We start from the raw sequence: 72,089 nt of genomic DNA, 5'->3' as shown, positions 1-72,089 counted from the left end.
CATCAATGTGCTTTGTTATAGAGTGGTATATTGGATTCTTGGCCAATGCTTGAGCCGATTGATTATCACAGTATATTGTTGTTGGCTTTGACTCATCAAAGTAATCTGTTTCTAGCAATAGTCTTCTAATCCATATAGCCTCACATGAACCTATAGGGAGTGCTCTATATTCTGCTTCAAAGAAACAGTTGGTTGTTCATTTGACAACCATGATATAACACCTTGACCAAGGAAAAATGCATTCGCAGTGTGGATCTCCTGGTCTCATGATCTCCGACATAGTCACTGTCACAATATCCATGCAACCGTGGATGACTTCCTCTATATTCTATCCCAAACTGTCTTGTACCTCTCAAGACTCTTTTGGCTGCATTCCAATGAGACTGTTTTGGATTTTCCATAAACTGTGCAAGTGAGCTTACTGCATTACAAATATCTAGCCGTGTGATAGTCAAATATATAAGAGATCCGATGAGCTGCCTGTAGTACTTGTCATTGACTATAGGCTTTTTTGAATCTTTAGTAAGTTTCAAACTATGTTTCACGGGAGTGGCTGCAATCTTGCAATCTGCCATATGAAACTTCTTCAAGAGACTATCAACATACTTAAGCTCACTCATGAATGTGCTATCTGAATCTCTCCAGAACTCAATAGTAAGACAATAGTGCATAAGTCCAAAATCTTTCATGTCCAACTCTACACAGATAAGTCTTGTTTTAGATTTTTGATGAAGCTATCCTTGCTTTTGATCACAATCAAATCATCTACATACAAAAGTGCAATAGTAATGTCTTCCCCTTGAACTTTGTAGTAAAGAGTATGATCTGCATTGGACTTCATGTATCCTAAATTAATAAAATACTTGTTGATTTTGTTGTACCAACTTCTAGGTGCTTGCTTTAAGCCGTAGAGGCTTTTCTTGAGATGGTAGATCTTGTTCTCCTTTCCTGGTTCAACATAACCTATTGGTTGTTGCATGTAGACTTCCTCATCTAGATAACCATTGAGAAATGCATTCTTGACATCAAGCTGGTACACATTCCATCAGTTGAGCATCACTAGTGATATCAAGAACTGTATGGAATCCATCTTTGCTACTGGAGCATAAGTCTCATCATAATCTTGACCATATTGTTGTGCAAATCCTTTTGCAACTAGTCTGGCTTTGTATCTTTGAATACTTCCATCTGGATTATATTTCACTTTGTATACCCATTTGTTTGCTATGGGGTTCTTTCCTGGTGGAAGGTCACATAATTCCCAAGTATTATTTTTATACAAAGCATCCATTTCTTCATTCATAGCAGTTTGCCATTCTAGCTTGTCTACTGCATCTTCGAAGTACACTGGCTCTTTTGTAGCCCATGATGGTAGTCATAAGAGCATAGTTGGTGGTTTCAACCTAAATTGCTTTGCCTTTCTCAGCATATGTCAATCTAGTTGGTGGTTTGCTTTCCCTACTAGACCATCTGAGCTACTATGGCTCTGCTTGGGGTGTTTTTGTCAATTCTTGCTCTTCTTCACCAATCTTTTATGTAGATTACTATGAAATCGGTGCGTCTATCTTTGTGTATTTGAGGTTTTCCATTCTAATTCCTCATCAAATATTACATCTCTAGAGATAATGACCTTGCAATTGATGGGATCATACAGCTTGTATGCTTTGCTTTCTTTATTGTAGCCAACCATGATGCATTTATGTGACTTCGCATCCAATTTCATGTGACAATGATCATCATGTATGTGGGCATAAGCTATAAAACCAAATTTGTAGAGATGCCTAATATGTGGCTTGTGTCTAGTGAATGCTTCAGAAGGTGTCATACCCTAAATCGGTTTAGTAGGAAGTTGATTAAGCAAATAGTTTGCAGTGGCTATTGCTTCTACCCAATACTAATTCGGAAGAGGCTTCTCACTAAGCATTGCTCTAGCACTATCTACTAAAGTACCATTCTTCCTTTCAACCCTTGCATTCTGCTAAGGAGTATCTGCACAAGTGAATTGTCTTCAAATGCCATGACTTCTGCAAAAGTTCATGAATGCTGAAGACATGTATTCACCTCCTCTATCTGATCTCATGACTTTGATCTTTCTGTTTCTGTGGCTTTTTACCATGGCTTTGAATTCTTAAAATCTGGAAAACACTTCAGATTTCTCTTTTAGAAAGTAGACCCAACAATATCTATTGTAGTCATCGATGAAAGTCAAGTAGTAAAGTGAACCATTGATGATGCGGGTCTGGGCATAATCCCATACATCTGTATGTATCAAGTCAAGAATACCTCGTGCTCAAGAGGTACTTCTACCGAAGTTGGTTCTCTTTTGTTTGCCAAAATAGCATGCTTCGCAAACTTTTCAAAGAAACTATAGCTTTGGAATCCCGATTGCCATATTTCGATTCCTGAGATCTAGCAAGCTCTTGAAATTGACATGACCATATCTCTTGTGCCGGTTTGTAGATAGTGGCATCTGTTGTGGTTGAACTGACATGGCATGCATATCTGGTACTATAGTTAGCATCCTATACAAGCTTCCTTCCTTGACACCTTTTCCTACTGGCTAAAATCTTCTGGATTTGTCTCTGATAGTGCATTCATCTCCGTCAAAGATGACTCGGTAGTTGTGTTCCATCATTTGACCTACTGACAAGAGGTTCTTGCTGAGCCTTGGAACATAGAGTACATCTTTTACCAATCCTTTCATACCAATGAAATTGTTCATACGAATAATTCATGTCCCTTGAACTGGATTCGGTGTATTATCTATTGTGTAGATGACATTTTTCTGACCTTCTAATGCTTTCATCTCTGTGAACCATTCCTGATGATTTGTCATGTGAGATGATGCATCATTGTTCATATACCAAGGATCTTGATCTGCTTGGTCGACTTGATAGTTGAAATCCCCCTTTGGATTGCAATCCATGTCTAGACATTATATCAGTTTGCTGCATTTCCTTGTTTGCAAGAAACATATTCCCATGTTCATTTGCAAAATGACTGTGACTAGAATGTCCACCACGATGATTTCCTCTACCACGAAAATTCCCTCAATTACCGCTAGATTGACCACCTTGGTTGAACTACTTCTTGCGGCAATCTCTTTCATAGTTTCCAAACTTATGACAATATTTGCATTGGATGTTTGACACGTTGGTGGATGCATTCCCTCATCCTTGTTAGAATCTTCCTCGATTGGAATGATTTCCTCTTTGCTAATTCTAATGTTGCTAAGGATGATGCTGATGCTGACTTTGCTTATGATGACCACTTCTCTGGAATGATCTACCTCTTCCTCTGCCTCTGCCCTTGCTTCTATCTGAAGCTATGAATGTCTCATCATTAGAATGACCTTTGCATGCATGAATGGCTTGAGTCTTGAGTTTTTCACCAAGTAAGACCGACTGAAGTTCTTCGAGTGTTGGAATTTGCCGTTGGATGGCAATAATTTGAACTAGATTCTTGTATCCCTCTCCTAGTCCATTCAAGATGACTTGAACCATTTCTGCAGGATTCATGGTCCCTCTTGCTGTTGTTGCGAGTTGATTGTTGTAGTCTTTGATCCGAAGTATGTAAGCATGATTGGTTTCGCTGCTGTTGCAGAAACTCTGGTTGATTTGGTTTCTCAGTGTGAGAATCTTGGAAGTGTTCTTTGACTCGCAGAGAGCTGCAAACATATCCCATGCTTCTTTTGATGTCTTGATGGTGTTGAGCTATCCTAGCATGACATCTTGCACATTCTGCTTGATCAGATGATATGTGTACTTCTCTTTCTTATCCCATTCTACCTATGCTCAAGCAATATGTTGAAGGTCATCTTCTAGTGCTGAGTTACCCATGCTCACTACCTTGCTTGCTTGAGTCGAGCCTTTGCTTTAGGTCATAGATGCGAATTGAGTACCTCCTATGTGTAGATTAGGATATGAAATCTCTCGCAGAGAGAAAGAGTGAATAGAAAACACACACTAAGGTCTCTCTCATTCTCTCTCAATACCTCTCAGAAGGGCTACAGTCAAAGAACATCTCTCTCCAAGAATAAAAGAACTCTCAAACACTAGGATATCTCTCTCTCTCGCACAATGAAATCTCTCAAGTAAGAAGAACTCTCTCTCAGATGGATGGTATTTCCTTCTTAACGTGGATGAAATTCTCTCTATAGAAGTGAAGGGAAGGAACTCAAGAGAACTCTCAGACTCTCAATCACTCTCACTCTCTCAAGAATTGCAATGCCTCAGTGGAAGGCAAGGGAGCTCTGATACCATGACAAAGAATGAAGAGGGGAGAGGAGAAGAGTGGAGATGAGGAGAGAGGGCATAGCTAGAGACCACACCACAAATGACTAACTATACATTAGATTCAGTTGAAAATGTAGAATATATGCAAACCCATTTAGGGTTAGGGCTAGGGCATCTAACTCTTTCCTTTATAACACTCTATTGGGTTAGTGCTATGCACATATGATCACATGATGTTGAGCATGATCTCTCAACAGTAGTACCCCTTAATGTGATAAATGTCTTGAGATCACTCACAAAAGATAAAGGGGTAAGGAAATTCAAAACAGACCTTCCTTGGCTGCGGTATGTGTGTGCCGTTATGGCACATCACGAGCTCTCATCAAATTGGAGAGCCTGATTGAAGTGAGGAAAGGCCCCCCTAGGTTCCCTTAAAGTAGAATGGGCTCCCCCTATAGAGATGCCACCCTTAGAGGATAAACCACCCCGCAAAGTTGAGGGCTCAAAGGCAAGGATTTGGGAGGGATTCAAAATGGGCATTTTAAATCGGAGAACTAAAACATTTGAAACGTTTTTGGGGATCCTTGGAGCAATTTAAACCAATCTAATCGCATTTCTTCATATCATGTGGTACTACATCTACCACACACTAAAGTTTAGATACCGCACAAGTTTAGCTTAACTACTATGTGGTATTGTTAATCTATCGTGCGGTATAGTCTCTTATATATACTGTGCACCCACCTCATACTATTTTCATTCCCAAGAATCTAGCTCTTCTTGGAGTCTCAAAAAATACAAAGGAGGATAAGCAAAAAGGATAAATAAAGCTTCTAAATAAATAAATATGTTTTTGTATCCTTTTAAAAAGTGTCTACTGTTGGTGGTGGGCTAGTTCATGCCATTTGGCCTTTGTAATGCCCCAGCCATATTCCAGGCGAGTCATGTTCATAGCTTTCAAGTCATTTCTGAATCAGTTTTTACAGGTGTTCTTGGATGATTTGTGCATCCACTCGAACAAAAAAGACCACTTCAAATGTCTTGAAGTAGTACTAATCAAATGCAAGGAGTATGGCATCTCCCTAAATCCAACAAAATGCCAATTCATGGTCACCCACGGAGTTGTTTTGGGACACATCGTTTCTCAACATGGGATTGCAAACTGACATGGACAAAATTAAAATCATCATGGAATTGCCTCCTCCTACAAATTCCAAAGGCGTACAAGTCTTTATGGGACATGCCGACTATTATCAAAGATTTATCTTGCGGTATGCCATGATAGCCAAACCACTTTACAAGTTATTAGTGGAATTCTTATAAATAGAAGAGTGTGACCAAGCCTTTGAGCTTTTAAAGTGGCGCCTAATGACAGCACCCATCCTTATATCTCCCAATTGGCATATTGATTTTCATGTTCATATTGATGGATCCAAGTACACTTTGTTGATAAATTTGAACAGATAGAAATTTCTGTTAATGAAACAAACTTTTCATCCGAAAAAAGGAAAATTTTGAACATGAATGGATGCTAATTTCATTCCATTAGAAGGAAAAAAAATTTTCATGTAAAGCTTCATCAATGAAAATTTTCCATTGGTGGAAATTTTTCCCCATTGACGGAAATTTCAATCTGTTGATGGAGGGTGAATTACAACATCCCACCATGGTTAACAAATAATGAAGGGACACCTCATGCTTGCCCTTTTTGTTTTTATGCTTTGTGACGTGATCTATGCAATGAGATTTTTATTTATGCATGCATATAACACCGAGTCATTAAAGACGATAACAAAATCATGTAGATAACAAATCAACTCCATTTTTGGAAAAAAGCCCCAAAAATGTGCATTTTTTCAAAATTATAGGGAGAAAATATACACTTCATATCAAACTTTTTTAAAAACTAGTACTTTTATGGAAAAAGAATGCATAAAATATTACTTAAATTTTACTCCATAACTCAAAAATGTATAGTATTATCAATTGAAGAAAGCATTGCCTTCTTTAGTTTGAAAAACACAACAAATTACAAAAGAGAAGAAACGGCCTCATTCACTAACACAATTGTTAGAGCTTTTGCTTTAAAATACCAATTGCTTTATGTGCAAGTGCCCATATATTTTTAACTCAAATTCATATACAAGGACTTCTACATCCTACAAATCAAGCATGTCCACACATCAATGAATTCCATTTTGTTTCTTTTGTAGCATTGTTTAAGCAACTTTAGATGACATATTCCCTTAAGTCCATTGGTTGAAAGAATTTTTTATGTATTGACTTCCACATAAATAACAACATTGCCCTCATGGATAAGTTGTGTAACAATATACATTTCTAGAATAATTTTTGTTCATAGCATGCTTTCCACATATTGAGAGTTGGTAAAATTGATGTTACTTTATGATCTAATATAATTTGATGAGACACTTTAACTTTGGGCTAGTGCATTGTCTAACAAAACAACTTTCTTTTTTATACACTGCTGATCAAAATGGTTGAATTTTAATATATTTTCACATTAATATGGGTAGGTATATATGGAGTCCACAACCATAGAAGAGATTTATTCAAAGCAAACATGTCTTTAGATTTAGCTAGAAGCCCAACAACTCAAACGGTCAAATTGTGAATGGTCGTGATTAGTACAATTTATGATTTACTATATTTTGGTCTATTGGTTCGATGAGAGCTCTAGCCTTTGCAAAAATATAGGCTATATTTTGAAGCTTGAATATGTTAGAAATTGTCTTTTTGAAAAATTGATGAAAATTTGGATTCTGGAATCCACTTTGTTGACAAACGTGAACAAAATAAAATTTGTCTGAAAAAAGGAAAATTTTGGGCGATAGAATAAAATTTTTATCCGAAAAAAGATGAATTTTGATTTATGAATGAACAAAAATATCAAACAAAAAACTTTGTTATGTTAAAATTTTGTCAATGAAAAATTCAAGACTATGGGCCGCATTAACCAAGACGTCGAGCATAATTCAAAAGGGTTCATGTCATCCATTGCGAGCCGAGATGTAAAATGTCTAGCACTCTTGCAAAGTCTAGCCACATGTTGTCTATGTGCTTTCAAGTAGCACAGTCTACAGGAATCCTCAAAGTATCATCATTGGACTAACATGTAGCATGCCATTTCATCAACTCCGCTATGGACTTGCATCTGAATATATGTTGTATTCTGGTGATTACAAGAAAGTGTCTTAAGATCTTTATTGGGAACATCTCACCCTGCAAGTTCTTTTATAACACTCTACCCCACACCTCAGACAACTGACCAAATTCCCATGCTCATGAAGAAAGAGAATATAATCATTAGGACAAGTGTGGATGGTGTCATAATCCATCCCAACGATTGAAAACATCTTTTTTACTTCATCTCTTGATGCGGGCATGGTATTTGGGGTAGGCAACATCTTCTGGTGCAACCTAGTACAATTAACATAGCAAGAAACTTTAAGAATGAGATACCAATGATTGTTAAGGCAATTAAGATCCAAACGTCAATTGATATGCATTACTCATTAGGGCTGAGACACTTGTGTTTGACCAACCATACTTTGCTTACAAATTCAAGGTCGACAGGCAAGACCATAGTTTTGACATCCGAGTACCATCATACAAGAGTGTTGATTGCAACTTTTGCACCATGGTATCTGACTCAGAATCACATGCACATGCACCATCATGCCTCTAAAAGGGATCTAGACAGAGATTCTACATATGCTCGAGGTGGAGCACGCGGGCTCAGAGATCTAGGAGTGCTTGTAGTAGAAGGAACTTTTTCCCTCATTGCCCTCTCGATCCTATATAATGGTTTTGCATAAATACATGCCTAGTGTCATTTCGAGCTCAAATACCATTGATCACGAACTCAAATACCATAGATCACAAACTCAAATACCATTGACTTATTGATGATCCACTAGTGCCACCAACAATCGGTGGTGGTACTCTAGTGACTCACATATGCTTGCATGTGTCGTATGCCAATATGGTGCTGATGTCGAACCTCTCGCTTACAACATGTGCAAGGACAAGGCAACCTCTCCCTAAGCCACTCCATGCTCTCGGGCCTTGGCCCCTAATCCAAAGAGCTTCCACTCACCCCATGCATGCCTTCAAAACCACAACACAAAACTAAATCAAGACCTAAAAAAGTCAAAATCACCCAAGCATCCGTCAATTTTAGAAAAGTGCTATGTTCCATCGGTATATACAGACATCAGGCCCCATTTTTGTCAGTATGTGCAAGAACCCCTTTTCGTCAGTATATACCAATGCCAAACCCTATTTTTGTTGATATACAAATGGATAAGTGTTGGTATATACCAACACTATGTTAAAACCATCGCTATATTGACTGTTGCCTAGCAAAAAATAGCTGAGGCAACGTGACATGCTTTTCACTCGCACGGTTCTGTTTGTCATTTTGCCCATTTCGCATCCTTGGAAACAAATCCCTCCCCATCTCCCACTTCCCATCCTCTCCACAAATCTCCCTTTCCACCTCCAAGTGTTGAAGCCCACCTCTTGTTCCCTTTCTTTCAAGGTATGTGTTTCTTTTGTCCTTCTTTCTTTTCAAAGCTCGTGCTTTCTAAGTTATTTATTTGCTATGTTTTCCTCCATTTTTCCTCAATTTATTCTCCACTTTCACTCACAATGCCCCTTTTTTTCCTCTAAGAAGGAACCATAAGAAATGGCAAGATGTATTGAAGAACTATATCTCTTGTTTTGGTTGTTCGCTTTCTTTTTTGCTCTAGTTGCTTGGTGGTAGTAGGGCTTTCTCTTGTAAAGGTGATCCTTTGCCTCCCCTTGTTGCTCTCATTAGTCTTTGCTTCACCCTAGTTTTCTCATAAAAAATGAGGTGTTTGCTTTGTTTTATAAAGGAGCTAGTCAAAACTGCAATCTTGTGCTCTGAGGTCATCTCTCGTTCTTGAGCTCCAATGAAGGAACTTCTACTTTACTCTCTTTTTATTTTATTTTATGTTGCAATGGCCATAGCAAATGTGATGGGCATAGGACCCTTATCTCCCTTCACTCTTTCTCCTCTTTCTCTCTTCCTCTCTTTCCTCTTCCTCTCTCTCTCTCTCTCTTTCTCTCTCTCCACTACAAGGTATTGGTTGGTTTCTGACACAATGGAAATAAAACTATTTTGCTTTTTCCCACCGGTGCAAAGCGTCAAAAAATCATCCGTATATCTGTCGATAAATGTTGTCCATTTTAGTGTCAATATATACCAGCAGAAGAAGTATCAGTATATATCAACACTAGGAAAGCATCAGTATATATCGACACTTTACAAAAGCTTTTAAAAAAACATGTGGGGCAAAATAGGGCTTCTTTTAATCCCACTCTACACCACTATTTTATGTGTTTTATTAGAAGGTAATAGTTAGAACAAGCCCGTGCAAAATTGCCTAAAACTCTCAAATCATCATGTCTTATATCTTGTGAAATTTCCCTTTCGAAGAGGTCAGTACAAAATTTGAAGATCAGATGCAAAATTGCAACATTGCCGAAGGTATACTAAATACAAAATGGCAAAATTGCCGAAGGTATACTACTACAAAATGGCAACATTGCCGAAGGTATACTACTAATCTGAATCCAAACTACTAGAATCAACCCCACCTCTGCATGATCCCTTGGCCTCCTTGTCTCCTCCTGATCCCTCAACCTCTCTGCCTTTGCATGATCCCTTAGCCTCCTCTCTCTCCAACGAGTCTCCACTTGCAAGATCCTCCTCTTTTGTGTCACCTGGGGTTCCCAAATTGCCATCCTAGGAATGAAACAATTTAAATAATAATATTACATCTTAATTGTAAAATCAATTATAGATCAAACATGATTAAGAGCAATGATGATTGGAGTAGACTTACATGCCAAGCAACCATCGCAGCCCAATTGATCTCATACCCCTGACAATATGGCTTAGCACCCTCAACATTAGCAACCCCCCCTTCTTTTTCTTTTTCCCCTCCTCTCTCCCCTCTCAACAACTCTGACAACTGTCAACCCGACAAGCCATCACCTTACAGCTATCCTTTCGGATCGTCGCCTTACAGCTATCCCACTGGATCGTCACCTTACAGCTATCCTACCAAATCGTCGCCTTACAACTATCTCGTCGGATCATCGCTTTACTCCTATCCCACTGACTCATCGCCTTACTCCTATCCCGCTGACCAATTGCCTTAATGCTATCCCCTTGACCGTTGGGATACTCAAAACTATAAAAAGGCACCTTATCCCCTCGGATTGTTGCCTTAGCAAAAATAGTCAAACTCTACCAATTTTATGCCTAAATTTCCACAGCGCCCTGCCTCTTTCCATACTATACTGCCTCCTAGCCACCCTTTGGATGTCCTTAGCCCCATCCTCCACAGACTCATTTGTTACCTACTTGTCTTCTTTCTTCCCCATGGATCCCAACAACAAATTCTTCAAATTCAAAAGGGACCTCAGCCTCCACCCCCCAAATCCATTGCCCACCAGCCCTTTTGAATCCCAAAGTACGCCCTCAGGGTCAATCAAAATGTCATCGGACATCCCGACAGCTGAACTACAAACAAAAGAGGAGATCTCGGCTCAACAAATCTCTTAAACACCACCAGCAACACCTGCAAGCTCTCCCTCTTGATCATCCAGGAAGCACATGCCAACTCAAACACAAGGGGAGTACAAGGTCATAAGGTCGCTAACACACTCCCCACTCGAGAAAGCATGGCTCCAACAACTTAACAGTTGCGTGATCCCACTCTAAGTACATGTATGAGGGGCACGATTATACCCTCTACACATACCAAGCACTCAAAGATCCAAAGGTACAAGCATCCCTAGTGATGGTCTCAAGCCTGTTGCTTCATGCTTTATGTACCTAATTCCAAAATGATGCTAGGAATGACGCTAGCAATGGATCTATGGGAAACACTATTAATGACGCTTGCAATGATTCATATGTGTCAAAAACACTGTCATTAATTGAAATGATGTTATTATTGATGCTAACAAAACCCTACCATTTTTAAAAATTTGAATTTCATTGGGTTGACACATATGCCTCAGAATTAGCATTGAAAAACTAAACCGAGACAATTCTATCACTAGGGACTAATGTATTAGATGTTAGATATCAATGCTCCACTCTCGTGTAACTACACAGGAACCCAGCTAACTCTACTTGTAAGCCCCCCATATGAGGAGAAGGCATTTGAGTAGCTCGGTTATCCGGTAGGTCCTGGTTTGGACACCAGATGGGGGCCATGTGTAGCCTGATGGCTGGACGGCTTAAGATAGAGTTGGCACACCGTCAACTAGGGTACATGCAAGTGCGGGAAGGCATCCCATGACTGACCGCTCTTGGGTTGTGGGGCCCGTTTGGAGCCCCAGATGATCCCAGATGGCTCTGGGCCGAACGGTGACTATAGGTCAGTTGCTCTATTTTGCACACCAGTTCTATCGTGTGGTCAGTGGCCTATTTCGGGACCGACCCCGAGTTGACCGTTTTGGGCAGACTGGGTCGGTCACCCAATTGGGTCTAACTGACTACTAGTGGTGGCTATATAAGAGCAAGCCCATGAAGCCCATTTCATCACTGGCTACAGCAACCCTGATTCCTTAGCATCCAACCTCTGTCTTCTACTGTTTCTAGCTCACCATCGAAGCTTCTTTCACAGGAGCGCATGGTTGGGAGGCAACGCCATCTATTGTATCAGTTCTATAGTAATCAAATTTTTTATTCTCCATACTATCTGCTTTTCTCTCTTGCGTATGAGATCCTGTTATCTGTTGAGCACAGACATTGTATTGTTTTCTTACATGGTATCAGAGCCTGGACTCCAGCAAGAAGATTTGGTAGTGTGTTTCTGTTTGTGAGCAGATTGAGAGAGGTGGCCCAGCCTGCAAGACTGCGAATCCCACCGTTTGATGAAAGCGGAAAGTTGGATAGCACTAACTATCCACTCTGGAAGTTCAAGATGAAGACCATCCTAAGCTAATATGAGCTTTGGGATATTGCTACTGGGGTGGACGTGAAGCCAGTTGTGAGATCGTATCCAGCCAATGCAAGACAACAGATAGTACCAACTGCGGATGAGATTCTTGCATGGACAAGAAGAAATGCAGATGTGATGTGTCCTATTGTCTGCAGTGTAAGTGATTCCATCATGGCGTTAATTCAACATGTCACCATAGCGGAGGCGGCATGGAAGGTCTTGAAAAATCAGTACGAGACCATGAATCAAATGCGGATTCAGAATCTGGAGATTCAACTTGCAAACGAGAAACTGTTTGAGTCTGAACCGGCATAGAAGTTCATCACCAGGGTGAAGAATCTGCGCGATCAGATGACTGCGATTGGCATCACCATCACCAGCGAGAATCTAGCACGAAGGTGCATACAGATTCTCCCACCAAAGTACGACGGTCTTGTTATGGCACTGAATAAGCAAAACAAAAATTCGCCCCTCAACTTTGAGGATTTCAGCGTGATCCTTCTGGAGGAGGAGGAGATGCGTCAAAAGACGAGGGCTGGAGAAGATTCGGTTTTCTCGGCTGGATCAAAGAAAGGTAAGGGTAAGGACTCTGGTAACCCATCTTCTTCTGATGATAAAAAGAGAAAGAAGAATATCAAGTGCTTCTATTGCAACAAGGTTGGGCACAAGCAGAATGAGTGCCGAAAGAAGATTGTAGATGAGAACGGAGTAAAGAAAGCGTCTAGCAACAGCACGCATGCAGTACCAGTAGAGCTGTTCGTAGCAATTGAGGAGATTTGCAGGGAGGCAGTTCATGTACCTGCAGATGAACCTTGGATTATTGACAGTGGTGCATCGCGCCATGACCAGTCGGAAGGATTGGTATACCTCTCTACAGCTGGTAGGGAATGACATCCTGGTAGCAGTTGGCAATGATGCAAAATGTCCAACAAAAGGAAAAGGTACGATTGCTATCAAGTCAGATGGAGTTGTAAAATATTTGTCCGATGTACTTTATGTGCCAAATATCAAGAGGAACTTGTTGTCCGTTTCTGCGATCATGGATCGGGACCTCAAAGTTCACTTCGATAAGAATGGTGCACAAATTTTGGATCTTCAAGGGAAGGTCATTGGTAAAGGTACACGACGCAACAACATCTACGAACTCTCAGCTTTCAGTGCTCGAGCGGATGTGAAGAACACTAAGCTGTGGCATGAGAGGTTTGGTCATCTAAACCTTAGTTCTTTAAAGGAGATGCATAAAAGTGGAATGATTGTAGACCTACCAGAAATTACAGATCTACTCGATGTATGTGAAGCTTGCATGATGGGCAAGCAACATCGGCAGCCCTTTCCTAAAGAGGCCAACAGGGCAAAGGCTCCTCTAGAGCTCGTTCAAACGGACCTCTACGGAAAGATGGAGACGGAAGCTTTGGGTGGTTCCTACTACTTCATGACACTGATCGACGACTACAGTAGAAGGATATGGATATACTTCCTGAAGACTAAAGACGAGGCTTTTAGTAAGTTCAAGGAATGGCATGTAATGGTCGAGAAAGAAATGGGGAGAAAGGTGAAGAAATTGAGATCATACAGAGGTGGAGAGTTCACATCAACTGAATTCGAAAGTTACTGCAAAACTCACGAGATCAAGAGGCAGAAACCCCCGCCACATACATCACAACAAAATGGAGTAGCAGAACACAAGATGCACGCCATCTGTGAAATGGGCAGGAGTATGATGAAAGGGAAAGATTTGCCAAAGACTTTCTTGGATGAAGCATGTAACACAGCAATTTACATTCTGAATTGTAGCTACACGAAGGCTGTGAACGGGATGACTCCACTACAGGCCTTTTCTGGTAAGAAACCTTCAACTGCACATTTCAAAGTTTTTGGATGTGACTGTTTTGTGCATGTCCCTGATGCTAACAGGACCAAATGGGAACCGAAGAGCCGGAAGTGTATTTTCTTGGGCTACAGTGAAGAGGCGAAGGGTTACCGTCTCTATAACCCTGTTACCAAGAAGGTAATAGTAAGTCGCGATGTGGTCTTCTCAGATTAGCCGCATCAATTGGAGGAGGATGCTTCCTTCCCAGACAACCAGGACCAGGATATCCATCCAGTACAACCACCAACAGTGAACTCCCCAATGGTGCTTGGGAGGATTCAAGATAAAGAAGAGGAAGAAGAGCCTGCAGAACCACAACGGCAACAGCCATTCCCAAAGTGGGTAAAGCAGCATTTGGATGGCAGAGAACCTCCATCCATTGAGGAGGAACCATCCGAACACCGCTAGTCCAAGAGATTATAGGAGCAAAGAAGGGCGCAGGAACACTTGGTCAACTATGCTTTGATGACAGAGGTGATCCGTGCTGATGAACCCAAGTGTCTCAAAGAGGCACAAGGTGATGATGGGTGGATGGAGGCTATGCAGTCGGAGTATGGCTCCATAATGAAGAACAACACTTGGGACCCTGTGGATTGACCACCAAAACGCAAGGTAATCGGCACCAAGTGGGTGTACAAGACCAAGTACAAGTCCGACGGCACGTTGGATAAGTACAAGGCTTGGCTTGTGGCAAAAGGATTCGCACAGGTACATGGTTTTGATTATCATGATACTTTTGCTCCCACAGCTCGACTAACCACAATTCGTAGTGTTTTGGCTTTAGCAACCCAGGGAAGTTGGCCCATGTTTCAGATGGATGTAAAATCTGCCTTTCTGAATGGAGATCTCAAGGAGGAGGTATACATGGAACAACCACCAGGTTTTGTGATCCCTGGTTCAGAAGGAAAAGTCTATAAACTGAAGAAGGCACTTTACGGTCTGAAATAGGCCCCACGAGCGTGGTACCAGCAAATTGATGCCTACTTTCTACAAAACGGGTTCAGGAGAAGCCCATCTGATGCAAATTTGTATATCTTCAGAGGAGGAGGCAGGTGTATGATCGTGGTCCTTTATGTGGACGACCTTGTCAAAACAGGGAACCATGAAGATAAGATCTCGCAGACAAAGCATTTGCTAGGAAGAGAGTTTAAAATGACAGTCGGACTGATGCATTTTTGTTTGGGGATTGAAGTTTGGCAAGAGCCAAAACAGATCTTCATTTCGCAGCTGAAGTATGCTGGAGAGATACTGAAGGCATTTGGCATGGCTGAGTGCAAGAAGACAGTTGGTACCCCTATGGAGGTTGACGTGAAGCTCTCAAACGAGGATTCATCACCATTGGTGGACGAAGCGAAGTACAGAAGGCTTGTGGGTAGCTTGATTTACTTGTGCAACAACGCGATCGGACATCAGCTTTGCGACTGGTGTACTAAGCAGGTTTTCCAATAAGCCTCGGGAGAACCATTGGAGGGCAGGGATGCAGGTGCTGAAATACACAAAGGCACACTTGATTATGGCATCACCTATACCAAGGGCAACATCTTGACCGGATTCTGTGAGTCGGATTGGGCAGGAGACGTGGATAGCAGGAGATTAGTGACAGGTTACTGTTTCTCACTTGGATCTGGAGCTGTGTCATGGGTCAGCAAGAAGCAACCCATAGTTGCTCTTTCTTCTACCGAGGCTGAGTACAAATCAGCATGCTTTGCTTCTTGTGAGGCAGTGTGGTTGAGGAGGATTTTAGGGGACATGGGTGCAGTGCAGAACAAACCTATGCAGTTATCATGTGACAATCAGAGTTGCATGGCGATTGCAAAGAACCCTATGTTCCACGCTCGCACAAAACACATTGAGATTCAATATCACTTTATACGTGAGCTCATCATGGATGGAGAGATCGACTTGGTGTACTGTCCGACTACAGAGAATGCTGCGGACATCTTCACGAAGGCTCTTGGAAGAGACTTGCTGGAGAGGCATCTTCATCGACTTGGCATTTGGATCAAAAAAGTAAGTTCACTTGCGGGTGGACATTGAGGGGGGGTGTTAGATATCAATGCTCCACTCTCGTGTAACCACGCAGGAACCAGCTAACTCTACTTATAAGCCCCCCGTATGAGGAGAAGGCATTTGAGTAGCTCGGTTATCTGCTAGGTCCTGGTTTGGACACCAGATGGGGGCCATGTGTGGCCTGATGGCTGGACGGCTTCAAATAGAGTTGGCACATCGTCAACTAGGCTACATGCAAGTGCGGAAAGGCATCCCATGACTGACCGCACTGTGGGTAGACGGAGCATTTCTCGGGGCAGCCCACCACTCTCAGGTTGTGGGGCCCATTTGGAGCCCCAGATGATCCCGGATGGCTCTGGGCCGAACGGTTACCATAGGTCAGTTGCTCTATTTTGCGCACCGATTCTATCATGTGGTCGGTGGCCTACAACCCCCAGTCGACTGTTTTGGGCAGACTGGGTTGATCACCCAATTGGGTCTAACCGACTACTAGTGGTGGCTATATAAGAGCAAGCCCGTGAAGCCCATTTCATCACTGGCTACAACAACCCTGATTCCTTAGCATCCAGGCTCCGCGTCTTCTACTGTTTCCAGCTTGCCATCGAAGCTTCTTTCACAAGAGCGCACGGTTGGGAGGCAACGCCATCTATTGTATCAGTTCAGTTCTATAGTAATCAAATTTTTTATTCTCCATACTATCTACTTTTCTCTCTTGCGTACGAGATCATGTTATCTATTGAGCACAGACGTTGTATTGTTTTCTTACATTAGATATGAATGCTCCACTCTCGTGTAACTATGCGGGAACCAGCTAACTCTACTTGTAAGCCCTCCATATGAGGAGAAGGCATTTGAGTAGCTCGGTTATCCAGTAGGTCCTGGTTTGGACACCAAATGGGGGCCATGTGTGGCCTGATGGTTGGACGGCTTCAGATAGAGTTGGCACACTGCCAACTAGGCTACATGCAAGTGTGGGAAGGCATCCCATGACTGACCGCACTGAGGGTAGACGGAGCATTTCCCGAGGCAGCCCACTCTCGGGTTGTGGGGCCCGTTTGGAGCCCCAGATGATCCCGGATGGATGTGGGCCGAACGGACATCATAGGTGAGTTGCTCTATTCTACGCCACGGTTCTATTGTGTGGTTGGTGGCCTATTTCGACCGACGGTTGGTTTGGGCGGACTGGGTCGGTCTCCCAATTGAGTCTAACCGACTACGACTGGTGGCTATATAAGAGCAAGCCCGTGAAGCCCATCATCATCACTAGCTATAGCAACCCTGATTCCTTAGCATCCAGCCTCCGTCCTCTACTGTTTCCAGCATGCCATCGAAGCTTCTCTCACAGGAGCGCACGGCTGGGAGGCAGCGCCATCTATTGTATCAGTTTTATAGTAATCAAATTTTTGATTCTTCATACTATCTGTTTTTCTCTCTTGCATACGAGATCCTGTTATCTGTTGAGCACAGACGTTGTATTGTTTTCTTACATAATGCTTGACCCGCTTGCCTCTTGTAGTAAGTGAAAATAGAGTCTTGAGTTGTTGCCTACCACCTAAAACTCATATGTGACTATCAAGTGTTATCATTTTTCAATGCAAGTCATCATAGAAATTGAGCTTAGTCTATTAAGCACTTGAATTCACACTAAGGAGATTGAAGATAGACATGCATCAATCCTCACATGAACTTATGAGTCTTTGTGCATTCAATATGCCTTTATGCGTTTAAACAAGATTGTGTAAGATTTGTAATGTTGTGAAGTTTAGCCCAAGACTAATAAGGTTCTATGATCTCATTTCTATTGTCACTTTATATTTAATCTTGTGGAACCCTTTTAGGGCTCTTATGTGAATGAAAGTCTTGGGATTTAAGAAAAGTAGTTAGCTACTATGTCTTAAACATATTGACGTTTCAATGTTATATGCTCGTAGACATGCTCCTAGAACCTTCTTGTTTTAATTGTAAAGAAGGCAATTGGAGTTATGCATTAATTTCAAGTTAGTACATGTATGGGACAAAAAATGTAAGATAAATGAGATAATATTCTAAAGGATTTATAACACACATCATTTACTTAGTTTGTACAAGGTACTAGGTCTTGGATTTTGATCATGTTAACCTATTAGTTTAGTTCCACTTCTTTCAAAGAAATGGAAATTAAGAAACTGCCATTTTGTGGTGCCATTTCCCCTTCCCTTAAAAAATGGAAATCAAGAATGTCTTCCATTTTGTGCTGCCATTTCTACCTTAAAAGTGGCATTTTGAGTTGCCATTTATTCTCAAGAAATATTGCCATTTCCTATGACTGCCCTTTCTTCCTAAGAAAATATTGCCATTTCTTCCTAAGAGATGGCAACTCAAGAAGTAGTTGCCATTTCCAACTGGCATTTCTACCGAATAAATGGCACTTTGAGAGATGGTTGCCATTTCATACATAAGAATGACAAAAATGAAAATTGGGTGCCATTTCTATTTGGTTTTCTAGTAGTGGGCCTCATGAATTCTAGTCCTAGATATTTAGTCCTAGACATTTATATGTGTTGATTATTCTAGTAGTGGGCCTCATGAATTCTAGTCCTAGATATTTATATGTGTTGATTATTCCCAAGGGCTCTCCTCCTTCAAAGGTGACATCAACTTGTTTATTACATGTCCCAACCACTATTACTTAATAGTTCTCAACATGATAGCCATGTAGTTTTAACTTAAAGAGGGAATTAATCATGACAAAAAATGACAAAAGAAAGAGAAGTATTGCCTTTTGAGTGTGAAAGAAGGCTTAGATATAAAAGACATAGCTGGCTCCAATAGAAAAGCAAAAAAATTGCAAGCAACAAAGTCCTTCAAAGACTTTAAAATTATATACATATATATATATATATATATAGAGATAGATAGATAGATAGAGAGAGAGAGAGAGAGAGAGAGAGAGAGAGAGAGAGAGAGATGCACATGTACATGTGCATGCATCTATGTGTGTAGCTATCTTGCAACTGAAATGAGCAATTGTTAAGTTAAAGCAAGTTCCTAGGTCAATTGCAATGTCAAGTCGTAAAAGCATATTATGAAGTTCACAAGTTTTCATGGCCAACTAGCACGAGTTTCAATTTATGTATAGGATCAAATTTTATAGTAATTACATATATTCGGATTTGGAAAAAGACATTGCACTTAATAACATTTATGATAAAGATCAAATGACCATTTAAGAGTGTGCCATCTTGGAATGGTTATTTGGTGGGATTCTTAGTGTGGAAATAATCATGTATTAGCTTATTTGGTGGGGATTCTTAGTGTGGAAATAACATGTGTGAGGAAATAATCATATCTTAGGTTATTTGGTGGGGATTCTTAGTGTGGAAGAGACCCTCAAAAGAGCTTGCTCTCATTGATTTTGTTCAACCCTTCCAAAGCCAACCACTTATATGAAGACTTTCTTTTTAATACAAACCTTCCAACACGAACCACTTATATAAAGACCTTTTTTAAACTTACAAATTCATGTTTTATAATCCCACTTGTACAATCCACCTCATAAAATCTTGATCATAGCTTGCATTTTGAGGACACAAGAAAGGAAGAGCTAATTTCAAATGTCAAGGGTAGTTGAGATACTCAAAATAAGTTTGACAAACATGTGGCATTTAAATCATGTCCCCCACCATAAGGTGATGTCAGGTTGTAACATCAAGAACCTTCTAGAAACACTTTCTACAACATGTTATTTTGCTTTTTGTATATTTTCAACACATCATGGTTATCATGACCTCATCATTTACATCAAAGACAACAAAGTGTTGCCTCTTCCATGAAACTTTGCTCGGCCTTTGCCTTTCAAATTAAGCAAGGTGGCAAAACCACTATGGCGCTGCTTTTAATGAAGCTGCTAATGATAGGAAGAGCAGACACAGCTAACTCAAGATTTTAAACTCAGTAATGACCTTCCGAACAAATATTATTATTATTATTTTTAAAAGGTCGATTGGACCGAAAGCCAACAACACGGAAGGCTCCTTTGGTCGGAAAAGCGAAGCATCTTATGGTAGTACCAGAGGAGGAGCGGCAAAAGTAAGAGTGGCAACTTTTGGTTGGGACCAAAAATTCTAGCGAGGAAGAACGGTCCTCGGAGGACGTTGGAAAAAAGGGCCGAACTTCTATAATAAGAATCACGCGTGAAGGTTTAGCAAAAAGTCAACCAAAGGTTTTGACTGAGACTAGTCTTGGGTATGAAAAACTCCCGCGTGTTTATTCAGAGTCGTCGTCTTCTTCTTCTTCATCAATCGTCGTCTTTTCTTCATTTTTCTTCTTCATCATCTTCTTCATCTTCATCTTTCTTCTCCACCATCGCCATCCTTCCTCTGCCCCTTCAATCCCCAATTCTCTCGCATTTCCTTAGCCCTTCTTCCTTCACCACCCGCCATGGGTCAGCGGCCTCTTCTCTATAGCTTCGTCGCTCGTGGTCCCGTCGTCCTCGCCGAATATTCCGCCTTCACCGGCAACTTCAGCACTATTGCCCTCCAGTGCCTGCAGAATCTTCCTCGCGGCAGTACCAAGTTCACTTACACCTGCGATCATCACACTTTCAATTATCTCGTACACGATGGCTTCAGTACGCTTCCCTTTACAGGCCTTGTTTTCCCCTCAAACTTGCTTTGCTGTCTCTCGCGCAATCGCATGTTGTCCTGAAGGTGTGAGATTTCAAAGTTCTCAGGCTCAGATATCTAAATACTTGTGAACTCTTTAATTCCATTGTATCTGTGCACATGTTCGCCATTCTTCGCCTGCATGAATATGAACACGAACGCGCGCACATTTTTGGCATTGTATTACTGGTGGAAACCCAGAAGGGGTCAAAACCCACATCATGAAACACAAGGATGATTTACAAATCCCGCCAGAAAAATACCAAGGGGTAAAAGTAAAATATAAAAGATGGGAAAGAAGCAACTTCCGCCTTAAGTATGCTGATAATAGCTTCCGTGTCTAGAATTTTATTACAAGGGCTAAAGGCTGGTTGGTGCGCACACAAAGACATGTACACACACAAATCAATCTCAAAAACAGATGGAGAATACTTCTAACTACTGGAAGACTTTGGAAACAGGGGAATAGGCAGAGTATGAATGGCAGAGAAAACAAACTGGCTCCGGACATGGTATGTTTATAAGGCCCAAAATCTAGTCCAATTCAAAACCTCGGAGTGAAGTGGAATTGAGTAGGAAGGTAGCCAAAGAGTCAGAAAAGGAGGGAAAACTATAACGAAGCCGAAGATAATGAGTCGATTGCTCAAGAAAGAGTCGAGAGTACTAGCGACACCAAAGTATGTGATCAATTGTTGAGAACACTGCGACACAAAGTGAGTGTGTCGCTCTAGGGTTGACTCTATTGGTAATGCTCCAATCAGACAACCCCATAGACAGAGGCGTTTGAGAGGCAACTTGCTTTTCCAAATTCTTTGCAAAACAGATTTCCACCAAGCTGCAGATTTTGTAACGTGCCAGAATCTCTTAGCATAATCTTGAATCCATGGCGTTTGGATAATCAATTTCTAAGCCATAGCTGCTGTCAATTGGTGAAAAGAAAAGATCAAATAACCAGGAAGTGTCGGTCAAAAAGCCATTCCTGGAGACAATCGGTGGCCTCTATAATGGAGATAGGCTGCAACAGTAGAATCTTGTCCCACAATTTATACAAATACCTGTAGTATCATGTCAGAGAGAACCCGCCAAATACATCTGTGCTTCAACCCAAATTACAATTATGCATAGCTTAGGGGAAGGAGTAAAGCATGCCATGTGGATCCACAATGCCACTGATGTAATGAAAGGATAGACAAATGATAAGCCTTTCTGGGATAAGCAAGAGGTGGATCGAAAATGCCACTCCCGTGTATACTCTTCATGGCAAGTGAGTTACTCAAATGAGGAGGTCGACCAGACCATTACAAATGATAGTATTGCTTTCCAATCATCAATAAGAGCAGTGGCATATGGGCAACCTGAAATTCGGCCAAAGAACTGGCCAAAAACAACATCAGCATCATAAGAAGTGTTTTCATAGGACCACACAGAAAGGCCAGCATGGGTGCCCATGGCTTTAGTTGCCCTAGAAAATGTGGCAGGAGAGTGTCTGGATTTGCTTCCCAAGGCATGATAACAAATGTCAAGTATATTCACCTCTCCATGATATTTAGGTGAGCAAACCAGCTCACGTTTGAGTAAGTGAGGTGCTTTTTTATCAGCTGTTGTTTTCTATAGACATTCTAAAGTCAAAGACATAAACTGATCAATGTGCTTGTGAGACCAATGCAATAATGGGAGGTAAAACTGAATATAAGCTACAATGATGGGTCGCACAATCTTCAATTTGACATGTAATGCCATGTAGAAAGTTTCCAAGAAACAATCTTGCATCTGAGTTTTTTGAGCACCCAGGCAGTTTCATTGTTTAAAAGAGATATTCCAGCCCAAAGGATGACCAAGATGCCTGACAATATCAAATCACACCAGGCCTCATTATTTGATGCAAGTCCTTATGCTTTACAGGGAGTAATGCAGGTTTCTGAAATTAATGTTCAGCCCTGCAGCCAACCCATACAATGAGTGTGCTTTCATGAGCATATGCATATCATGATCAGTATTGCAGGGGAAGAAAAAACTGTCATCTGCATATGCTTGGGCGACAAATCGATCACCTATAGGCACTGAGATAAGCATTAGCAATGTAATACCACAGTGCCCAATATCAACACCAGGAGAAAAACTGATCAAAGTTTGGCCAAGGAGCATATCTGCCAAACAGCCAGAACTGCCTGGCAAAAGAGATCCGGAGAAAAGGAGCCCGAAGATAGCCCCGGAGTCAGGAAAGAAGACCACGAGCAACAGGGCAAGTCTATAGGAGATGGAAACCCATCTCTCTTGGATGTGAGCAGGTGGGGCAAGCTGAAGAAGCTATACCCTGAGCAGCCAACAAGGAACCGACCGACCAAACAGCGCCACAAGTAAAGGTACTGCTCCAAATATGGCGAAGAGACACCTTCCACCACTTAAGAGCCTACACACACACTTTTTTTTTGGTAAAATCCAGTGCAGTGTATTTATATTGTCATAACTTTACAAGAGGGAAAGTCTCCAAAAAATGGAGAGTATCCCACAGATCAGAAGCATAAAAAGAAAAGCTCAATGCAAGATGCATGCAGATCACCCTCATGGCAGGCATCATATAAAGATTGCCGCAATGAGGCTCTAAAATATTCATATGACTTTTGAAACTGGCGGCCCAAGTATGCCAAATTGTGCTCTTCCCAGATTGTCCAAAGCGCCCAATATCTCACCCATGAGAGAAAGAGGGAGTATTGAGATAAAGGCCTTCTAAATCTGCCAAATAGCCAAAAATGTTTCCCAAATATGTGACTCGGGAAACGGAGGCGAAGAAGATCTGAAATTTTCCCAAGGAGATTGCGAGTAGACGAGCAATGCCAAAGCAAATGAGGGACAGTCTCTGAAGGAGCATGACACCGTAAATAGGTGGGTGGTGCAATGTGACGTTTGGCAAGTGTGATGCCCACTGACAATGTGCCGGTCATGCATCTCCAATGAAAGAGTCTTTGTTTCAAAGGCATTTTACACCTCCATAATAGTCGGAGATTCTTCCGCCACCATGAAAGGGGCTGCCTGATATGCCATAGAGTATTAGCATATTGATGAATCCAAGGGGCAGGTTGAAGAAGCTTGTAGACTTTGATGGAGGTCAAAACAGGCAGAGGTATAGGACGAGAGCATGTAGCAACGGGGAACAATTGCCAATCCATTAGCCTGTGTGTGTCAGCCACAGGGGGAATAGGTAGAAATGGATGCAAGAGATCAGCAATTTTCTTCCATATCAATCTATGATGCATTCCCAAAGCATAAAGGGCAGTGGCCTGAGGAAAAGATAAGACATGGCCGTGATCATCTACCACATCATTGATGTATCTAATTCCCAATTTCATGAGATTATATGCCCGAACCGGTTCCTGTAAAGCAAGTGGAATGTCAAAAATGGCACTCCAATGAATACTTTCTTTCCTCATTGAGTTTGTCCCCAAATGATTATCAGGAGCCCATTTGACTTTAGAAAGCACTTGTTTCCAGTCCAATATCAGAGCAGTAGAAAAAGGGCATCCAGGAATCTTCCCGACAAATCTCCCAATGACAACCTCCCAATGATCAGTAGTCCAATGGCCATAAGCAGTTGTCCTCATGTTGACACACATGGATGCTATCATACAAGTCCATGGCTGCTTTTGACAGAAAAAGGTATGGAGCATAGTCGCCTTCCTTGCAAGTACATGATATCTGATATTTAATACATTAAGTCCTCCATGCATCCTAGGGGAACATACCATTTCCATCTTCAGCAGTCTCAATGCTTTCACTCCAGTTTTTGTCTTCCATAACATGAGATATCTCTGGAGGACCAATGTAGCAAAGGCAAAAAGAGCTGAACATAAGACATAACAATAGACTGGACTATTCTGAGCCTGACATGAAGTGGCCAAGTAGAAATTTTCCAATATTGCAATTTGTGTTGAATTCTTTGGAATATCCATTTTAGCTGCTGTTTTCTGGTGATATGCCATCCTATAGGATATCCCAAATGCCTGACTACATCTTTGGAATGCACTATCTGACCAGGCCAGAGAATAGAATGCCAGTCACATTGTTTCAGGGGAAGCAATTTGGATTTGTCAAAGTTGACATGCAATCCCGCTGCTAATCCATACAAAGATAATGTGGTCATAAGCATGCTGACTTCCCAAGGAGAATTCTGTGGCATAAAGAAGGAATCATCAGCGTATGCCTGTGCCAAAAAAGATGCAGCCCCAGGGATTTTAAGACCAGTCATCTGTCCTGTGTTTGTAAGATGATCAAGATACATCAATAGGGGATGAGTCGCAATGGCATAGAAAAGAGCACTAAGGGGGCAGCCCTGTCGGACTGATCTACCCAATATCCATGACCGAGATAGATGACTTCCGAGAATGCACTGGAAAGTAGATCCTGAATAAAGCCAATAGATTGCATTTGCTATCTTGGGACCAAACCCCAGCTTTGTCATGGTTTGAGAGATAAAATCCCATTGTACAGTGTCAAATGCCTTAGTAATATCTACCTGCAATATGAGCACATCTTGATTCGAGTACTTGGCATATTCAATTGCAGTCAATGCATTGGAGATATTGTCATAGATTTGTCTTCGCGGCACAAACCCATACTGATGAGGATGAAGGCCCGCATTCAGTATCCCATGAAGCCTATACACAATCATTTTGGCAATGAGTTTGTAAACTACAGGCATCAAAGTAATAGGCCTCCAATCTGACATACGATCACAGAGATTTTTTTTGGGCACAAGTTTAATTATTCCATGCTTCCAAAGGTGTGGCAATTGATTTTCTTGCCAGGCAACATTGATCATTTGTAAAAGAACATCTTTCAAATCATCCCAAAAAGAAATATAAAATTCCACTGTAAGACCATCCCAGCCCGGGGACTTGTATTTGCCAAGATGGGACAATGCATTATCAAGTTCCGTGTCAGTAAAAGGTCTCTCAAATAAAAGAGCATCATCCATTTTCACTATCCCAGAAACATATTGAAGAAATTCAATCCGCGCATCAGTCATTTGATTTGATGGGGGGCCAGGGGCAGAGAACAGTGTGTGGAAGTAATTTTGGCATTCATCTTGGAGATCAGAGAAGGAGTGCGTCCAAGAGCCATCTAGCTTCCTTACCCTTAGACATGAGTTTTTCTTTCGAGAGGCATGCAGTCCCTTGAAAAAGGCTTTGGATGAACAGCCCTTATCCATAAGGGACTTCATTCTTGCTCTAATCTGCCATTTGTGCAATTTCCGCTGATCATTATCAGTCAGTTTGATCCGGGCTTGTGAGAGGGAATCATTTTCTGATTCAGAAAGAGGCCTTAACTGTGAAAATTCAGTCAACTGTTGTGCTGTCCTTTTTGCCCATTTGACCTCGTTCCTCCATGTAGCCATGTGCCAGTTTCCAACACACACACACACACTCACACTTTCTTTTAGTCACACACACACACACACACACACACACACATTTTTTGGTGAAATTTCTTTTGCGTTATATTACAGAGTCACTATCCCAAAAAGGGAAGTGCCCAAGTACATCAAGAGAAAATCTCAATATAAGGCATAATACATCATGAGCTATGCACTTGGTCTGCAAGCAACAATCATAGAAACACACACACACACACACACTCACACACACATACACACATGCGCGCGCATGCGCACACACTTTTTTTTGTGAGAATAAATATTTTATACATCATGATCAATCAAATGAGATCGTTTGAAAAAAACGAAAGATGGAAAAGTAGGATCACCAAAGACTCTATTTTTCTGTACATCCATAGAGTCCAAAGTGCCCAGTAGCGCACCCAAACAAAAAATAAATCAAAACCCTATCTAGCGGGATGAAAACTAAATAATTAAAAGAACGTGCCAAAAGTAATAGTAGGAAATCTCGCTCGAAGCCCCTGACGAATGAGAGTGAGGAAATCGCAAGTATGTGGACAGTGTCAGAAAATGTGAAGCACAGATTCAGCAGAATGTAGACATCTGTGGAAAACAGCCGGGGCAATATGTCTATGCGTGAGTAACTGCCCAGATGGAAAAATGCTAAGTAGGACTCGCCAAAGGAAAAGCTGTTACCGAAGAGGGATTTTATAATGCCAAAGGAGACGCAGCCACTTTCTCCACCACTTTAGTGGGCAATCCATATGCCAAATAGAATTGGCTTTGTCAGAAACCCAAGGCGGATGTAACAGCACTTTATACAAAGAAGACACTATGATATGTGAGAGCTTCAAAGGACGGGCTGAAGAAGATGAAGAATGGAGAGTCCAATCCTCAAGCCTGTCCTGAAGTTCCAAATGAGGTACTGGCAAGAAAGGTTGAAGCATTTCTGAAATTTTATGCCATAAAGGACGATAATGAGCTCCCAAACCATACTTGCTAGCAGCCGCAGAAAAAGATAAAAGAGTGCCATTATCTTGAAGTACATCCACCACAGAAGAAATACCTTTGAAAGATATAAAATAAGAACACCTGGGTTCTTGTATTGCCAAAGGAGGGTGGAATACTTTGGACCAATAAATATTCTCAGCCCTCAGGGAATTTCCGGACAAAGAATTCCTGCCATTCCATTCCAAATGAGATAAAATATGCTTCCAATCAAGAAGCAAACGAGAGCTAAAAGGGCAGCCTTTGATCTTGCCTTGAATGGAGCCAAATAGAAAATTCCACAGTGTAGGCTGCCAATGCCCAAAAGCAGAAGTATCAATATGTAACAAAAGAGCGGATCATGAAAGCCCAAGGCTGATTCCCTTGCATAAACTGCAACATCATTTTCCCCCTGTGAGCAAGTATATGCATTTGAATATTGAGTATGTTCAAACCCCCGTGCATCTTTGGAGAACAGAGACGATGCATAGAGAGTAATCTGAGACTTTTCTTGCCATTTTTTGAACACCAGAATGCAGCGGCCACGTCAGCTGCCACACAGGCAGCCAATGCAATAGCCATGTCAGTAGCCACATAGGCTGCCACACCAGCGAGCCAGGTTGACTCTCACCCCCACAAATACCATGGCTTTGAATGGGGCATTGTGGGACATCGGGTAGAGAGCAACATGGTGGCCGCAGCAGCCACTCTAAAGATAGTTGGGTGGGTAGATATCCGAACATTCAGGGTCGCACCTACTCAGGCAATGGACATCATCTTGGGAGCCCAATGGTGGCACCCATTCGACCTGACTATCAGCACCACCTCAGCATTCCAAACTACGAGGGTAAGCTTTTTGCTTGGCTCAAGGATACTTTGCCTCGCCCTTTGATTTCAGCAATTCATATGGCACGAGAGATCCACCGAGGAGGTGAGGCGTACGTATTTACGTCAACTCGACTGGTATCGACACTCTAGCTAGGACCCTCGAACAAGAAGCTTTGCTTCAGTAGTACCAGGACATTTTCCTCACATTGTGCCTTCCTCTAGCTCTACCTCCGAGTCGGCCAAAGGATCATCGTATTGAGCTAGTTCCCAAATCATTAACCCTCCAGTAAGCACCCTTACCGTCTTAGCAAGACGATGGAAGAGGAGCTTGAGTAGTAGTTAGAGGAATCGTTGCGGAGTGGCATCATATGCCTTAGTATTCTCCATAGGCAGCTCCGATCCTCTTTGTCAAGAAGAAGGATAGTACAGCCCGGATGCGTGTGCACTGAACAAGGTGACAATCAAGAGCAGGCTTCCCATGCCGAGAATGGACTACATCTTGGAGCGCTTGAATGGGGCCAAGGTGTTCTCAAATATTGATCTGAAGAGTGGGTACAACCAGATCTGGGATCACGAGAGCGGGATATATTGTCACATGCACCCCTGCACTAGATGCAACGTGACATACTGGCTACATCGACAAGTGCGTAATAGTTCCCTAATAGGAGATTTTGTCGTATGCTGTGACCCCTTTGTGAGCCCTTGTTCAAGGACAGTCAGGCACAAGCTACATAAGTCAGTCTCTCAGCCATAGGTCAAGTCAGAAGATCAGTCCTTGTTCACTAGTACCCACTGGAGAACCGTAGGGTAGTGTTTCCTCTTAGGTTTAGGGATAGGTTTAGGTCCAGCCTAGGATAGGAGCCCTTTTGGGCCCACTCAGGGCTGGAACAAGTGAAGAGAATGGCAGGGGAAGGGCTGCCTTTATAGGCTACCCTACACCCCTCCCTAGGGCTGCCTTTATGGGGCCTAGTGCTGCCTTAATGGGGCCTAGGGATGCCATTTATGGGGCCAGCCAACCAGCCCCAAAAGCCCTATAAATAGGGGGCCTCCAAGCTCTCTTTCCTTATTCAGTTCCCCCCCTCCTTCGGCCTCCTACAGCTCCTCCTCAGTTCCCTCTGAACAGCCTGACGCTCACCCCCAGTGGCCGTCAGACCAGCCTCAGCCTTTGGCATCAGTTCAGCCCTCTAGGAAGGTGTTGATGGAGCACATCAGACAAGGAGTCGAGACAACGAACGAAGTAAGGTTTGGGGTCTGTTTCAGCAGCTCTTTTCAGTTATCTCTCACAGTTTTACACAGCTCATTCTCAGCTCTTTATTTCAGTCATCTCTCAGCTCTCTTATAGGATCTATCACTCCTAACTGTCACTCTCTAACTCACGTAGTAACCCTGCATTCCAGTGGACAGCACAAGTCTCTCCCTTGCCTTGCAAAAGCGTCCTACATTGTCAGTGTGGATAGCATCAAGGTCTCGGTATTGGTCGGCGTTGCCTCTCAGGTCTTTAGGTCTGCTATACACGTGCACTGTGAGCTCTTCAGAAGCGCGTTTTTCGTGCTCTCTCGAAGAGTGTTCTTTGTATTTCTCAGTTCTCCAAGTATAAAGCAAATTCTCCCCTGATTGGGGGAGGGGGTCCTCAGTGGGTATAGGGACCCAATCGGTTGTCGACTCTACTCTCTCTCTACCCTCATCTCCTTTCTGTCTCTATGGTGTACAACGCTAATTCCTCGCTAAAGGTTTAAAGAAGGTCTTGCTGTGAATTACATGATCAGATTACCGTTGCATGTTACATTGGTATCAGAGCTTTAGTCTGTATCTAGCTTGACTACCGCGAGTGTATGGTTGTGTTGAGATCCGGAAAGGACACACAATCAAGTGCCATGGAAGGGTCAGGAAAAGGACTCAACCTTGACTTTGAAGAGGAGAAAGACTACCAACAAGAAACGCTTCCGCCAAGAGCTCAAGAAGTGATGGCGAACCTTCTAGAGCAGAATCGGGTCCTCCTACAACAACTCGAAGAACATTCATCCAAGCTAGAAGAAAGCAGAAGACAACTGGACCAGACAAAACGACGTCTGGAGGAAAAAGAAGTAGAAAAGCCGCTAGAAGAAAGAGAAACCACAGATTTTGAAAAATTGTTGTTGTTGATGCGTGAGGAACGTAAAAATGAGGAGGTATTGCGATGTGCAAAGCTCGCCTAGGCAGAGAGGCAACAAAAGCTAGACCGATAGGCGATGCTTCTCCAACACAAACAGATGTTAGCCGCTATGCAGGCAAGTTTGAGCGTAGCAACCGTCACCGCCATAGCTTCGGCATCGGCAAAGGTAACAACTCACTCGGTCCACTCCAAATTTTTTTAAGTATGATGGTAAGTGTGACCATTCGGCAATTTTGTAATTTATTCATCAGTTTGTAGCTCATTTTTTGTTAGTGCTTATTCAAGATGAGCAAGACAAAGTCCACCTCGCAGCCTCTCATCTTACGGGTGAGGCGGTGACCTGTTGGCAACATTGTGCTAGCAAGCATACTAACCCAACAACGTTTAAGACGAATTTCGTTTGGGCAACGTTTGTGGCCGACCTCAAAGCCCGTTTTCTCCCACCCCAATATATGCTTAACGTGGAGGATTTTTTTTATTGTCTCTCCCAGAATGGTTTGCATGTGTTGACATACAGTAACAAGGTCATCACGGTGGCGTAGTAGTTGGACATGAGGGAGAGCGCCAAGATGAAGCAATTCATTCGAGGATTGGACACCAACATCCGTTATACCATTTGGAACTTCGACCCGCCGGATTACGAGTGGGCACTGACTCACACAGAATCAGGAGATGATGCTGAACGAAGGAAAGTCCAAGCAGGTCCAAAAAGATTCCAAAGCCCTGCAGCAGTCAAACAACACAGTGGGTAAGGATGAGAAGGACAACCAGTTCTAAAAGAAAGACGGCCAGGCTTTTGGTCAAAAGGAGTCCAAGCCCAAGATGACTCCGGATGAGAAGGCTAAAGCGGGCATTACGGGAGGCTATCTACAGTCCGACGAGTAGAAGCAATACCACCAAGAATATCGCTGCTTTCATTGCCACCACATTGCTGGGCATGGCAAGAAGGATTGTCCGAAGTGGCTTGCCGAGAAGGTTGCAAAAGCGTCCACTTCGTCCCTCTCGCCAATGTATTGGGGCTTCCAACCCCGCCTTCATCGTCAGTTATGAATGTCGTCTTCCTTGCTTTGAACGCCGTTTCCACAATGGTCTTTCAAGGTAAGAAGGAGAGCGATTTCTCAGATAAAAAGAAGGCGCTCATTCGAGCGTATGGCACAGCTAATGGGCATCAGTTTATTATCCTGTTTGATATGGGGAGTTCAGAAGATGCCATCTCCCCTCAGCTTGCCAAGATAGTGGGGTGCACCTTGGTGCCTCACGAGCTTGCAGTGGACGGGTTCACGCCCGGCTTGCGCACACGCATCACGCATAAGGCCATCCATTTCACGTTTTCAGTTCAGAAGGCCATGTTTACGCGGGATTTTATTTTGACTCCTTTGATGGGATGCGACATGATCCTCGGGATTCAATGGTTCCGTGAGCATGTACCGACGTCTGATTGGCGGCAGGACACCTTCACTATTGTGGAAGGTTTACTTGAGCCCGCGGTGATACGCGGCAATTGGAGCATATCAGGGATTCCGTTAATCTCGCATATTCAAGCAGGTCGTGCCGCCCGCAAGGGTGTCATGTGTGCACTTGTCTACGTCCAGTGCCAAATCACTACAGTTCAAGCCGCTCCTTCGATGGGGCAAGCAATGGTGGATCTACTCCAAGAGTTCCAAGACATCATGCTCCGGGATGATCTACCACCCCAGCTTTCTCCCAACCGACCGAAAGACCATCGCATTGATCTACTTCCGGACTCGACACCTCCAAGTAAGTTCCCGTATTTTCTTTCCAAGTCTATGGAGGGGGAGTTAAAGCAGCAATTGTCGCAATTACTGCATGCAAGGTTTATTAGACCTTCTTCGCCTTTTGCTGCACCCATTCTATTTGTGGCAAAGAAGGATAAGTTCTCACGTCTATGTGTCAACTACAGAGCATTCAATAAGCTTACAGTAAGCAACAAGTTTCCTATGCTCCGCATCGAGTACATCTTGGAACGACTCAATGGTGCAAATTTTTTCTCAAAGATTGACCTCAAGAGTGGTTACCATCAAGTCCGGATTTTTGAAGCTGACATCCTAAAGACAGCTTTCCGAACAGAGTGAGCTCATTACGAGTTCGTCATCATGCCCCTTGGTCTAAAGAATGCGCCACCAACATTCAACAAGATGATGTCATAGGTATTTGCAGAGTATATTGGGAAGTGCATGTTCATCTTTCTTGATGATATCCTTATCTTTTCCGCTATAGTCGAGCAGCATATTAAGAATGTGCGATGTGCCCTACAGTTATTACGTGATAACCAGCTATACGTCATCGCAAAAAAAAGTGAATTCGGCTTGCTGGAAATTCAGTATTTGGGCTACATCTTTAGTGCTCAAGGGATTCGATTGGACTCAGAGAAGATTCAAGCTATCACAAGTTGGGATGTCCCCACAACGGCTCAGGAGACCCGATTCTTTGTGGGTTTGTGTCAAGCATACAGCTCACACATGGATGGTTTCTCGACACACACAGTCCCTCTTACAGATTTACTCAAGGGGGTAAAGTTCAAGTCACAGGCAAAGCTTTGCAAGCCTTCCATGACTTGCAACGGCTGGCCATCCTCGACAACACCAGTTATAAAGATCGCCTCTTGGGATGATCCATTTCTGGTAAGATGCTAGCAATGTCGCCATCGGGGCTGTTTTACAGTAAGAAGATAGGCCTGTGGCATATTATAGCAGAAAGCTTAACGATGCCGAAAAGAACTATTCAGTTTATGATAGAGAGCTCCTCGGTGTCATCTAGGCATTAAAACATTGGAAGCCTTTCCTATACGGACGGACTTTCACGGTTAAGACATATCACCAAGCCCTGTGGCTTCAGACAATCCCTAGTGCGCAATGGAGCGATCGGCAACAACAGTGGAGCCAGATATTCTAGCAGTTTGGGGGAATGATTGAGTACGCTCCTGGAAAAAACAACCCCGTTGCCAACGCTCTTAGTCAGAAAGGTTCCATCCAGACCATTGAGCAGGCCACTGTGCTCGAAATCAAAGGAAAAGTATAATGGTATGGCGTTTCATATTTTGAAAGCATATTATCATGATGCTTAGGGAAAGTGGGAGCAGTTTCTTCCACTTGTGCAAGCCATTTGGAACGATACCTATTCTTCGAGTATTGGTCGCACACCTTATGAAGTGGCGTTTGGACGGCGTTTTACATAACTCCTCACCCGATGGTGTCTCCATCTCTTGAAGCCAACAAAACCACTGAATCAATGGCAGAGATTACGGAGTCTGTGAAAAGCCGCATCGCCAAAGCTCAAGCATCGTATACGCGCCAAGCTAACAAATCCAGACGAGATGTCTAGTATAAAGAGGGGCAATGGGTGTATTTACGCATTATCAAGTAAAGATTGAAGCAGGTGGGCAAGTGATGCCCTAAGCTGTCCTTCAGGAGCTTCGGACCATTCCCTATTATTTAGAAGATCAACGATGTCTCAATGAAGTTACTCCTTCCAGACAGTTGGACTATGCACAATATGTTTCATTTGGGTTGGCTGAAGCCATATTTTGGACCTCCTCTTTTAGAGATTTCCGACAAGCAACAACCTTAAGTTCTTGATGAAGCCGAAGTTCTTGAGCCAAAACAGATCCTTCTTCATAAATTCAAGCATGGGTTAGGATGCAGGATCCGGGAGTTTTACACAAGTTCCGTGATCGAGGTACCCATGAAGCAGTGTGGTTGGACGAAGATTTTTTCCAAGAGTTTCCCCAGATATTGGCGGCCTACTTGGAAGCAATGAACCTACCGCCAAGTTAAGGAGGGAATGTCACATGCACCCCTGCACTTGGGTGCAAAGTGACACACTGGCTACATCGACAAGTGCGTAATAGTTCCCTAATAGGAGATTTTGTCGTATGATGTGACCCCTGATGCCCTTTGGTCTCACAGGGGCACCTGTGTCATTCAATCGTATGATGCTCTAGGTCTTCAAACCTTTAATCGGTAAGAGTGTCTTTGTGTTCTTAGATGACATTTTGATTTTTCCGAAGGATCCCACGCAACATATGAAGCATGCTCAACCGTGTCTTCAACTCTTGAAGGACAATCAGTTATACATCAACACCAAGAAAAGATGTTTTTTCTTGGAGGAGGTACATTACTTGGGGTACATCATCACTCCGCTCGCCTGCACCCATCCAAGGTGAAAGATATAGTGGAGTGGGAGGTGGCTACCATAGCTCAAGAGGTTCGGATGTTTATGGGCATTTGCCAGGCATACAAGAAGCATATCAAGGACTTGGCAAAAATGCAATACCCATCAACGACCTTTTACAAGGAGTGAAGCCAAGAAACAGGCCATCACCTTCACTCCGACAGCTCTATCAGCCTTCGCCGAGTGGAAAGAGGCAATAATTAGAGCTGCGTGCCTAGCATTGGCACAATGGAATCAACCCTTTGATGTACGAACCGATGCCATCAATCATGCCATTGGAGCAGTCTTGGAGCAGATTCCAGAACGGTCGCCCAATTGCATTTCGGGGTGCAAGTTGATTCCAGCAGAGACCAAATATTAGTGTATGACAAGGAGTTATGTGTTGTCATCCATGCCCTAAAGACATGGAAACATTTTTTATATGGCCAAGATTTCATAGTTGGCATAGATCATCAGGCCTTGCGGTGGCTTCAGACCATGCTAGCCGCTCAATGTTTAGACTGCTAGACTTGATGGAGCTAGACTCTTCAGCAGTTTGGTGGTATCAACCAGGGTTAGAGAATGTCATGGCGGATGCTCTCAATAGACGGGGAATGGTCACTTCCATCTCCATAGTGCAGGAGTCCTACCATACTGATATCGATTTTGAGGTGCATTGGTACAAAGTCATGCTTGATGACCGTGTTAGAAATGACCCAACAGAGGGTACGCACAGCAGAAGGTTGATAGTAATGCCCAAGAGCTTTCACAGTGTGCTGTGGGGTGTGGAATCACAAACTTCTTAACTTATGTGCATAGATGTGCAAGCCAGTAAATAGACAATGCCCAAAGACAAATATAGAAGCAACACTTTATATTTCCGTCCGTCCAGAAACTAGGACAGGATACAATACCAAAAGGTCCTTCTACTACAAGCACTCCTAGATCTCTGAGCCGGCGTGCTCCACCTCGAGCATATGTAGAATCTCTGTCTAGATCCCTTCCACCTTGCTGTCCAGAAACCAGCCTAGGTGGGCTGCCACTCTAGCTCAGTCTGCAGCTTCTCCTAGGTCACCTTGTCCTCCTGAATGTAGGCTTAAGGCTCCCCCTTTGCTGCACCTGTTTGCTGTCCTGAGGGCTGCTCCAAGTGATGATGAATCAGGGCTGGAGGCCCTCTTTTTATAGGGCACAAGGCCCCCTTGAACGGACCGACCAGCCAGCCTCATCCTGGCCGACCAGACTGGCCGACCAGTCTGCTTGCTGGCCGACCTGGTTGGCTGGTCCAACCAGCCCTTTATAAGGGCCTTTGGCAGCCCCTTTTGGGCTGCTGCCTTTGCCCATTCGTGCGCCTATTGCAGGCCTGTTTGCAGGCCTTATGCTGCCCATAGACCCCCACTATGCAGCCGTACAGTTGCACCATCTGTCCGCCATTATTCGGGGCCTGTTCCAGCCCGTACAGGCAGCCCTTGAGGCGCCTTTGACAGGCTGATGTGCTGTCCTTTCCCTGTGAGGTGCTGCTCATGTGGCAGCCCCCTCCCTTATCTTTTCTGCCAAGGTTCACCCCCCCCATGCTCTCCTCATACGGGGGCTTACAGATGGGGAGGTGACCATTCCAACAGACCGACCCGTCGACAACTATGCTATACATGACGGGCGGCTTTTCTTCAAAGGACACCTTTGCACGTTGCAGCCATACCATGCTACCATCCTCTATGATATGCACAATTTTACACCTGGCTGACACAGAGGGGTTGCAAGCACTCTCGAGAAGATCGAGCGCAAAATTTTTTTGCCACATTTATGTAGTGAAGTTCATTAGTATGCACCTCATTGCAAGGTGTGCCAACAAGTGAAGGTATCCCATGTGAAGTTGTTGGGATTACTCCAGCCCCTTTTTTTCGAATCAACCTTTTGAGTAGATTAGCATGAATTTTGTTATAGACCTTCCATCAGCCATTGGTACCAAGAACACCATTTGCCTGACCATTGTGGACAGGTTTTAATTTGTCATGCTTTGACATCCTGAAGTGCTATGTTATGGATGCTTAGTCCCACTGGGAGCAGTAGTTACCACTAGTTCAAGGGATCCTGAATGACACCCTGTTACGCTCTAGTCGAGGTAGCATGACCTCGGAAGAATCAGTCGACATTTCCCTTATAGGATCTATCTTTGTAATATATGTGTTTGTGCTTTATGTAAATGATCGGGAGGGATTAATGTCAAGGTCCTAGGTGAGGGCTGATAGCACCAGACTAGATAGATCTGAGACCAAGGGCCTAGTGCAAAGATTGTGCCTAGGGGCAAGGAATTAAATGCATCCCAAGAGAGGGGTGAAATGTTGCATTAGGAAGGCCCTATATGGATGACATGTGGCATCTAGATCTATCTAGGGATTTGGGGTCTGTCAAGGCTTTAGAGAGAAGATAAGGAATTTGATTTTACGTGATTTAGCTGACAGCTCTCTCTCTCTGGTAAAAAAAAAAGTCTTGGCAGAATTGGCTGGGAGGAAGAATTTGGTGCTTCTCCCGTGATATTCCGTAGGAATAGTGAAAGTTGTTAACATTTGGTATCAGAGCTGAGGTAAGGATGGAACCCGTCGGGTTGTGACGGACAGCAGGTGGAGCGATCAAGGGATGTGAGCGTCAAACTATTGACGCAGACCTACACCAGCAGGTCGTAAAGCATGAGAACGGGCCTGTGAGGCGAAAGGGAAGTAGCGCAGGTTGGCTACCGTGGCCAACGAACGGTTGAGTTTGGAATAGCGGGGTGGTTCTGCAGTTCGACGAGGAACGACGAATTAGGTGAAGGCGTAGGACAATGGGTAGCGGCAAACGCAAAAGCGGTTGTACCCGTGCGCTTCTTGCTCACTGGATGTATCGGGGAGATCCTTACGCAATTCGCAAGAGTTTCGGGGTTTAAGAATTGGCTTCTTCACAAGGAGGAACACTCCTACCTGGAAGTTTTCGAAGACAGAAGGGGTGATTTGGTCTACCTGACGGCCGACTCAGACTGTCTTATAGAGCAGTTGGAGGTCTCTAAGATATACATCGTAGGAGTCAAGGAATCGCGACAGCAAAGCTTCCCATAACCGAGCATCTGAAGATGATTAGCTCGCCGGAAAGCTGGAGGTCCTACGGAAGTTTACTGATAGGCTACAATTGATGGATGATTCGTTACTATGCTGAGCCAGATGACAAAGAGTAAGGTCTAAGTGCCGTATAATTGGCGATGCTTCGCTGCTGACATTCGACGGCCACGAAAGACCCGCAGTTTTTTTCCCCACATCGCTTGGATTTGTCGATCAGCGCACACGTGATGGCAGGTTGTTCACCATTTTAGATTGACAGATCAAGAATATAACAGGGCAGAGTTTTTTTTTGCGAGTTCAAGGATATCCAGGGGGCATCTCTTTCCCTTTAGGATATATATTTCAAGTTCTTAGTTTGCAGTACTTTGTTCCTGTACAGGAAGGAATTTTGAAGTGTGGTACTTTTGGAGTTTTCGCATTTTTTTTTTTAAAAAAAAAAAAAAAAGAGAAAAATTTTTATTTCCCTTTTCAACAAAATGGAGGCAGAAGGGCAGAATTCAAGGGTGAATCCTAGTGAGTCTAGAGCACAATCTACACAACAGATGTCACATCACGCAGCACCTACATTGATTGGTAGGATTTCAATATTAGAGGATGCTTTACAGCAGATTATGAACCAGCAGCTTCAGGTGAATGCTGGTCAAAATGAGATTAGGGAGATGGTGCAAGCCTTGTCGGCTAGACCGTCTAGGATTGACAAGGGCAAAGCTCCAGCAGAGCCAGAGCCCAGTGTACATTCCTTAGAGCGCGCAAGGGTCAAAGTGCCTAATATCGCTAATTATAGACCGGAGAAGTACGCTGGTCGGATGACCGAGCGCAGCTCTGATGTGATCGAGGTTTGGTTGCACAAGTGGGAAGAAGCCTTCGCCATTTGTGAGATTAAATCCGATCTAAAGAAAATCCGCGAGGCCACACACCTGTTTATTGAGGCAGCGGACAGATGGTGGATAAAGCAACAGAAGGATCAAGTTGCTCCAACCACCTGGGAAGGGTTCAAAACTGAATTCAAGAAACACTTTCTCCCACCTGATGAAGAATCCCGAGCTTGGGATGCTTATAGAAATCTTCGTCAGAGGAGCTTGTCAGTGGCAGAGTACACTGACAAATTCAGAGAATGTGTCATGAAGATAGCAGACCCTCTCCCTATGTCGGTTCAGTTAAAAGACTATATCTATGGACTGAACGACAAGATCAAGATGGAAGTTCGGGCTAAATATGTGACTACATTAGATGAATCTATAGCAGTAGCCCTGAACTATGAGGATGCCAGAGGTAGATCTGGTGGATTTGTGCAGGCAGGGACTCAGCATGAGCACCCGAGAAAAGGGGGATTTCAGAGGAAATGGGTTTCAAAGACAAGTGTCTCACAGCCAAGTGGCCAAACCAAGCAGGTGAAGCCGGTTGAGGGACCAACAAAAACAAGTACCACCGTTGGGGTGAAAAGGAAAATAACTCCAATGGCAGCCCGGGCTTGGTCAAAGTCCTCATTGACCCCTGAACAAAAAGAGAAAGCTAGGAAAGAAGGATTGTGCTTCGGCTGCCTTCAGCGACATCAGTGGAAGGATTGTCCACTGAACAAAGATCGTCGCACAGCTAATATGATAATATCTGAATGCGACGTAGAAAAGCAGGAGAGTCCTAGTGCGGAACATATGCAGATGCAACTGGCGGGACCTTCTCAGAGGTTAGTACCTTGTTTGTTATGTGTATCTGTTGCTAAGTTAGTGACGAGTGCACCTGATAACATCCTGTCTAAGCCCGCAGCAACGGGGTATACAGTCTTCAATGATACGGAGTTAATTAAAATGAAAGGGCAAGTGGCCAGTCATGATGTCATTGTGTTGTTTGACTCAGCGTCAACTCACAATGTGATTAACTCCAAGCTCGTGAAGAGGCTGAAATTAAAGACAAGTCCATCTGACTATGCGTACACAGTCAGGATGGCAGACGGAAGTTCAACTGAAGTATGGGACCAAAGGGTTACCCAGTTGGAGCTTCGGATTCAGGACTATACTGAGAAGCTTGATTTTGAAATGACCAAGCTTGCTCATGCGGATATAGCCCTGGGAATGGCGTGGCATTCTAGTAAGAATCCAGCCATTGATTGGAAAAAGCACGTATATCAATTCAAGATGAATGATGTGCTTTATGTCTTGCGAGGTGAAAAAGATATACCTCAGGGACCGTTGGTTTCCGTGATGGAAATCAGAAAGGCTCAAGTAGAGTTTTTATACCTTTGCACAGCATCGGTAGAGTCGGTGGATGAGTCTTCGGCTAGCACTGATGTTACGCAAAGTGATGAGATGGCCAAGCTGGCTAATCTTATAACAGAGGAGTTCTCTGAATGTTTTAGGGATGAACTACCTTATGGGTTACCTCCAGAGCGGAAAGTTCAGCATAAGATTGAACTGATCCCGGGGGCAGAACCTGTAAATAGACCTCCCTATAGAATGAGTTTTACTGAAGAAGCGGAGGTGCGTAGGCAACTGGAAGAGTACCTCAAGTTGGGGCAGATTCAACCAAGTTTCTCACCTTTTGCTTCACCAGTGATATTAAAGAGGAAAAAGGATGATACGTTTCGCCTCTGTATAGATTACAGAGCATTGAATAATATCACTGTTAAGCACAGGTATCCGATGGCTCGGATTGATGATTTGCTAGATGCATTACATGGAGCCGTGATTTTCAGCAAGATAGATCTTAAGTGCGGCTATCATCAGATCCGGATTAGAGCCGAGGATGTGCATAAAACCGCTTTTAGAAGCAGATTTGGTCATTATGAGTTTTTGGTAATGCCCTTCGGACTTACCAATGCTCCAGCGACCTTCGTCATGCTTATGAACGATTTACTACGTCCGTATATCGGAAAGTTCGTAGTACATTTCATTGACGATATCTTGATATTCAGTAAAAGTGTTACTGAGCATTGTGAACACTTAAGGATAGTGTTCAGTACTTTGAGGAAAGCCAGTCTTTATGTGAATAAAAAGAAAACTATACTGTGTATGGTTAGGCTTGAATATTTAGGGTTCATAATTACTCCACAGGGGGTAGAAATGGATCCGAAGAAAGTGGCTGCGATACTAACTTGGCCAATCCCTCAGAGTTTGACCGCGTTAGCGATCATTCTTGGGATTTGTCCAGTTTTATAGAAGGCATATCAAAGGATATTCCGAAATAGTATCGCCATTGACTGATCTGACCTCAGATAAAGTACCTTTTATTTGGGGACAGAATCAACAAGAAAGTTTTAACACCATAAAACAAGCTGTGGTCTCAGGACCGGTGTTAAAAATAGTTGATCCCCAGAAACCGTTGTTCCTAGAAACCGATGCAAGTGGCATTGCGGTAGGAGCAGTCCTCCTTCAAGAGGGAAGGCCAGTAGCCTTTGAAAGCAAGAAGCTTTCTCTCTCTCAAAGGAATTGGCCAACTCATGAATTGGAGTTGTATGCTGTTATCCATGCTTTGAAAACATGGAGGCATTATCTGTATGGTTCAGAGTTTTATGTGGATGTGGATCATGATACTCTGAAACATTTCTGTAAACAGCCTGACTTGAGGGGCCGCCAAGCTAGGTGGGCAGAGCTCATGCAGGAGTTTAATCTAACGATTCGGTACCGAAGAGGAAAAGACAATAAGGTAGCTGATGCGTTGTCTCGCATTATGCACAACCTGAGTTTCACAGTATTAGAGAGTGCTCTAATGACCGAGATAAGAGAAACTCAAAAAGTGGACGAGTTTGTCCAGAGCTTGTGGCCTAAAGCTCATGTGTTAAAACCCGGGGAAAATGAAAAGGATGACCTGGCATCTAGAAAAGGCCAAACTTATGCAAGATATACCATAAGGGATGGTATGCTAGTTAGAAATGGCAAGATTGTAGTACCTGGTCAGAATGATCTCAGGCAGAGAGTCATTCGACAATGCCATGATAGCCCGTGTGCGGGACATCCAGGGGTCGAGAAGACATATGATCTCGTGAGGCGAGATTTCTTTTGGCCAAAGATGAAGAAGCATATTCATGAATATGTGACACGGTGTTTCTCGTGTCAGGTAAGTAAGGCCGAGCGGGTGAAGCCACCCGGACTTTTACAGCCCTTGGAAATACCACTAAGTAAGTGGGAGAGCATTTCCATGGATTTTATTGTAGGACTACCTGCAACACAAGGAGGGTATAATTCTATCCTTGTGGTGGTTGATCGTCTAACCAAGATGGCTCACTTCATTCCGATTAGAGAGTCTGTTAGTGCCCCGCAAGTGGCGGATTTGTTTATTAGACATATATTTCGTCTGCATGGATTGCCTAGATCCATAGTGTCAGACAGAGATGTCAGGTTTACCGGTCACTTTTGGACAGCGGTATTTGAGACACTAAGGACTGAGTTGGGAATGAGTAGTGGGGATCATCCTGAGACGGATGGTCAGACGGAGAGAGTCAACCAGACTTTAGAGGATATGCTGAGAGCATATGTGTCATTGAGGCAACATACATGGGACAAGTGGTTGCCATTGTTGGAGTTTGCCTACAATGATAGGAAACATTCATCTACTGGGTTCAGTCCGTTTGAACTGAACTATGGTTATAGGCCAGCCAATCCAACTATAGTTGGAGTACCTCAGAAAGTGCCTAGTGCCGCGAACTTTGTAGTTCAGATGCGGGAGATGCTAGCACTTGCGAGAGCTAATATCCGTCAGGCTATGGATAGAGCCAAGGTATATGCGGATGAAAGTCGGTCTATAAGAGTATTTGAAGAAGGAGAAAAAGTTTTTCTCAGAATTCCTTCGCACTCGAAGTCGTTGACTTCAGGAGAGTGTGCTAAGTTATCACCTCGATACTGTGGGCCGTGGTTAATTCTAAAGAGAATAGGCAGTGTAGCCTATAAATTAGAATTGCCACAGGGGTGTAAGGTGCACCCGGTTTTTCATGTTTCACGTTTAAAGAAATTTTTACATGCTGGTGACTCACTAATCGAAGGTGTGGTTTTTTTCAGGAGATAGAGGATATTGCAAGGCGCAAACCAACAAGGATCCTGGACCGAGGAACAATGCAAATACGAAATCGGAAGATACCCACGGTGTTGGTTGCATGGCATGGTCAGCCTCTATCCGAAGCTACCTGGGAATCCGTATATCAATTGCGGAGAGTGTTCCCAGACTTTATCATCAAGGACGCTGATGTCTGAAGAGGAAAGGAATGTTACGCTCTAGTCGAGGTAGCATGACCTCGGAAGAATCAGTCGACATTTCCCTTATAGGATCTATCTTTGTAATATATGTGTTTGCGCTTTATGTAAATGATCGGGAGGGATTAATGTCAAGGTCCTAGGTGAGGGCTGATAGCACCAGACTAGATAGATCTGAGACCAAGGGCCTAGTGCAAAGATTGTGCCTAGGGGCAAGGAATTAAATGCATCCCAAGAGAGGGGTGAAATGTTGCATTAGGAAGGCCCTATATGGATGACATGTGGCATCTAGATCTATCTAGGGATTTGGGGTCTGTCAAGGCTTTAGAGAGAAGATAAGGAATTTGATTTTATGTGATTTAGCTGACAGCTCTCTCTCTCTGGTAAAAAAAAAAGTCTTGGCAGAATTGGCTGGGAGGAAGAATTTGGTGCTTCTCCCGTGATAGTCCGTAGGAATAGTGAAAGCTGTTAACACACCCATTCTTGTAGTGTGGGTCAGACTCCCTATAAAGCAACTTTCGGCAAGAAAGTCAAGTCCCTACTAACTAGGACATCCGAGAAGGTATACGAGGCCGGTTGCACATCATGGAGTCAATGAAGGACCGCATTGCCATAGCACAGGAGACCTATAGGACGCAAGCCAACAAGCACTAGTGTGACATGGGTTACAAGGAAGGGCAGTGGGTCTATCTCTAGATCATGAAGAAATGCCTTAAGCAGATTGGAAAGAAGTGCCCGAACAGCTTTGGCCCCTTTTTGATAATCAAAATTGTAAATGATTGTCGGGTGGGCCGGGGTCTGCGGGCAAGGGCATGGTCTGGTCGGTGGGCCTACAGCATGCTGGTCGGCCAGTTTAGCGTCCAAAGGGGTCTATATAGGCAGCCCCTTGGCCCTCATTCTTCATCCACTTCTACAAGCTCCAGCCTTCAGCCAGCAGCAACCCTCAAAGCTTGGATTAGGGCAGTAGAATCTGCGACATCCCAGCAGCCTCTTCTAGCCCTCCTTCAGTTAGTCCTCAACCTGGTTCGGTCCGGTATAGCAGTCTCTATTCTCTTTTGTAGTGAGGGTTCTCCCTCCATACAGTATTTGTTCTTTACAGTTGTATTCAGCCCTTTTGGCTAGACATTGTCTCTCCCCTTCGGAGACCCACTATATTCCCTCCCTTTGATTCTCACAGTCACTCCATAGTTCCATAGTGCATCATTCTATCAGTTCATATAGTGGTGAGCAAGAGAGGGTGTGAGTTAGGTTTGATCCCTGTTACGTTGCTTGCTGTTTGTGTTATTTGCTGCTGGCGGTGGCCTGCATGAAAACAAGACAACTGAAAACCTAATCCATCTAGAGGGATCATGGGAGCTATCTTTGTGACAATAAAGATATACCAGATACCTTATCTAAGGGTGACCTTGTCAAGACCCCCCAACGACTCTTAGGCCATGGGGTCTATATGCTTTGGAGCTGTGTTCCTAAGATCCCTTGCCAATGAGCGGTGTGCTTCTGTTATAAAGCGATATTTGATGCTCGAATAACCCCATGAGGGGCTGTAGAGCTCATTCCTTGTTAGGTACAAGTGAAGAAGGGGATAGAACAGCTATGGGGATAAAAAGAAGAGAGGGAGAAGGGGGAGTAAGATCTAGTAGATTAGGAGAGTTAAAGCACATACCAATGTGAGTTCTCAAGGGGAGTGTTACCCCTTCAAAGAAGCATACCTAGTCTTGTGGAGCCGCAAATGCACAACATCCCTTTTCTTAAATTCCAAGTACCTTCTCCCCTCCCTATGAAAAGAGGGTGTATTTATATATATCAAGAGATGTTTTTACATCAATGTTCTCTTCCTCCTTAAGTTCAAAATAGGGGAGATACATAACATGAGACTGACTTCAGCAATTTTTTACGACACCCCAAGTACCTTCTATGTTCATATGCACACTTCTTTTGCTTGGCATGGGCATCTTGCATGCAGCATGCTTTTTTAGGGCAATGGGGAAAACTTCTATCTTCTCCATGTCATCTCTTGCTTGCTGAATTCTCACAGCCACATCTCCGGTTGTGGAAGCATCTTAATTTGCATCCATACCTTACCTCAAGTGGGCTCATTCTAATGTAGCCTCCTGCTTTAACCACTCTCCCTTTGCTGTCAATACTCTTCGTGTTTTGTCTTGAAGCTGCTCATTTTCAGTAGTATCTGCCCCCATATGCTGTTAATGTTCTTTGCCTTGCTCAGCCATTGTCACTGTCTTTTTCACCTTACTAGTCTGTCATGAAGCAGTGGAGAGCCAAGCAGTCCTAGCAGGAGTGTCAGAAGCGCAACGCAGCAACAGCAATGCATAATTGTAAAAGCAGCGCAGAAGCAGCCTAGCAGTGGAGAGTAGCAGAGGAGCAATGCTTATAGCATAATCGACAACAGCGTAAACACGCAGCGTACTAGAGTATTATTTTTGTGTCTGTAGTTCTCTTGCTGCATTGAAGGGCTTGTTAGTGAAAGTGGACTAGAAGGTCTTTGAGAGCTCTTGTTGCTAGGAATGCTTTTATATGCTTGGAGATGTTTATATTGAAGGTTAAAGAAGCTGTTTTGGACTGATGTGCTCTCTGCAACCTCCTGCGAGCTTCCCCTCCCCCCCCCACCGCTAGCTCTACCTCCCCCCCCCTAGCTCCTGCCCTCGCCTCGACCACCCCCACCCCCTGCCCCTCCGCCCTCGCCCCCCGCCCCCCCTCCCCCTCACCCGCCGCCCACCTCGCTGCGCCCCTCGCCTCCGCTCTCACCCCCCTCGCCGCCCTCTCGCCTCTCCGCTCCCCTCCACCTCGTCCCTCTGCTCCCCTCCACCTCGCCTCTCCCTCGCCGCCCCTCGCCTCCGCTCTCACCCCCCTCCCTCGTCTCAGCCGCCCCCTCACCTCTCCGCTCCCTTCCACCCCGCCCCCTTCCGCCTCACCTCGACTCACGCAACCCCCCCCCCTCGCTTCACCTCACCCCCCCTCTCGTCGCTCAGCCTCACCCTCCCGACCCCCCTCGCTTCACCCGCCCCCCCCGCCTCCATTCCGCTCTCCCCGCCCCCCGCTTCACCTCTCCGCCCCCTCGCCACACCAACCCCCGCCCCCCCCCGCCCCTCCGCCCCCCGTCTTCCCCGCACCCCGTACCCTTCACCCCGCCCCCCGCCCCCGAACCCCCCGCCCCGTCACTTCGCCTCGCCCGCCCTTCCGCTCCACTCCTCCACCCCGCCACCCCCACCCTTCCGCCCCGCCCCGCCTCACCCCGTTCCCGCCGCCTCCTCACTTCACCAACTCTCCGCCCCCACTCCCCCCGCGTCACCTCCGCCTCCCTGCCTTCCGTTTCGCCCCTCCGTCCTCCGCCCTCCATTCTCTCCACCTTCCGCCTCCGCAACCGTCCTCTCCACACCTAGGCTCCACCCTCCCGCTTCGACCCCCCTTTTTTTTGGGTGGTAGCCTTTTCTTCATCGGAAGCTTGCAGTTAGTCTTGGCGGTATGGCGGCTCCCTGTCCGGATCCGGAGGCCCAGGCGGACCCTTTCTCTCCAGATGCCTACCGCGTTATCCTGACAGAGCAACAATCATCTCGTGTTCAGGAGGTTGCCAATGACTTTGCCCGTACCTCTGTTTACGGCAGAGTCATTGGACACTCTCCCTCCAAATCAGCCATCAGGGACTGGCTCCAGTCCACTCTCCTGCTAGAGGATGGCCATATCGAGGAGGTGGCCCTTATGGGAAGGGGCATCTTCTGGCTCAAACTCTCCAATGAGAAAGCTGCGAGCAACTTGATTGCCGGTTCCCCCACATCGGTGGATGGAAAGATTATCATGATAGTCCCGTGGTACCGTGGATTCAACGTAGTGGATTTTGATGTTCGGTTCCGTATACCTCGCCACCCAGTGACACTAGTTTTTCCAGGTCTTGCTGCTGAGCTGCGGCCGATTGTCAGGGACTTGGGCTCCCACTTTGGCTGGGTTATGCACGACACTTTCGCCGACGCGGTGACTACGGCAGGAGCCCCCCGAGTCCGTGTGGCTGTGGCAGATCCTGCGACTCTCCCTGCAGTGATCGAGATCGTGACAGATGCCGGCAGCATCACCCAGAGCATGATAGTCACCGGACAGCCAGGTCAGTGCCTGAGGTGCCATGGCTTTGGGCACTTGGCGGCTGCTTGTCCACGTTTCGCCAGCTCGTCTCGATCCCCCCGCCCTCGCCCCCTCCGCCCCCGCCCTCGCCCCCCCCCGGACAGCCACGTCAGGAGGAGCCGAGGCAGTCGGAGTCCGGTCCAGAGTTAGTGGGCGGTTGGACCGAGGTTAGAAGGAAAAGAGGAAAGAACAAGAAGATTTCGGATAAAGGCAAGGAGGCAGAGGTTACCCTTCCTGCAGCAGCACCCCAGAGACCTGACAGGCAGCCGCCCCAGGGACCTGGGAGAGCTTCTTCTTCGACGGCAGCCCGCCCTTCACAGCCTCAGATCCCCCTCTCTCCCGCTCCCCCGCCCCTTTCCCAGTCTCCCCCCCCTTCGCCCGACCCGCAGCTTCAGCCCCCGCCTCTTCTTCCTTAGTCTCCTCCTCCTCCCTCTCAGCCTCAGTTCCAGATGCATCCCCATCCCCCCCCCCCCCCCCCCCGTCTCCCTCGACTCTCCTACAGAGGTAGCTGCACCGTCGGCTTCCCGGTCGAGGGCAGCCCCCGCTGCTCCTCCTCTATCTCCTCCGCTAGTCGCCTCCGTGGAGTCCGAGTCGCCTACCCCTCAGCCTCCTCCCCCTCCCCCCCCGCTGGCAGGACACCCGGAGTCTACACCACCACTGGAGCAGGCTTCCCTGTCCGCTAGCCCCTCAGCGGCAGACTCTGATGGATCTCATCTTCAGGAGAGAGCTTCCTCGAGACTTTTACAGATCTGGCCCCTGGGACTACTTGGATGTGGCCGACCTTGGGACCTTCCCGGCTTGTCTCGACATCAGTATCTTCCTGCTCCGCAAAGGGGCGGATGGGAAGATTGCCGCCTTGGCCCCTAGGGATGGCCCTAGCTTCGCTTTCACGTTCCTCAGCGATGGCACCGAGACCTGGACAGACGACTCGGTTTGGGAGGCTCTCAGAGAGCAGACACACGCCCAGGTTTGCTCCTGGATAGGCCCGTCCGGTGGGTAGCTTCTCGAGACTCAGTGGTCCGAGGGCGATGTGCGCCTGCGGTGGCGTTGCGCCGCCAAACGCTTCCAACTGATTGTGATCCTCAGACCTCCCCTGTCATGGCCCCTTCCCCAGGATGTTAGAGCTTGGTCCCCTCAGAAACTCCGAACCTTCTATGGGATGACCACTTCAGAGATCTCGAGTTGGCTCGAGAAAGCATTTGCTTATGGCACCAAAGGCCTCTCGCCTTTGCTGAAGGTGTTGAAGAACGGGCAGGACGACCCCGTCTCCCCCTCCAAACCTTCTCATAAGCGGCAGCGCCTCCATTCCGATATGTCTGCTTCTTCATCGACTTCGACCGCGAGCAGACAGTTGTTCGCAGCCTCCCATCCCTCTCCATGAGCCTACACCTCGTATCCTGGAATGTGAACGGGTTTCACTCTTCTGGCACCCGTGGTCCCAGGAAGCTCATTTTGCGACAGGAACTTCAGCCAGCAGTGATTGGTCGTTTGGATGTACTTCTGCTCCAGGAGCACAAGCTTTCTGCGGCTCATTCCCGTAGCTGCGGGAAGGTTCTCCTTGGACGTTCCTACACTTATTGGGAGCCCTCGATCGGCGCACAGGGGAGGAGTGGGGGTGTCTGTACCTCCGTGTGCGAGCAGTTAGCCCAGGGAGTTTTCGGTCATGGCACGTTGATCCCAGGACGGGCCCTTTGGGTAGGCCTGGAATTGGAGGGATCCAAAATAGGAATCCTCAACATTTATGCTCCCACAGACCTCCGATGCAGAGCCACCTTCTGGAGGACACTTACAGGGATTCTTCCAGACATGGATTCGTGGATTGTTGGAGGTGACTTCAACAATCTGGAGACCTTGGAAGACCAGCAGGGCAGAGGTCCGGAGTTCACAGGTATGGCTCAGGCAGAGCAGTCAGCTTGGGACTCTTTCATCTTCGCGACAGGAGGGAGGGACAGTTGGAGAGACCCGTCCTTCCGACGTTGGCACGGGAGCCTGGACTTCTCATGGGGCTTCCGCAGGGAAGGAGGCAGACTCCTGGAGAGGCTTGATAGATTTTATGTCAGTGATTGGGCCATCAGCAGAGGCGGTCAGGCGGGTATAGTTCCAGGGATGACACTTTCCGACCATGCGCCTGTGCTCCTATCATTAGATTCGGCAGCCCAGACCCTTCCCCCCCGGTCATGCAGGATTCCCGACTCCATTTTCTCGAGGGTGGACGTGCGCAGCAGTATTTGCAGTCTTTGGGACAGAGACTGGGGCGAGTGCGTGGATCTGGTTGACTCGGTTGCGCAGACTTTGCAGGAGTCCAGCCAGATCTGCCAGCTCGCAGCCCTACAGGTTCGACAGGATTGGTGGGGCACAGAGAGAGCTCTTCGGAGGGACCTCGCCTCCATTCAGCGACTCCAGCAGGCTTCCCCGGGCTCGGAGGAGCTTCGGATCCAGGCCCTTCGAGCTAGAGCCCTTCTGGAGGAGACACTCCAGCGTCGCTCAGAGTTTTCCTATCACGCCTCTCTCTCCTTCTGGGCCCGGAAGGGTGACCGGATGTGCAGGGAGTTCTTCAGGACGCATGGCCAGAGAGCTGCAGGTGATCAGCTTCGGAGTCTCAAGACAGCGGATGGTCACATCGTTACGGATCCGGGGGAGGTCCTGGGGTTGGCCACTGACTTCTACAGGACCCTCTTCCAGCAGGAGCCGCTTGCCTCTCGTGCTAGTCGTGCCCGTGAGGAGGTGTGGAGGCACATTCCATCCCATCCCTGGTCCAGCCTAGCATGCAGGCGACTTTGTTGGCACCGTTCACTATGGATGAGATGTTGGAGGCCTTGATGGCCATCGACGGACAGAAATGCCCAGGTGAGGATGGGCTATCCCGGGCATTCTTCACCTCCTTCTGGGACCAGATCCATCAGCCCCTCCTTGCAGCTCTGCAGGGGATTTTCAGCAGCGGTCAGATGCCAGAGAGCCTTTCCTCGGGACTGATTTGCCTCATCCCGAAGGGAGGAGATAGACAGGAGATCCGCCAGTGGCGTCCGATCACTCTCCTTACCACTGCCTACAAAATCCTCGCCAAGATGATCAGCGCCAGAGTTCGGCCTCTACTCCCAGACCTCATCCATGACACTCAGACAAGCTTTGTCCAGGATCGCAGTATCCTGGATAATGTCTTCACCTTTTCAGAGGCGGCGGAGTGAGCTCAGCACAGCGGATCACACCTTGCCATTCTTCTTCTTGACTTCGAGAAGGCCTACGATCGAGTAGATTGGTCCTTTTTGGAGGGGACTCTGGAGCGGCTAGGTTTCCCGGCAGGTTGGATTCAGGGTATCTCAGCTTTGTACAGGACAGCGTCTAGCAGGGTCATCATTGGAGGCAGGATGGGTGAGCGCTTTAGCTTGGAGAGATCAGTGCGTCAGGGCTGCCCCCTTGCTCCTTACCTGTTTCTCTTCTTCGCCGAGGCTATGACTTACTACCTTCGGGCGAGGTCCACAGGGATCAGGGGTGTTCGCCTTCCACTCCGGGAGGACACGGAGCTTTTGGACTCGGAGTACGCAGATGATACAGCCCTTTATGTCGACGAGAGGATGCTAGAGAGGGTGCGGATGGCCCTGGAGGTCTTCTGCTCGGCCGCTGGTGCGAAAATCAACTGGAACAAATCAGTTGGTTTTCTCACAGACCTTGGGGCGTGTTCTCAGTGGGGGCGATTTCTGGGTTTCAGATGGATTCCACGGGGACAGACAGCTAGATACCTTGGCTTTCAGGTTGGCCTAGACATCACGCCAGCTCAGCAGTTTCTCCCGGTGCTAGACTCCATCCGACGGAAGCTGGCTTTCTGGAGCACTGCTAAGCTCTCTCTTGCAGGTCGTGCCCTGGTAGTTAACCAGGTCCTCCTAGCCACGGCTTGGTATGTGGCTTCATGCTGGTGCTTCTCGAGATCCAGCGTGGCACAGCTCAGGAGGTTGGTTCGGAACTTCCTTTGGTCCGGGGAGGATGGTCTTAGAGATACCAGAGCCAGGGTTGCTTGGCAGACAGTCATTCTTCCGCAGGCTGAGGGTGGCCTGGGTGTCATCGATCCAGAGCTTCAGAGTCAGGCCTTGTTAGGCAAGCTTGTCATCCGCGGTTTGACCCCGGGGGGGAGACGTGGAAGATGTTACTTCAACAGGGAGTCGGTTCTTGTGTCCCGCGCCGAGGTGGAGAGTGGCTACCGTCCCTCAGGTGGATCTTCACTTCCGCCCCGCTCACTCAGCCCCGTTCCCCACTCGTTCGTAGCCTCCTCATGGTTTGGAGGCGGCTCCGCCTCAGTCTCATTCAGTCCCCTCCCAGCTGTCAGGAGGAGATCGATCGCCAGCCGCTTATCTGGAACGGTCAGGTCAGAGATGCCGAGGGCCTTCAGTTGGGGGAGAGATCACATATCAGGTGGGACGGCTGGATGAGGGGGCCAGCCCGGTCCCTTCGAGTTTGGAGGGATACGTACAGACATCTGGAGACGGCTGATCTTGCAGACGCAGCTGGAGGTGCACGTGGAGCCCAGGCGAGACGCACGGAGATCGACGGCGCGATCCCAGCTGGTTGGTTGGTTCCACCTGAGCCTCAGGTCCTCATGCCTTGGTGACACCCGCTGGCTGGGACAGTTCACCCCCCGTGGCATCCCATTGGTGATCGCAGGACGTATGGATGACTCCTCTATCTCCTTCTTCGCGGTTTCTGGGGATGGATGACTCAGGAGAGAGGATGCGCTCATCGACCCCCTACTCCCATGGCAGAGGGTTCGGGTCGTAGGCCTTTTGGGGAAGGTCTGGCGTACCGACCCTAGCATCGAGCAGGACCAGATGCAGCTCTGGCGTCTTTGGCTCTGGGAGGGGCGGGCCTTGTCAGAGCTTGATTGGGACCCAGGAGAGGTGGTGGCCAGAGATTGTGACAGGACAGGGGCCGACTTCCTTCTTCGCCTACAGCACGACTCTGGGCAGGCGAGTTCTTGGGAGGATGCAGAGCCGCCCCCCCACCCAGCGACCCAGCTGGTACGCACAGGGTATTTCCAGGTTCTTTTTGCAGGCATTCTGGAAGGCCTTGTGGGAGAGCTGGCGGCCGCGGAAGATCTCATACTTCCTGTGGCTTCTTGCCCACAAAGGTCTTCCAATGGGAAGCTGGTTGAGGCAGATAGGCCAGGACGGATGCTGCCAGATTTGCCATGCGGATGAGGAGTCACCAAAACACTGCCTGTGGAGCTGCACTCGCGCCCAGGAAGTGTGGAGGTGGACTTTCGGGATTCTTACTCGTGCAGCACCAGAGCTAGGATTGATCACTTGGGGCGCGTTCTGTTGGTGCAGCACCGCACCTGGTCTTCATCACTTATTCGAGGCATGCTAGCAGGACCCCACTTTCGTTATCACATAGGGGACGTGGGGGCCGCTCGAGGGTATCCCGCAGCACCTAGCAGAGGCTGATACAGGAGTTCGGGAGAGGCAGCCAGTCTGGGAGATTATTAGCAGCATTACAGGGTGGCACATCTGGACCTCGCGCTGCGCGCAGATCCTCGGTGGCACCTCCTTATCGACTGCCCAGATCATGGCGGAGATTTGGAGTGAGATTATTCATACCCTCAGAGGCCAGTGGGACCAGATTCAGGGAGACTCCCGGGCCGGTCAGGAGAAGCGGAGACGCTTCCTCCGGGCCTGGGACACACAGGGCCTCTTCTTCGAGCAGACTACGCAGGGCCTTCGGTGGCACTACTCACCACCCCGATGGCTGTTCGTTCACACTCGTCTTATCCCTCCGTGAGAGTATGATTTATTCTGCAACCTTTTAGGGCTGTGTCCGATTTGTGAATGCAGCCCGTCAGCTATAAGCTGACCTTTTGTATCTTGTTCTCGAAGTAATATAATTAGCACTGTTTTTTCGGCAAAAAAAGAAGCTGTTTTGGCTGTTTTTTATCTGCTGCTGCGACATATGGTTACAAAAGGCTTTACATCTCTATTCATCACCATTTTTTTGGATCCCAGAAGTATTTGAGTTTTTCGACATCTGTCATATCTGTTAGAAAGCAGTCAGGCGGTTGCTTTGTACTGCTATAGCATGAATACTCTCGTGTGCTGAGAGTTGAGAGACTATTTCAAGTGGTGAAACCGTCTTTGTCCTCCCGCTTAGAATGAGGAAAATCCATCCTCGAGACAGAGATGAGGCTATTAATACCATGCTTAGCAAGGTTTTCAATAACACTCTAATGTAGCTTGAGATGTGCATGATTACCATATGTAATCGGCAGTTTCCGCTCTATTTTCTTTTAGTCTAGTTGTGAAAAGATGGGTGGCTGGCAAGACATAGACTTGGCATTTGCGCTATACTTCAGAAGCTTTGACAGGTCAAGACTAATTTTGAGTTTTCTTTCCTTCGCATTTTTATCATGATAGCTGAATGTCATAGAGTCTTCAAGTGTGTCCTATTGCAGGGTTTTGTTTGTGGATATTGATTTTGTTGTAATTGTATCATCATTCATAAAATTTTCAAAGGAAATCTACTCTGAGGGAAATTTTTGGTATCATCATTTATAAAATTTTAAAAAGAGTTCTACTCTGAGGGCAATCTTTCGTATACAGCTTACTTGGTCGTTGCTGATGAGACGATTGGGAGGCAGATACCCTTTGCATTCTTGGAGCTTGTCAAGGATGATTTCAAGCGACAATATGGTGGTGGCATGACAGATAATGCAGTTGCTCATAGTCTTGACCAAGATTTTAGGTATGCAAAGCTAGTGGATTTTGAAGCATCTCTTTTAAGGCGTCTTTACAGAATGCCAGTGTGGGTTGACTCACCAATAAAGCATATTGAGAGTTTTGCAGATCTCACTTGAAAGAGCATATGCAATATTGTGTTGATCACTCTGAAGAGATTAATAAACTTGAAAAAGTGAAGCAACAAGTGTCAGATGTGAAAGGCATCATGATGGATAATATCGATCAGGTGAATATTTAATGCCATTTTGGAGTTTTTAAAGGATGAATCTTGGAGAGTGTCTTGTTGTCAATAAGTCTTGGTTTTAGTGAGGCATTATTAGTGACAGAGTTAAGAAATTAGTGGAATTCTGTTATGTCATGGATATGAAATCGAGAAAGATTATTAGACATCTAGTTAGCCTTTTGAAAATCCTTCCAAGATTTAGCTCCACAAATTAGAGATGCAAAAGGCATGGTTTCAATTATTAAGTGTCTATATTGTTAAGATTTTATCAGACTCTGATTCACATTGCAAGTTGCCTTATAAAAAAATGTTATAGGGATGTTGAAGCCACTTGGATCAAATTATCAACAAGCACAACTAAAAATACAATTTATCGACCTTGATTAATATCAAGGGAGCAACAAAATTGCTTTTCTCCATTTATATATTGTATGTTGTAGAGTGGAAGAATTTTTGTTCTTGCAAGCAAGGATGAGAGGATGGAGAAGGAAGCAAACAACAATGCAGGGGCGCATTGCAATTGAATTTCCTCGCTACGTTCTTCTTTTCTTTGCATAAAGTAGCAATTCTTTTTAGAATTGAATCTTTTCTGAAGTTCTATATATGTGTGTGTGTGTGTGCGCATGTGGATGCGTATTTTATGGGAGATCTTCCTGCAGCCCAGCAAGAAGTGTTCTTTCACTGCTTTTAGCTTTCTTGTACTAGCTGTTCTTTACTGGAGCAGCTAGCTGTCTCACTTTGAGACAGCTATGAAGTACATTCTTCTTAATGAAAGGTTCCTTGGAAGAGTCTTCATCCTTAGCTGTCTATCATGGCAGCAAAGAAGAAGGATCAAAGGGGGAGATTGTGCCTCACCATTGGCTACGTTTCGGAGCAGGAAGGAGGTCAAGAATCCAAGTCAAGCACTGCCTTACTTGTGGCTGTCCGAGAGGATCAGTTTGATGGGAAAGGATGGCGAGGCCCAATAAGCTCATAGGGAGGATGCATGCCAAGTGTTTTGGAAGTGTTGCAGAGGTAGAAGAAGAGTGTTTATGTCTTCAGGGGTCCACATCTAGCCAGTACTATGTTGGTAGAGGGTGACACACTGAACATATCTATGTTTGTATTGTTTCCATCTTGGATGGAAATATATATTTGCTTATTCTACATCTCTCTTGTGCATTGTCCACTTAATGCTGCACGTCTATCTAAGTACACATTAGGATCCATTCGCCAATCGATGTGAAAAGGCCGATTCCAACACTGAAAAAGCTCCGTCCGTGAAACTACTGCCCAGGACACCCTGAACGCGGGCGCAGGAAGAAGGAGAAAGAGAGGGTAGGACAGAGGGGAAGGGAAGGAGAGGATAGACTGAAGGGGGAGACGGAGGTAGGCTGAGGGGGAGGCATGGGGAGCTGAGTTAGGAAGGGTGCGGGGAGGGAGAGGGAGGAGGTTTTTGTTTTTGTTTTTTTTAATAACTCTTTTTTTTGGGGGTCTCCTTGGGGGGGGGATAGGAGGGAGGGAAAGGGAGGGCGGGGGAGAGGAAGGAGGGGGAGGGGGAGAGGAGAGGAGGGCGGGTTAGGAGAGAGGGAAAGGGAGGGCGGGGAGAGGAAAGGATGGGGGAGGGGGAGAGGGGCTGGCGGGGGAGAGGGAGGGCGAGGGAGGGGGGCGGGGGGGCTGGCGGGGGAGAGGGAGGGCGGAGGAGAAGGGGGCAGCGGGGAGGGGGGCAGTGGGGGGGGGGAGAGGGATGACGGGGGAGGAGGCCGGGGAGGAGAAGGGGGGCGGGGTGGCTGACGGGTGGGGGAGAGGTAGGGCGGGGAGGGAGAGGTAGGGGCAGTAGGGAGGGAGAGGTAGGGGGCAGCGGGGGGGGGAGAGGGAGGGCAGGGAGGAGGAAGGGGAGAGGGAGGGTGAGGGAGGAGGGAGAGGGGGCTGGCGAGAGGGGAGGGAGAGGAGGAGCAGCGAAGGGGGGAGAGGGGGGGCAGCAAGGGAGAGGGAGAGGGAGAGGGGGCTGGCTGAGAGAGGGGAGAGGGGGGGCAGCAGCTCAAGAAAGATGTGGAATTAGAGGGCTCCACATCACTTTTCGCCCGCATCTTTGGGTCACACCCTTCCAGATCACAAGCTAGAGACTGGATGCTGGCGGTGTTACCAAGAGACCTCGCCCCACACCTCAGGGATATTCAACTTTTGGGATGTGGATTCTTTCAAGTGGTTTTCGACTCCCATGAGTCCACAGCCCTTGTTCTCAAAGCTAATCCCCTAGCTTTGGGTTCGAGGAGGATCTTTCTTTTACCCTACACCGTGGGCTTCAATCCGGTCGAGGAGGACAGGCAGGTCACATCACTGTTCATTAGATTTCTTGGTCTTCCTCAGGTCTACCATCGACTTCTTGCCACTATCGGAGCCACATTCGGAGTGGTCACTGAGATCCCCTCGCTTCCTGACATGCCTTCTTCCTCGGCAGAGGCAGTTAGTGTAGACGGGGTGCCTCGTGTTAGGGTCATTGTCTCTGACCCTAACATCTCAGATGACGACATTATGCTTCAGCATCCAGACGGCTCTCTCTTTCAACAGAGAGTCGAGATTTCACGTAGACAGGACCAGTGCAGGATTTGTAGGATCCTTGGGCACTTTGCTAGAGACTGCCCAAGGAAGAGAAAAAGACCCAAGAGGTCTTCTGGTGCGGCTCCTTCACGTACTACCACGATTGCACCTCCCCAGCACCCTGTACCACGCACTCCAAGACCACCAAGAGCAACAGGGTGCCCTGCTTCGCGCACCCCAGGACCACCAGGGGCAGCAGGGCGCCCAATGCCCACAGCACACCCATTACCACGATGGAGAGCTATCAGAGCGGCTCCCTTACCTTAGGAGGAGACTTTTGATCCTGTTCAGACAGACGCCTTCTAGACTCCAGAGGTGGATGTTGCTGCAGCCCCAAACACTACAGCTCCACATCAGGAGGGGCCTTTAGATCCACCAGCCTCAGTCACTTTGGTTTCTGACCCCTTGGTTTCTGACCACGAGGGGGCTACAGATACTTCTTCCCCGCAGACTGTTCCTGCTACAGTCAGGACAACCGAGAAAGTGCAGGCGGAGATGAGGACTCCTGATTCCTCTTCACCCCAGCCACAGGCCTCCTCAACCCCCAGCTCCAGTTCTGTTGATAGAGGCCTGGCAGGTCCTTCTCCTCCATCTTCCACGAGTGCAAGTCTTCTTCGCACTCCTCGGCCAGACTTGCTTATTATCAGGAATTCTTTTTCGGCATTGGCAGATTCGGCGACTTTCATGGATATTGAGGAGTTTGTGCCCTCCACCTTAGGGGTCCCGGTCATTGGGATTCCTTATGACAGGGCCTCCCTTTCAGCAGGTGTGGGGATCCTTTCACCTGTTGAGTTTCCAGCCCTCAGCAAGAGTGTTTCGGCCAAGGGGAAGCTGGTCTCGTCTACTAGGTCGGGTAAGCCTTTCCATCCAGCATCCTCCTGTCGATGAGGATAGTCAGTTGGAACATACAGGGCCTAGGCGGAGTTCCACACCGTCGCCGTAGGTAGCTGATCCGGAACCAGCTTCATCCAGGTGTCACTGGAGGTGCTATTGATATCCTTTTTATCTAGGAACACAAGCTGGATGCCAGTGTGATTGTTCTAAGTCTGGCAAACTGCTTTCAGGACATACCTTCTGGTCGCCTGCTATGGGCACAAGGGGAGGTACTTGCATTTCGGTCTCTCTTTCTATTCTCCCCTTGGTTGTTGGTCATGGTATTATCTCCCCTTCTAGAGCTCAATGGATCATTATTTTGATTGGAGGGCGTAAGATTGGTCTTCTCAATCTTTATGCTCCCAACAACAGAGGGGAGCGGATCTCCTTTTGGAAGGAGTTACTCTCTTGGGCCCCCATTGCAGATTCTTGGATCATTGGTGGCGACTTCAACATGGTTGAGTTGCCTTCAGACAAAAAGGGAGGCAGACAGGGTGGAATTCATTCTTTGGAGAGGGCAGCTTGGGATGCCTTCCTCTTTCAGTTCAGTGGCAGGGACACTTGGTTGGATGATGCCTTTCATATTATGCCACAGTCACTCCTGTACTCTTGGTTGAACAGGAGAATACACATGCCCATTCATGCACGGATTGACAGATTTTATGTAGACGATTTGGCACTTGACAGAGGAGGATCTGTATGCATTTCTACTGGGGTTTCCACCTCATATCATTTTCCAGTGGTGTTGCAGGCTCTTGAGCCTCATCGAAGAGGACGCTCTGCCAGTGTCAGGATTCCGGATGCTTTTTATGTAGAGGAGGGCCTCACGGAGGATATTTTACAGATTTGGGTTTCTCACATATAGGGTGGAGCTGTCCACCCATCTCAGGTAGCTGCAGCCTTATCCGGATTTAGTGACTATTATCATACAGTCGCTGATTCTAGGAGACGTGAGATTCTCATATGTGAGATTGGTATACGCCAGCAGTTAGCGTCCCTTCAGAGGGAAGAGCAAAAGAGGTCCACAGATGCTTGGATTCAGGAGCGCCTTGCTGCAGGAAGGGCTCATTTGCAGGCATTGTTGGATCAAAGAGCAGAATATGCCTTTCATGCACGGGAATCCTCTTGGATTCAGATGGGTGGCAGGGTCAACAAACACTTTTTCTCTACTCATGGGCCCATACATAGTAGAGATAGTGTTTCGCAGCTTGTTGACTCAGACGGGGTGTTACAGTCAGATCCTGATGCTGTCATGCGTGTAGCTTCAGATTTTTTTCCATCACGTTCAAGCTTTTTACAATAGAATGGCCTCCTGAGTGCTAGGGAGATGGTGGCAGTGAGGGGCTGCCTAATCTGATACCAAATGCGAAGAAAACGGAAGCTTGGAAGCAAGGGAGATGGAGGGAGCAAGCTGAACTCAAGATTGCAAGAGGAAGAATTAGAGTACAAGGACTTCCCAACATGACAAAATCCTAGGGTGACACCCAACACGGGTTAATCCACACGTGCTAACGCTTACTTAACCTTAGATAAGGATAAAACGTACCTTAACCCTTCTAACTAGTGAATACATTGGCCACTGCCTTAATAATACATTATTTCTAACATACCCAGGGAAGAGAAACCTTATTGACACTCACAGAGACAAGGAAAACATAAATATGTAAAATAAATCTCTCAGGGTGAGATGTTCCCCATACAGCTATTGCACACATTTGTGCGCTTTCATGCTACTTTGGTGATGTGTTGGTGAAGCTCTCGGCATGGATGCCCTTGAAAATGATGTCGATGTAGTCCACGGGAAACATGGTTTAGGGCATTCAGCCCATGACTCTCAAAATTGTAGGTTTAGGGTATTTAATGTCGGATTGGAGGCTTCAAATGGTCCCCAATCTGATCCCAAAATGAAATTAAAAAACAAGGGATAAGCCCATCTGAGCCAGGGCACTTGCCCTTGTGAAGGGCAAATAGAGCAGTCCTGAATATATGTTGGTTAAGGGTGCATCAAGTGAGACTATCATATCTCTTGTCACCAACATAGGTAAGTGCTGCTAAATAGCAACTCGAGCATCATCTTTGGCCTGTGTGTCCGGATCTTCTATAAGAAGGGAGGCATAGAAATCTGTGGCCACCTGCAAGATGGCATTTGAATGTGTCTGTAAAACTCTGTATGAGTCAAGAAGCTGTGAAATGCTCTCCTTACTGTGTCTGGAGCCAAGAGTAGAGAAGAAGTGTTTGTTGACTCTACCTCCTGTTTAAGTCTAAAATGACTCTTTGGCATGGAAGGCATACTCTGCTCTCTGATCTAACAGTGACTGCTACTAAGCTCTTGCTGCAACAAGGCACTCCTGAACCCAAGCATCTGTAGGCCTCTTGTGCTCTTCCCTCTGAAGAGCAGTTTGATACGAGCAACTGAATGATAAAAGTCACTAATATCTGAGAGGGCTGCAGCTATATCTGACGGGGAAAGCTGCCCATCATGCATGTGAGATACCCAAGTCCGCAACATTGCCTCCGTGAGACCCTCCTTTGTGTAGAAGGCATCTGGAATCCTAATACTGGTAGAGCGACTCCTCACATGAGGATTTGAAACAAACAGAACAAATTGGAAAGTGATTTGAAGTGGACACCCCATGTGTAATGCATACTGACCCACCTCTATCCAGAGCCCAATCATCCACATAAAATCTGTCAATCCGTCTGTGGATAGGCATCTGCAACCTCTTGGTCGGCCAAGAAAACATGAGTGATTGTGACTAAGTGTGGAAAGCATCATCATGCCATGCATCTCTGTCACTGTATCAAAAAAGGAAGGCATCCCAGGATGCTCTCTCTAGGGAATGGATACCATCTTCCCTACCTCCTCTTTTGTCTGTGGGCATTTCAACCATGTTGAAATCACCCCCAACAATGATCCAAGACTCTGCAATGCATGACTAAGAAAGCAGCTCCTTTCATAGGACACGGTCCCCTCTTGAATTAGGGGCATAAAGGTTTAAGAAACCAACCTTACGCCCATCAATCAAAAGAATGATCCACTGAGCTCTAGAGGGAACTATGATCCCATGTCCAATCACCAAGGGTAGCATCGAAGAAACAGAAATGCAAGTACCTCCCCTGGTGCCCAAGGCGGGTGACCAAAAAGTATGCCCTGAGAGAAGCTTACCCGACTTGGCACAATCCGTGACATCCAGTTTGTGTTCCTGAATCATGAGAATATCAATTGGGCCCCCAGTAACACCTGGATGAACTCGGTTACGAATCAGCTGCCCACGGCAGCGGTGAGGTACACCTCCGAGGCCCTAAACGTTCCAACTACGATGGCAGTGTTCCTCATTGGCGAGAGGATGAGGCCAGATGAAAAACCCTACCCGACCTAGTAGCGGAGAGCAACGGCTTGCTCCATAGGAGAAAGCTCCTTCACATGAACATCTGAAGGGACATGAGCAACCTCATCAGCACAAGGAACTAGGACAGGAATATCTTGTGCTTGTAAAGGAGGGTCCGTGGCGCCATCAGTAGCCTCTTGAGGTGGAACTAGCTTAACGACTCTGACTAGCACCCAATAGGGAACAGCTGTAATAGGACGTGCTGAAGGTCCCGTTCTTGCTATAAACGAAGGTCCAAGATGAGAGACTGTAGTCGATGGTCCTAGGCGAGAGGTGGAAGGTCCAGCAGTGCGAGAAGTGGTAGGATGTGCGGTAGATCGTGAAGTAGGTTTAGTCGAGGTGGTGCTATGAGGCGCTACACCCGTGGACCTTTTAGGCCTTTTCTTTTTTCTCTTCCTTGGGCAATCTCTGGCAAAGTGCCCAGGGGTCCTGCAAATCCTACACTGATCCTGTCTCCCAACGATCTCGACTCTCTGGTTGAAGAATGAGCCATTTGGATGCTGGAGCATGATGTGGTCATCCGCAATGTTAGGGTCAGAGACAATAACCTAACGCGTGGTACCTTGTCTGGCCTGGCTGCCTCTGCTATCGAAGAAGGCATCCCAAGGAGGGGGGGGGATCTCGGTGACCATCCCAAAAGTGGCTCCAATGGAAGATAAGAGTCGATGGTACACTTGAGGGAGGCTAGGGAATCTGAGGAAGAGTAAAAACGTCTGGGCATTCTCCTCCAAAGGATCACAACCCAACGAGAAGGGTGTCAAGAAAATCCTCCTGGAGCTTAGTGCCAAAGGACTGGCGTGAAGCACTGTACCTGTTGCATCCGGGGAATAAAAAACAACTTGAAAGAAAGGTCGACCAAGGGTGGGACCCATGGATGTGAGCAAAGAGCGATGGCGAGCTCTCCTACTCTGTATCTTTTTTGAGCTGCTGCAACTCATCTTTTGAGAATGTGATGGTTTTTGTGGCCGGTGGAAGCAGGCGAGGATTGGTTGAAGGCAGAGCTATCGTCAATCAGGGTGGGAAGGCCGACTCGAACACTGTTAAGCTCCGTCTGACTAAAAAGTTGCTAGGGCAGAGAAGAGGGTGAAGGTAGAGGGTGAGGCTGAGAGACGGGTAGAGTGAGGAGGTGAAAAGAGGCTAGGAGAGGCTAGAAAGGGGGAAAGGAAAGGTGGAAAAGGGGAGGGGAGGGCCGAGAGGAGAAGCTAGAGAAGGGGTTGAGGGAGGAGGGGAGGGGTGAGGCAAGAGGCTGAAGGAGGAAGGGAGGGGTGAGGCAAGGGGAAGGGGGGGAAAGGGAGATGGAGAAGAGGGGCTGAAGGGGCGGGAGAAGGAGCTGAGGGAGGCGGAGTTAAGGGGCGGGGGTAGGGGCTGAGAGAGGCAGAGTTAGGGGGCGGGGGATGGGGCTGAGGGGGCAGGGGTAGGGAGGTGAGAAGGGGGCTGAGGGAGGCGGGAGAGGGGAGTCAGGGAGTGGGCTGAGGGGAGGGAGGAGAGAGGGGCTGGGAGGGAGGCAGGGAGAGGCTGAGAGAGGGCAGCAAGGGGAGTCGAGGAGCAGCAACAACTCGATGTTTTGAAAATAAGAATCTCTGAACTTCAATGACTCTGAAATTCAAAGATGCAGAGGTGCCCACAAAGGCAAGTTGAGTGTCGACGGCTTATTCTTGGAAGGCGGCCACACTTTGACTGTTGGAGAAGAAAAGGATTGGAATGAACAGCTGGGTGCCAACGTAGAAGCTGGATAATTGATCACAAGTTTGAAAAGAGGGATGACTTGAGGGCAGCAGGTGTGTCGATTACAGCAGCAAGAGGGGCGATTTGTGAGCAGCAGTGTGTCGAATACAGCAGTGTGCAAGCAAAGCCATGTCATCATTTTACAAGATGTCTTCATCAGCTGTGGGTGGCCTTTAAATGATGTGCCATTTCTTGCAGCAGGTCGGCCTGGTTGCCTACATGTGTAGGCAGAGAAAGAAATCTTACAAGCAGCATCTTTTGAACAGCAGCAGGGCAACCAACTTTTGCAGCCTTAGGAGTTTGAAATGTCAATGGTGAGGCCTCCATCATAGTTGACTATCTCATGGGATCTCCTGCCTTCGCTTCACATATTATTGACTTTTTCATCTTACCACCACCACCTCCAAGAGCAGACCACACCTATCTCTTTTTTAGTATATCCACATCACTGTCTAGACCGCACACCACAACCCCACTCACACACTACCTACCATGACATACACTTTTGATAAAAAACTAAAGCCCGAGTACTCCGCATGCCTCTCCGATTTACTTAGAGGCATTGACCACATGCCGCTCTTAGAGGATCGAGCTACCCTCATCACACACTCTCCATGAGGCCACCCTACCTCACAGTGGGTGACACTCCAATGGTGGATGCCAAGGCTTTGTTCACCAAGATGGGCGTAAATTCACATGTGAGAGCTTGGAGAGTGGGCAAGGCTGAGACATCTGCAAGGTCACTAGTGTTGAAACTCTAGATAGCGATGCATAGGCTCACCCTCATGAGCAGGAGGAAGCTTTAGATGATGATCTCACACTCCTACAGCAGGAGGACCAGAGGGAGGGTATGGTACCCATGATGGCAGCCCGAGGGGCAGGGGAATGGGCTACATACAGAGATGGGAAAGTGATCATCCAAAAAAGGGAAGATAGGGAAGAAAGGGAAGAAGGGAAAGTGGGCAGCACATCAAGGTGTGTTACTCGTGAGATGAGAACACAAAATAGGCTGAAGATGGCAGTGTGAAATTGTAATGGCACCCTCTGGTCTGACCCAGGGGGTTTCTCAAAGACCTACAACAACTTTATTGTTCCTCCTCTCCCTCTCAGGGCTGATCACTCATATCTAGCTTTTAGCATCTTGGCTACTAACCAGCCACTAGGAGAGCCCCTAGTGAGACCAGCTGTCAATTATGCAGCACCTTTTTTGGGGGTGTGATGTCTCGGCGACCGAGTGGAGGAGATTTGAGGGCTGCAGATGATTATGGAGTCTAGGATGATTTAGAGTGAGCCCTTGATTTCCCATCAGATAGTATAGGCAGAGCTCGCCATGACACCTCTCTAGGTTGATGCCATTGTCCATACTGTGACATTGCTCTACAAAGTTTGGGCCTTATCCCCTAGAGACTGTCAAGGCTAGCACTAGAGTCACTCAAACAGCTAGCAAAGAGTGGGGTTGGTATCCACATGGTTTGCCAACTACAGTATGTAGATGGACCGGCTTCCATAGCCTTTTAGTATAGCATGGATGCACCACTTGATTTGATCCCACGAGATGAGATTCACCGTATCATATGGTTAGATCTCCTCCAGCTCCATACATCTCGGACCAAGAGCTCCCTGCCAAGATCCAGTTCTATCACGATCACCTCTTGAGAGTATCGGAGGATGGACTCATCATCAGACCCCAGTACCTCGAGGACAGAGGAGTCTCACATGCATTGAGGATTGCCATTGTACAGATGCAGGTCCTCTCCGGATTGAGGCAGTGAAAGCTGTAGGCATACCCAAAGAGCAGCGAATTTGGCGGTTATGCAAGTTGGGGGAGGTCGAGATAGAGGAGCCTTTCTTATGTGTCTTCCCAGCCAACTACGAGATCTGGGGTCGATACCACTGCCTCTTTCAAGAGGGGCACAGCTTTGTTCCAGTATCCACTCACGGCTGATCCACTTCCATGATCAGGTCTTCATTGGAGCTCTATCTACTTGAGATGCAATGACACAGGGTGACACTATTGTGATAGTTCAAAGAGCAACAGGGGGTGATTGTGCCAAAGGACGCTACGGTAGACCAAGCACAGCGACACATCACGGACTTCTATGCATTTGAATCAGCTCCAGGACACAGTGGGGTGGAGGAGGAGGAGCTAGCTGATATGAGGGCAATGTGATCAGGGGGGAGAGATGATGCGACGCTGCCAAGCATGGGATGCAGAGACCCCACATGACACCACAGAGAGTGACCAAAGCATGCATGATTGAGGTCCGGTCTATCTCAGCTCTTCTGAGAGGAGACTACCAGATATGAGGAGTGACTCTTGACATAGCCAATCAGATATAGAGATCGAGGAGACCACGTCCTCTGCCGCAACAAGAGAAAGACGGAGATCCAGGATATCTTTGCAGCCACCAGAGAGCCACCACGGTGCTAGGTTTCAGCTTTTGAGTTCTAGTTGTCAGTTTTTCATTTTAGTTTTGTTTGAGCTCTTGAGCTCTTTAGCTTAGCATAGTACTCAGCAAGGGCCCTAGCGCCCTTTACTTCAGCCCATTGAGGCTTGTATGAGTTCTTTTCCCTTGGTGTACTGTGTCCCTTAGGTGTCCCGAGGACGTTAATCTCTCTCTCTCTCTATATATATATATATATATATGCAATAGAAGCATAATTTACGAGATCATGCTGTTGTCTTACCTCTGAGTCTAGTGTCTCTGATTCTACCCATGTTAGTTTCGAGCTACCATTTTTTCATATGCTGTACTATATTTGAATTTGTTCTCTTTTATGATAAGATGCTGAAGTAGTTAGTGTGTTGGGCTGTTGAGCTGTTTCATGCATGGAACACAATGCTCCACTATGTTCAAGTATTAATGATTTATTCAATTTAGGTAAGTGCTTGATAGATTTTAAAAAATATTCTTCTAGAATAGCCGCTCATTTGAGTGTAAGCTGTCCCTTTACAACATTTTCTTTTAGTTTCTTTACTGGAGGACATGATGAATTTCTCTCTTCCAGGGATGTTCAATCAGCATGCAGCATCATTATCTTTTGTAGTATACTGATCGTATTGACCACTTAAAGTGTCCTAGTGCGCATAGGCTTAAGAGTCCTTGGTATCTTTGTATACACCCATTTGCCTTCATTTAGGGCTTGAGGTGAATGGTTGTAAGTAGTATAGAATCACACTCCAATCATAACATACAGTCTCTGCCTGTGGTAGAATATCTTGCAAATATAGCAAATGCAGCCCTCTCAATGCTTGAGGGCTGCACTATATACCAAATGAGGATGCAATCCCTGAATGTGACATGCACGGTCTCCAGAATTGCTTTTATTATTCTTGCCCTGTGCTGGTCTTAGACAAGGCATACAACTTAGCCAAACGTGTCAACAAAACAAGTGTAGAAATGAAGATGGACATCATCAGATTCCTTAAAATGTCCCAATTGCGAGGCTTACCTGTTCTCTCCTCTATGCACTCTACTGCTTGTTTCTCTCTTTTAATGACCTTTTTGTATCAATGGCCACTCCACAAGTCATTTTGTTGCTTTTGAGTTATCATTATTTATGGTTTGTTTCCATCCCAATGCACATTCTGATAGTTTTTGTCTCGTGTGCAAATTTTCCATGTGCAGGCCTTTACCAGGGGCGCGCAACTCAATGAGATTTCTGTGAAGGCTGAAGATCTCCGTAATCATGTGAGTATTCATGGTTGGTTGGTTTTTGGCTTAGATTTCCCTTGAGGATCAGGATAATATAGATCACATTTATAAACTTGAGGTGGCTCCAATAAGAGCCTGCAGCAAGTAGGCTGTATAGGATTTGTCGTCTTAAGGTCAACATTGCTCATTTTCTGTATAGCAAAATGTCGTTGAACCATAAGCCAATTTCTTGCTTTTGCAGGCTGACGTTTATCGGGATCAAAACAGGCAACTCAGGCGAAAAATGTGGATGCAGAATATGAAAGTAAAGCTGGTGGTCCTTGGAATTGTGATTGCACTCATCCTCATCGTGTGGCTGTCTATATGCCGTGGCTTTAAATGCCACTGATGTTCCTTTGACTTGGTTGTCTCTTATGGGAGTTTCATCATTCTTGTATCAGAAGGTTGTGGAAGAATTCATAGTAGCAGAGCCCAGGAGCAGTATCTCTATTAGTGGACGGCTCTTTTGTATTGATCTTGGACAGAGCCCAGGAGCAGTATCTCTATTAGTTTTGTTAGCTTGTGAGACTCTGAGTTAAGCATATGTAAATAGAAAAATGTGTGTGTACAGTTTTTGTTCAAGATGACCTTTTCAAATTTTTGTTTTCGCTCTGATTTAAGTTCAGAGTAAAGAGAAGATTGTGACTGTGTACAGTATTTTGTTAATGCAAAATGTTGGTTTGTCTGAGGAACTGTAACCGCTTTGAAATTTGTTGGAAATGAGTCTTGGCCTATTATACGTTAGGATAGCTGGTTTTGTAATGATAAGAATAACTGTTGTACAGCATGACAGGTCCTGATTTGCACTTTTAACAGTTAGTGTTGTGAATCACAGTATTTACTGCTTGTTAGTTGATGAATTAAATTTTAATCAATCTTTTTGCTCATGCGTGTTCAGAATAATTGTATGCCTTGATGCCTTTTACCTGTACAGGTACTAAGGACCTCACAGTGAGGATCCTCTGCAAAAACCACCCCATTCTCTTTCTTTAGTTTTAGGTGGCTCAAATGTTTTTCTTTTTCATTCACTTCTCATTGGATCTTGGCCTACTAGGAAGAGCCAATTGGCTTCATGAGAGGCCAATGATCCCTTTGATTCCTTTGTGAAAGTGCAGCGGATATGCAAGCAAACTAAAACAGCAAGGAAATGCATATGATAACAGATGGAAATGCGGAGATGTCAAGGAAAACTCTGCATTAGCTTGCTGAGAAAGCCTCCATGAATTGGTTGTGAGGGAAGGGGGTCCTATTTATGGTGGAAGTTCCTCGGCCGACTTTTAGTCGGTCTGACTCCACCAAACTAGGATGGGTCTGGTCGGTCACCCATTTTGGTTGGGTGGCCAAATCTGGGCCTTAACAGCCTCCAAATCAGCCCTAATTCAGGTCAACGTGCAGTCCTCCAACCAGTAGGTGACCTTGGCAATGTGCCATGACTAAACTCCCAACTACCCTACAAAAAACATTGATAAAGGACACACACTACACACCTCTCTGGGTGGGCACATTGAACAAATATGGAGAGGGAGAGGAGACGAGTGGAGATGAGGAGAGGAGGCATAACTAGAGAGCATACCACACATGATTTAATTATAACTAGTATGAGTTGAAAAGAATAAATATATACAAACCCTTTTAGGGTTAGGGTTTTTAACCCTTGTGCCTTTTAGCACTCTTTTGTATTAGTGCTATGCACATATGATTTATGAGGTTGAGATGAATCCTTAACACCTTCCCTCATGATCAACGTCATGAATTAGTAAGTGCTCTCAATGGAAGCGGAATGGAAGAGGGTGAGAGAGAGAGTCAGAAGAGAGCCACATAAGTTTTGGTGGGTGCAGAACACCTTAATATTCTATGTCATTCATATATATGTGTTTGAGTATTGTATGTAACCGAGGTTAAGGCACAGTGGCCTTTAATCTCCACGATCTCCCACTTAAAGGCCAATGTGCCTTTAAGGGAGAACAACTAGTGGACATACTATCCAATCCCCATCAATACATGAAAATACTCAAACCATTAACTAGGTAGACTCTCATCAGCATATATGCAGGGTTATCATTTGTATGAACCTTGACAAGCTCTATGCGCTTGTCCTCAAGTACATCCCTAATGAAATGGTACTTGACCTCAATGTGTTTAGTCGTTGCATGAAAGATCGGATTCTGTTCTAGTTGAATAGCACTATGTAATGTTGGTACACCCGTATGAATCCCCAAATCTCCCACTAGCCAATCAGGCCATATAGTCTCCTTGCAACTCTTTGTGGTTACAACATACTGGGCCTTTGTGGTAGACAAAGCAACACACTTTTGTGCGCGAGACTTCCACGACATTACACCACCTCCAAAGGTGAACACATACCCAGAAGTGGATCTCCTACTATCCACATGCCGCCTTGCATAGTCTGAATTTGTGTACCCAAGTACATGCATCTCTCCTCTGTCAAAGCAGATGCATCCAGTCAATGTCGACTTGTATGCTTTTAGGAGTACAGATCCATGGGCTCAGTTTTTCGAGCTTGACTATCTGCATCACGTCATCGTCCTGTGGATAATTGGTGGACTCGATGATTATTCGACACCACACCTAGAAGTTTAAGAGAATGGGGTAGATGGCTGGGGTTTGAAGATCAAAGGGATGGAGATAAGCTAGCGGACTGAAGATCTAGTGAAAAGTAGCACATAGCTAGAATGGGGCGACAGTGGTCCGAACTTTGGCGAAGGATGGTAGGGAGTGTGTTGGGCGAGAGAGGGCCGGTGAGATCGATGTGAAAGACAAGATTTTATGTGCGTAGTGCATCTGTAGGGCTTGGGGGATTGTGTGTGGGGATAGTGTGTAGGTAGCGATCTATGTGGAGACCTCCTACCACTTTGTCTAGTTCTGAAACTGTGAGCTCAAAGAAGTTGATCCAGCCCTTGCTTTTCTTCCTGTTGTAGGTGCAAATTTTGCTGAGGGGTTGGTTCAAATTCTTCTTATGCGTATACTTTTTAGCAACCACCACTCATAGGCTAAAGGTTGCGCATACTACATCCACATTAAGGTGGTGGAAGTGGGGGGTCCCGGTTGCATTACGGAGTACGTAGGCATGCGAATTGGAATTGTAAGTGCTGATGAACTCCGCGAGAAGCTTCATATTAATGTGGCAGGGAAGTTAGTTCATGACTGGCTTTAGACCTGTCATTACCAAGGATGCTTGCACCTGCGGATCCTTCAATGCTTGGTAGGCGACTGCATTGTGGTAATAGAGGGTATAGTCCTAACCCACATAAACGTATTTGGAGTGGATGACGCATCCGTTGAGTTACTGGAGCCAGGCTTCACCGAGGAGAGAGTGTTCCAGTGTTCTTACAACCTTGCATTCCCCTTGTGCTAGAGCTGGCATGCACTTCTTGGATGATCAAGAAGGTGGAGTAGCAGCCACTGCTATTGGCTCTTGAGAGGTCTTCTAAGTACTCGTCTCCTCCTTGGTTTGTAATTCAGCTGTAGGTACATCGGAAGGATCCTGATAGATCCTGAGGGAGTGCTCGGAGACTCAGATGGACCAATGGGCAATGGATTGGCAGGTGTTGGATTGGAGGGGTGGAGGCCGAGTTCCCTTTCGAATTCAAAGAATTTGTTTTTGGGATCCATTGGCATGAAGAAGGAAAGACGCATAACGAATGAGTCTGTGGAGGAGGAAGGGCATAGGACATTCAAATGGAGGCTGGTGGGTAGTGTGGAAGGGGGCATGAAACTATGGATATTTTGGCATAAAACTAACAGAACCTGGCTGTTTATGCTAAGGTAACGATATGTGGGTATAATGGGGTCCTTTTATAGTTTTCAGTATCCCACCAATTGGGGGGATAGCGTTGTGGAAACAATCTGGTGGGATGGTTAAGACAGCGAGTCGGAGACTTGGAGGTATGGCACCGGTCGACGGGTTAGCAAGTAAGGCGACGATCCGGTGGGATGACAGTGTATGGCGACGATCCGACAGGATGAATCTATGGCGGCGATCCGGCGGGATGACTCTATGGCGACGGTCGATGGGATAGCGCAGTAAGGCGACGATCCGACAGGATGGCACTAAGGCGACGGGTATCGATTAGGCTTGAAAATGGGAATTTTGATAGTTGTCAAAGTTGTTGAGGGGGTTGTCACATGCTGAGGGTGTTGCCCAAGAGAGAAAACGGATCAGACAAACTTAGCGATCTATAGACTTGTGAGGTCACCATGCAAGGATGCATTTTTGCATAGACTTGTGAGGTCAGCATGCAAGGATGCCAAAATGCAAAAATCTATTGGCTATATTCACCTAATGTTGATTGTGAATTTGGGTATGTGCGTTGTGGTTATCAAGGACATGTAAGCTGCTGGTGCATGTGGGTGATATGACTACCATACAGACTCACCTAGACCTAGACTTGATGATCGCCCACCTAAGTAAGGGTTGATTATGTAGAATGCAGTGGAGTTGAATTCCGAATAGTAGCATACCTCGTCAACCAATCGTTGAAGGACTGGGTAATAAAGTGTGTAAGGGGATGAGCCTCCATGATTTCATAGAGGTGGAGGCGACAGCCTTCGAGCTGCGTCTTCCAGTGATGCATTAGTGCATTGTCGGGAAGTTCTTGGAAAGATTGTAGGTCGGGTCTCCACTGAACATCTTTGGGCGGGGAGGAGGGGGTTGTTGGAGGAACATCGTCCTCATCCATAGGCATAGGGTCCTCTTCAGCAGTCCCTATGGACGACATGTCGATGGGTGTAGGTACAAAATTTTCCGACTTGAGGAGTGTGTTGAGTGCTTCGTCCGAGAGGTCGATCAGGGCGCTGGAGGAGATGGATTGGGAGGTCACGTGCTGTGTAGAGTTAGTGTTGGAGGCATTGCTCAGGGAGGTTTGTACCAGGGAGTGGGGTCGAGGCAGGCTGGGTGGCTTGCTGGGGGATTGGGCGAGATCAACAGGAGGCGACTGTGGGATTTCGATGGGTGGGGCGGAAGAGTTAAAAACTGCAATGGCTTCTTGCCCCTCCGCCTCGGCGACATCTTTGGGATATGCTACATGGAGCATTTCAAAATTGCTGACCAAGGACTCGAGAGAGTCCTGGAGAGCTTGTAGCACCCGGTTGTACAAAATGATTATTCCGAGGGGATGGTAGGCGATGGAGTGGTATGCAACTAGATGCCCTTGCATTTGGACCGTGAAGGCCGAGCCGTAGGTCTGCATCTAGTTGATATCGGCTTGGAGGCTGTCGGGATTGCAGAGCCATGGGCTGAGTTCCTCGGGCTTGGCTAGTTGCATCACGTCATCAACCTGTGGGTAATTAGTGGACTCGGTAATGACCCGGCACCACGCTTGGAAATTGAGCAAGATGGGGTGGGTAGCAAGGGTCAAAAGGTCAGAGGGACAGGGTTGAAGATCAAGAGAGAAGTATGACATGGCAAGAATGGGACAGCAGTGGTCGCGATTGCGGCAGAGGGATGGTTTGGAGGGAGTTAGGAGGAAGCAGAGCAGTGAGGTTGAGGTGGAAGATAAGGTTTTGTGCACGAAGGGCGTTGAAGGGTTTGGGGACAGTGAGCGGGGATAGAGTGTATGTGGCTAGTTGGGCTTAGACCTCCTGGTACATCTGGAACTCTTGTTGCTCCCGGTCTTCCAACGTGGATTCCTCTGGGCGGCTAGAGGTGCATAGGGGCTCGATGTCTACCTGCATAGTAACGGTGAGTGCACGCTCCTGTGCCAAGAGCTCCTAGAGGGTCTGAATTTGCTAGTCGTATCCCTCCCAGAGTCTGGCTCGTTGCTCTTCTGCTTGCGCCCTTTGTTCATCTACGGTGCGGAGGCAAGATTCTGCCTTGTCCACTTGGTCCATGAGAGTTTGGACCAAGGATTCACTGGCCGAGAGCTCGTCTTTGAGCTTTGTGACAGAGCGTTCCAACTCTTCGACCTTGTTGTGATACTCTTTTGCTTTGTCAAGGGCGGTTTGCCCTGTAGCTTGGGCGACGACCATCAGCATATCGCTATCGCGTGTGGAGAGTTGTGCCTGAAGGAGAGTAGAGGAGAGATGGGAGGCCTGTTCTTACCATCTTTGTAGAATCGTTCGGGCCACCTATGGGAGCTCGGCCATCACATCAAATAGATGCAGCTCCATCTGATCAACAAGGGAGAGTTGCTCAACTGACATATTGCTATAACCGTCCACTGCCTGATATTG

The 72,089-nt window shown here is 46.2% G+C and overlaps 1 protein-coding gene across 1 annotated transcript; it reads left to right on the top strand.

Annotated features, from left to right (window-relative positions):
• Positions 1-20,405: 20,405 nt before the first annotated feature.
• LOC147882310 (vesicle-associated membrane protein 721-like) lies at positions 20,406-66,565 on the top strand. The gene is made up of 5 exons (XM_087400374.1): positions 20,406-20,733; positions 53,275-53,416; positions 53,518-53,638; positions 65,832-65,894; positions 66,100-66,565. The coding sequence occupies exons 1-5, from the start codon at positions 20,544-20,546 to the stop codon at positions 66,244-66,246; spliced, it is 663 nt and encodes a 220-aa protein (XP_087256500.1). The 5' UTR covers positions 20,406-20,543; the 3' UTR covers positions 66,247-66,565.
• The last annotated feature ends 5,524 nt before the right edge of the window (positions 66,566-72,089 follow it).

The sequence above is a fragment of the Dipteris shenzhenensis genome, chromosome 29, assembly GCF_047967505.1.
Source record: "Dipteris shenzhenensis isolate YYH24624 ecotype China chromosome 29, Dip_SZ_1.0, whole genome shotgun sequence".
Lineage (NCBI taxonomy): Eukaryota > Viridiplantae > Streptophyta > Polypodiopsida > Gleicheniales > Dipteridaceae > Dipteris > Dipteris shenzhenensis.
The sequence above is the reverse complement of the archived record's forward strand: the minus strand, read 5'-3'. Positions and strand labels throughout refer to the sequence as shown.

Coding starts and splice junctions, on each gene's coding strand:
- LOC147882310 (XM_087400374.1), top strand. CDS start 20,544: ATGGGTCAGCGGCCTCTTCTCTATAGCTTCGTCGCTCGTGGTCCCGTC. Junction 53,417..53,517: donor AGTCTTGACCAAGATTTTAG/GTATGCAAAGCT, acceptor AGAGTTTTGCAG/ATCTCACTTGAAAGAGCATA. Junction 53,639..65,831: donor TGATGGATAATATCGATCAG/GTGAATATTTAA, acceptor TTCCATGTGCAG/GCCTTTACCAGGGGCGCGCA.